Source organism: Eleutherodactylus coqui, chromosome 2, assembly GCF_035609145.1.
Source record: "Eleutherodactylus coqui strain aEleCoq1 chromosome 2, aEleCoq1.hap1, whole genome shotgun sequence".
NCBI classification, from domain to species: Eukaryota; Metazoa; Chordata; class Amphibia; order Anura; family Eleutherodactylidae; genus Eleutherodactylus; species Eleutherodactylus coqui.
The window spans coordinates 163,544,646-163,611,676 of NC_089838.1; the positions used below are offsets into that span (position 1 = coordinate 163,544,646).

The following is a 67,031-nucleotide window of genomic DNA, read 5'->3' on the forward strand; positions in this document are numbered from 1 at the left end:
AAAAAGAACAAAGTTATATCCCATATACTTGGTACAGTGGCACTAGAATTGACCTAATGCTAATGGAGGCACCAGCTCCAGACATGGGGAGGTGTAGAGAAAAGACATCATTCAGTCTGCTTTACCTGTCTGCAGATTAATGAGGTGATGCAGAGCACAGTGCTAGATTTGGTGTACAGATACTTGTTGTTAACATGACAATAGACTTTTCACATAGCACTGAGACTCTAATGAGGAGGTTCAGCATTAAAGCATGACAGCAACCTGCAGTACTATATATATATTCTTTAAAACTTGTTTCTATTGCTGTATGTTACTTCAGTATTGTTAGTTGGTATTACTAAATAAGGGTCATTAGACTACAATATTTAAAATAGATGTTCCAAGGCAATTTTATGGTTAACACCCATCATCAATACTGTGAATATTTTATTTTTTCCAAAAAATTTCATAATAAGGTACTGACCGTAAATATGTATTTATACAGCTTCTATAAAAGCTGCCCTTGTGGTTAACTGGAAAAAGCTGAGCAGAGACAAAAGGGAAGGATGTGGCATGTAGTTTTTGCTAACTTGTACAGTATATGTTTCTTTATGAATTTTGAAAATAAAAACTGAAAGTAATGACCTTTATTCTTGTTTTTTACTTGTATTTGCCTATTTTATTAAACTATATAATTCTTTTTGTCCCACAAGGGGACCTTTACTTTCATTTTTTAATATAATGCATTGGAATACCTTTTATTCCACTGCTTTAGTGGCTGTGCTGTTCAGGAATACGCATGTCCTATTATGGACTTTCTTTGGACAGCCCTGGAAGCTTTTGGCCCTTAAAGGAGTATTCCGAGCACAGACTTCTTCACTTTCTATCTATGTCTTGTGACCCTCCACCTGAAAAAGATCTCCACTTCCTCTGACAGCCTGTCTGCATTTGCTACTTCCTCCCCTGTCCATAGCATCCAATATCCTGTGAGGAGTGCAGGATGTGATGACGAGAGGAAGCACAGTGCTGTATTGGTCCTGTATAGAGATGAGCGAGCGTACTCGGAAAAGCACTACTCGCTCGAGTAATTTGCTTTATCCGAGTATCGCTGTGCTCGTCCCTGAAGATTCGGGTGCCGCCACGGAGCGGGGAGCTGCAGGGGAGAGCGGGGAGGAACGGAGGGGAAATCTTTCTCTCCCTCTCTCCCGCCCGCTCTCCCCTGCTCCCCGCTGCGACTCACCTGTCAGCCGCAGCGGCACCCGAATCTTCAGGGACGAGCACAGCGATACTCGGATAAAGCAAATTACTCGAGCGAGTAGTGCTTTTCCGAGTACACTCGCTCATCTCTAGTCCTGTACAGTTCATAGTGCTGGAAGCTCCTGTCTGTCTGCTTCAGCAGGCTATGTCCGGCACTCTGAGTGAGAGGGAGGTTGGTGCTAGTTAAGACCCTCTTACACAATGCCAGACACTCGTCCCCGTGTATGCTCACTCCCGTGCTGTTACACAGGAGCGAGTATCGCTGGATTGCTGTCAGCAGGGAGGCGGGGCAGCTGGAAGAGATTTCTCTCCTCACTCTCCCACCACCTCTCTCCATTCACTGTAAGCAGCAGCCGCTCAGTACTGAACAGTTGCTGTTTACACTGTAGTATCATCGTTCAGGATTTTGAGCTGCTTAAAACTGAATGACTGTCTAATTCTTATCCAGTCATTGAGTTTCAGCATGTTTTTACACTGGACGATTATCGTTCGAACCCCCGCGGGAGTGCTGGGTTTTGAATGTCCAGAACGATAATCGTCCCATGTAAAAGGGCCTTAAGTTGTAGACGGAGCTACAGTGCTGTCCAGTAAACAAGTTCTATATGTGCTGGAAGTTATAGGTAACAGTCTGTTCTGTTTACTGCAGAAGTGATGCATGTAAACAACTGCAGATCAGCAGGACGAAGAAGAGGGTCCAGAACGGCAGATAAAAGGTACAGGTGGCCGTTAGTTGTACCTCCCAGATTTCAGCATTTTCAGAATTTCTATTTTGTGCCCGGAAAATCCCTTTAAGACCATGAGTTTCCCTTTGTTGTTAGAGCAGTAGTAATTTATTATGGCATCACAAGGGTAAAACGCCTATTATCACAGTTTAGTATGATCCCAGCCCAGCTGTTGGGTGGCAACTATTGCTCATTCTCCCCATAGGGCACTTTTAGAAATAATGACAATACTGCTGATTTTCCTTGTAGATTTGCACATGGAAACTTCAGAGCAAAATACAGTACAGCAAAGTAGATGAGTTTAACAAATCTCATCCACATGGTGTGGAAATTTTTAGCACAGAAGCTAACCTGTGGTACAGACTTTTAAATCCACAGCATGTCAATTTCTTTTACAGATTTTTACATCTTTCAACACAGAGGGGGTGAATATCACTTTGAAATCCAGCATATCTATGACAAATGTTTCCATTCTTCATAATAGTACTCATTCATAAAGGGAGATTGTGTTGGCACTACTGCTGTGATTGCACAATCACGGTGTTGTAAATGTACATCATAAATAATGTATATTTATGATGGGCAGCAGGAAGGTGTTAATAGGACATTAAATGTAAAAACAACAGCTTATATAACTGAAGTTTACAGAAAGAGCTATTACTATATATCACTACATATATAACTCGGCATTGAGTTACATCTCAAGCAGATATGCAAATGATTAGAGATATGGTGTGATTAGATGAACAGTCTTGCCAACTGATTCTCTAAAAGTGGTTCCACCCTTGGCCTATAAAAAGGCTCTCAGAGGCTCCTTGCGTGTAGTGACCTCTTTTTCCACTTGTGTAGAGCTTGTTGACCACTAGACGCCTCTACAACACAATCAAAGAGATTTTGCCCAGTTAACAGAGTTTGAATTATTTGAATGTGTAAAGCTGGATGGTTGTATCAACAAATTGCCCACCACTTGGGTTGTTCTGTCCAGGCTGTTAGGAGGTGTTGGTACCAGTAGATATGTGAGGGCATGCACACAAGGCAACCGGGCTCAGGATGCCCTCAACAGACCACCAGTAAAGAGGATCGTCTGACAAGCACAAGCAGCTCCAACTGTTTTGTTGTCTGTCATCCAGAGACAGGTGGCACCATCGTTACAGGCCCTTGTGTCTGTTGGAACCATTTCTAGGTGCTTGGCTGAAGACACCTTGGCCTCATGACACCCATTACATGTACTGTCTTTGATACCCACCATCGTTTCCATTTCAATTGGTGTTGTAAATGACGAACCTGGACTGAGTTGTCTTTAGTAAGGAATCTGGGTTTAGTTTGGGTACTGACAATGGACATGTTTGTGTCTGGAGACTTAGGGGTGAGCGCCTTGATCCTGCCTTTGCTGTTAACCCCCAATCCTGCCTTTGCTACAATGTCCCCACTACTGGTGTGATGGTCTGAGGGGCTATCACGTACAACAGTCGGTCACCCCTAGTAGTGGTACAAGAGGCATTGACAGCTCAGCGATATGCTCAGGACATCCTGCAGCCACATGTGTTGTCTCTCATGGCAGCATCCAAGAGGCATTTTCCAACAGGATAATACTTGGCCACACAGGATAAGGGTGTCACTGGAATGCCTATACAACATTGCCAAACTTCAGTGGCCTGCCTGGTTACCAGATTTATGGCCTATTAAATATACATGGGACCCCTTTGATGCCAGCTTCAACAGCCTATGAGTTTGCATGATCTAGAGGCTCAGTTATAGGAAATGTGCCTCAGGATGCTATACAGAACCTGGATGCCTCCATGTCCGCCTGTATTACATCTTACATCCAAGCTAGAGGCAGCCCAACAGGGTACTACAGCCTCCCTTCAAGGGGTCAGTTTTACACAATAAATTATCCTTTTGTTCTTATATTGTAATCACTTACTTATATCAATGTTACAATCACATATAATGTTTTATTCCATCCTGACAACTCCTTCTAGGTGCTTGTTTTTTTTGACAATGAGTGTGTTAATAGAAATGTTTCTGGAGGTTCGCAGAACCAGAGATATGTGAGATAAAGAAGTAGTAATAGGTAAGGTAGTGATCATAGGAACATACATCTTTCCAGTCTCCCTGTATATAATCCCATAGAAGAACATTATGGTCAACCTCTCTCTATCTTGAAATCAATGGATAAGATTCCACTATACAGTAGAGATAAGACTGAAAGTTGAATGCCATGTATGGGCAGTAAATGGACTAAAACTAAAAAAAATAAACAGTACTCATGGGTTATTTTTCTACCCCCAATCAAACTCAGCTGCCCCGTTTCCAGAAGAAGCTGCAGTAGTCATGTGCAGTCCATTGTACAACTGGCCGTCCAGCCAATCACTAGCTTCAGCAGTCATTTATTGCTCATGGCAGTATAGTCACTGAAGCCAATAGACTGGCTGAGTGATTACGTGTACAATAAACCACACTTGACCGCTGCACTGTGCTCAGGAACAAATGTGGTGGGGACCAGGAAAGACATCTGACCCGTGATTACAACTGTTTTTTAATTTTAGCCCGTACCATTTTTTAAACCTCAAAAATCTGATTAAGGCAGGCAATACACATTGGGTTTTGATTGGCTGAACCTGATGATTTCGGTGGGCCTGGCTGCTTGTCTAATGTGTATGGTGTCTTCTCAACCCTCCGCTGATAGCAGATGTCGGCCTGGATAAGGGTCAAGCAGTTGGATTTTAATTTCCCAATCCTTCCTTTCTTGTGGTAATAAGCTGCTCTGGCAGCATTCAGAGCACATGCATGCTTGAACAAGAGTGAATCTGTACGGTGGTGCTGGGAAAGATAGCTGTTGGCTAAATGAACCTTCAGATGACAGCTTTATAACGTATATGGATAGTCTGAGTGCACATGAATGGTGCAATTATACAAAATTGCACCTGGGTCACATTTCTGCAGATGAAAACTATATTTCAGTCGCAAAATATCCAGTTCTCTCTCATGCAATTTACTAGGAATCTAAAGATATGTGCTATTTATATGTGACATAAATAAATGTTAAAGGCACTCTGAATTCTAGATGCGAGTGGGAGAAGTTAAAGGGGTTGTCCAATTACAAACTATTGATGGTGGATCCTCAGGATAATTCATCAATAGTTGACTGGCAGAGGTCTGTTGCCTGGTATCACCACCAATCAACTGTTTTGTGGGCTAACGTACTCATGCACTGATCTAATTTCTGCAGGAAGCAAACAGCTCCATTCCCACTGCAGTGGCCAGCCTTGGTATTGCAGGCCCAGTTAGTGTTGTAATGAATGGGATATTTGCTTGCAGTACCAAGCTTGGCCACTGCAGTTGAAGCAGAGCTGTCTGTTTCCTGCAGAAATCAGGTTAGTGCATGAACACACCGGCTTGAGTATAAGGCTTTTTTTCACACAAGCACATATCAGTTGGCTGTTTTCACGGCCGGCTGGTATGTGCTGTGATCTGATGCATTGGATTCCAATGCATCAGATCACATGGGTGTATTTCTGAGACATAAAAACAAACGGCCTAGCCAATATAGTGCCAGAAGTTTTTACGTCAGACTATCTTTTGGGCCGGAATACTTTGGGCGCTACATGGGCTCCTATGGGAGCCCATGGCAGTGGCCGTAGGTGGGAGAGACTTTAGCAGTGTGGCTGCTAAAGTCCCTCCCTCTGTTCTCCTTCTCCCCGGTTGCAGGCTCACCTCTCGTTTCTCCCCACTCATTCTATAAAATGGGAGGGGCAGGAGCTAAGCGCCCACACTCTCCCCGCCCCTTGTCCATAGCAATCAATGTGAGGAGGTGGGGCGGGCCAGCACTTAGCTCCCCCCCTGCCCACACCCTCTTATTGCACAGAACGAGCGGGGAGGAACGAGAGGTGAGCCTGCGATGGGGAGGGGAAATGGGCGATATCCTGGTGAGCTTGGCGCATTTGCGCCTGCCTCACCAGGCCATGTGAGCGAGCGCACAAACGTTTGATTTGTGCGCCTGTTCACCAGATTTTTCATTCCCAACGTAGCGTATATCGGCTGGCTGTGAAAACGGACGGCCGATGTGCGCTCATGTGACAGAAGCCTAAGCTGATCAGCATGGGTCTCAGGAGGTAGACTCCCAGCAATCTGCTATTGATGAACTATCCCACGAACAGGCCATCAATAGTTTTCAACTGGACAGCTCCTTTAAGAGTTTGTAAGAGTGGCATAGGAAGTTAAATCCCACATGGACATCAAATTCTGGAAAAATATATTAATTCTAACCACTGAGAAAGTAATATCTGATTGCAAGGAATTAAAGTGACTCTTCGATTTCTGGACATAATTTTGTCCGAGGACTGGAGAAGACAGTCATACCTTCTGTCGGTCATCTGTGCTAATGTTGATCTTAACCACCAGTTCTAAGTCCTGTTTTCGGCTATCCAAGATGGCTAACACAATCTTCAGACTACCTTATCCCCACTGTGCATTGTTAGTGTTAGACTAATGCACTATACCAGCTCTATGATTGGACAGCACTACTCACATGATTAGTGCAGGCCAATCAGGGAGCAGTGCACATTGGGCACTATGTAGCTAGGAAATTGCAGTAGCCCTCGTGGACAGCTGGAAACAGGATCACAAAGCAATGGATCAGAGGGGCATCAGCACAAAATAACATCAGGTAATATACTCTTCTCCTTTCAGTCCTCATTCTCTTAAGTGTGATAATAAATATTTGCTTTATTGGGCTGCTCCTGTGCTCATAAGGAAATAGAACTCCAGCAGCAGTGCCAGGGATTTGCTTATTTCAAAATAATAGTTTTGTAACTACCAACTTCCTGATACAGGCCACATATAATTTCAGTGTAAATAAATAGCAAGATTTTAGGGCAGACACAAACTGTTACAAAAAGAGGAAATTAAACATGCACTGCACTTTTAACAAATATGTGTGATAAATGATGTCAGCCATAACTAGCAAAAGTGGAAATCACTTTATCTAAAATTATATTTTTCTACTGAAAAATCATTCTGCAGTGCTAGCCACTAGGGGTTTCACTCCTTTAGAATTTGCTGTTGGCTGCCTGTTGTCATGTTAAGTCCATCCCTTGTAACAAGATGAATTATAGGATGTGGTGATGGGTCTTCTTTGTTGTTATCTGTAGAAATCTTTTAGAGAAGGGAGGGGGGACGAGGGAGCTGCTTGAGGGAGACAGAGGCAAAGAGACTCATACAGATGTAGACATGGTTGGCTCTACTGTTTTATCTTACTGCAGTGCTAGAATTACTTCTACACTGCTCAGTACTGCTCTATAATGTACTACATGCTGCTTTTGAGGGTGCGATACAGAAAGATAGAGAAGACATCCTTCTTTCTTTTAGTCCCTGGAAGTTCCTTTAAGTATTGGTGTTTGCATGGATACACAAATTTTTGCAGGCCACTGTCAAGACATTAAAATGCCACCCATCTCCATCTCTCTTGCTAGCCGTTTACTTATCATAAATGATTAGGAGATCCAGTGAGTGACATTAGAAGGGTTTTTATTTCTAGGAATTACAGAAAAATACAGGGTTCTTACAAATTATCTTCCTGATCGAAGATCATTTGAAACACTCATAATTGACATTTTATGACACTCAGATACATACATTTAATATAAATGGAAAGAAAAACTAAAAAAGTTTTAATGCAGAACAACACAAATATTTTCCACATCAGAGGTGCTCAATGTGTAGTGTAACACGATTAACTGATGCAATGGCTTCTGTGATGCATACTCGTAGATCATGAATGGTGGGGGAACTCTATCTTTAACACTACCCCATAGAAACAAAGGTTGAGTCCGTGCCATCCGTGCAGAAGGAGCTGGTTGTGACTTACACCCGGCCTCCGATTACAACAGCAGGGATCGGTGTTCTCACTGCGATCATAGCCTTTCTGGTTCAAGTCCCCTACAGGGATGAAGAACATGTAAAAATAAAAACGCAAATTAAAAGTAACAAAAAATTATTTTCCCTTTTTGTATAAAAAATATATATGTATTTGGTATCATCATATCCGTAACTACCTGTATAATAAATTGAACACACTGTTTATCCCACAAGGCAAAAACTGTAAATAAAACAACAAAAAACTAAAGAGCGAACCCAAAATGCTTATTTTGTTTATTTTGCCTCAAAATAAAACGCAATAAAAATGATCAAAAAAGCCTATGGACCCCAATATGGTACTAATAAAAACTGCAGCTCATCACACAAGAAAAGCACCCTCATATGGCTCCATCAAAAAATTAGAAAGTTATAGGACTTTGAACATAGCGATGTAAAAAGTAATAAATAAAAACTGTTTTTATTGCGCAAAAGTGGAAAAACCAAAATATATATGTATAATTCTGGCATCGTCGTAATTGTACTGACCAGCAAAAAAAAGGTATCCTGTCATTTATTGTATGATTAATGCATAAGAAAAGCAAAATTGATGTGTTTTTTTCTCCCTGCCCTCCAAAAAAAATAATAAAAGCTTTATAATATCTTATATGTAGCCCAAAAATGGTACCAATAACAGGTGCAGTTCACCATGCAAAAAACAAGCCCTCAAATGGCCATGTTGAGGGAAAATTTAAAATGTTAGGCATTTTGAAAAGTGGAGAGGAAAATCCCTCAAAAATCATTGCGTTCTTATGGCCAAAATAGGACCGTGCCCTTAAGGAGTTAATGAGGGGGTGTCTTTATGAGACAATTGATTTAATCACTACAAAGCCCAGCATAGTACATCTCATACTACAGTATTTCTGTATACAAAGAAAAAGAATGATAAAATGTTAATAATTATTTTCAATTGAAAGCTGCAGCAAAAGCAGAGCTAATGAAAATAGACATATAGACTGTGAAAGGGTGAAAAGTTAACATTACAGCAGTAACTATAGTAACTTACTTGTAAGTGGAGGATGAATGCCGATCCACTCAAAGCACAGGAAAATATGCCCAGCTTTTTATGCGGAATAAAAATATGAACGGAGATACCATTATAACCGCAATACAAAATGAGGAACACTTTACCAAATAATCGTCTGAATCAAAGAGCCTTTTCATTTTTAAAAATGTTCTAATATTGCTGTGATCACTCTTCTATTCATATACTGAAAGTAAAGTGTATGAAAAGGGAGAAAAGAGAATTTGGAAATTTAAAGAATACAAAAATACATTTTGACTCTAAGGCCAAATTTGACGTCTGGCAGAGTATTCTTAATGTATATTACTGGCCGCTCTGTTGTCGGGGGACTCTCCAGCATGTCACATACTGCAGTACTGGCTCTAGCCCACAGATGGCGCCATTGTATGATGACAGAAAGAGAAAGCCCCCTAGGAAACCCTGAATCTAAAATTGGATTGCAAAGGGTTAAAGGAATGCTGCCATCCAATAGGTGGTGCTGTAGAGATATTGTTCCATCTTCCTTGTTTGCAGGTCTGAAGGAGAGATTTCATATTTCTTGTAACAGGACTAATTATTTACTGTTATGGTCATCCCTCCCTGGTATTTATTTTAATGCTAATAATCCCAATATATCTGTGCCCTCTTACCCTCTGTCTCTGGTATTTATCTAGTGCAAATTAGTTCACCATGTTCTTGCCCTCCCATTTGATCATGTGATTATATATACAGTGGGGAAAAAAGTATTTAGATACCAATTGTACAAGTTCTCCCACTTAAAAAGATGAGAGAGACCTGTAACTGAAAGTCCGTGTTGCCTAGCGACAGCCCCAAAACATCACTGCTCTTGAGGAGATCTGCATGGAGGAATGGGCCAACATACCAGCAACAGTGTATGCCAACCTTGTGAGGACTTAGGGCTCATGTCCACGGGCAAAATATGATTTAAGATCCGCAGCGGATCTCCCGCATGCGGATCCGCATCCCATAGGGATGCATTGACCACCCGCGGGTAGATAAATACCCGCGGATCGTCAATAAAAGGGATTTTAAAAAAAATGGAGCATGGAAAAATCCGGACCATGCTCCATTTTCGTGCGGGTCTCCCGCGGGGACGGCTCCCGCGGGCTTCTATTGAAGCCTATGGAAGCCGTCCGGATCCGCGGGAGACCTAAAATAGGAATTTAAAGTATTTACCATCCGGCGCGGGCGGGGAAGGTCAGCTGTTCCTCACGGCCGCATCTTCCCTGCTTCGGCTCGGCGGATGTGCCCGGCGCATGCGCGCGGCACGTCGGCGACGTGCCGGCGACGTGCCGCCGGCGTCAGGAATTCATCCGCCGGCCGAAAATGAAGATCCGGCCGTGAGGAACAGCTGATCTTCTCCGCCCGCGCCGGATGGTAAATACTTTTAAATTCTTATTTTCGGCGCTCATGTCCGCGGGGCAGGAGGGACCCGCTGCAGATTCTACATGTAGAATCCGTAGCGGGCCCGATTTTCCCCGTGGACATGAGGCCTTACAGAAAACGTTTGACCTCTGTCATTGCCAATAAAGGATATATAACAAAGTATTAAGATGAACTTTTGTTATTGACCAAATACTTATTTTCCACCATAATTTGCAAATAAATTTGTTAAAAATCAGACAATGTGATTTTCTGGATGTGATTTCTCATGTCGTCTCTCATAGTTGAGGTCTACCTATGATGTCAATTACAGGCCTCTCTCATCTTTTTAAGGGTGAAGTCACACGAACGTAAACGGCTCGGTTTTCACGCCGAGCCGATATACGTTGTCCTCGTGTGCAGGGGGGGGGAGGATGGAAGAGCCAAGTGCAGGAACTGAGGTCCCGCCCCCCTCTCTGCCTCCTCTCCGCCCTCTGCACTATTTGCAATGGGGAAAGGTGGGCGGGGCTAATTCTCGGAACTTAGCCCCGCCCCGCCCCGCCTCTTCCCATTACAAATAGTGCAGAGGGGCGGAGAGGAGGCAGAGAGGGGGCCGGGAGCTCAGTTACTGCTTCTGGCTATTCCATCCTCCCCCCCCTGCACACGAGGACAACGTATATCGGCTCGGCGTAAAAACCGAGCCGATATACGTTCGTGTGACTTCACCCTAAGTGGGAGAACTTGTGCAATTGGGATATGACTAAATACTTCTCCCCCCCCCCCCCCCCACTGTATATATATCTTTAGATTTGTTCCGCTTGAGAAAAGACCCTGGGAGGTCCAAAAGCTTGCTATAACATCATGTATTTTTGTTAGTCATTAAAAGGTATCATTTGTACAAAATTACTTGATTTCTCTTACTGAGAACACTCACAATCAAAGCTATTGTCACTTTTTTTAAATGGCCTCTTAAACTTTCTAATTTACTTATATTAAAAATGTTGCTGCTTTTAGGATAGGTCAAGTCCCACTTTGCTGGTTGCTAACATATTGCAGCCAGGGCTCACCCTTTAAATATCTCCACAAGTATATTTTATGAATACTGTAGACATGTGCAAGAAAAAGTCCTGGAGGGAGTGTACATTTTACCCAAATGCTTAGCCTGGGTAAGATAAAGCTCCAGTCCAGGTCTTCCTTCTGGGGAGCTCAGCTGGTCTATTGAGGTAATCACTGGGACATAAAAGGCTGCAAGCTCCGACAGTCAGGTTGAGAGCCTGGAGTGAGAACAGGCTCTGGTGGACGCCTGCTGTTTGTTGACCATTGCTGCAGAGGTGAGTACTGCTGTTTTGTTAGCACCTTGACGGCCAAGCATTTGTTTTGCTGATTGCATAAAGTGTATATGCTGCCAGTGATGATTGTTTTCCACTGAGTTTTCTGTTATCTCTGAATATTCAAGAAAATAGTTATTCGGACTTTTACATGGATGAAGAGTGCCGCTGTGTCTTCGACCCTCATCCCAACGCAGACATTGCCACATATGGTGGAGCGATGTGGGCACGTCTGATTGCTAGGGGCAACAGAAGGACAACCTGTTGATGTTTAAATCTAAATCTGCTTAGGTCTTGGGTGAAACTTGCTGCTACCATGCAAACACAGTCCACTGCGCTAGAGGAGCTGGTCAAGCAGCTGATTCAAGCAAACGCTCACTTGCACCAGGTGAACACTCAACAGCAACAAGCGTTTAAACGCCAACTTCAGGCATAGCAGGAACAAATTGCACTGCTGAGAGAGACCGTTGCGGGGTGCCCTGCAAGAGAGGAGGAAAAGGCAAGCGTTTGTTTTGTTGGTTGCGCAAAGTGTAGGTGTTGCCAGTGGAGATTGTTTTCTACTGAGTTTTCGGTTATCTCTGAACATTGTATCTTAGGCTGAATGAAGACGATGTGGTCCATCTAGTTCAGCCTGTTGCAATCCGCCCTTGTTGATCCAGAGGAAGGCAAAAAACCCCAATGAGGCAGAAGTCAATTAGTCCTTCCCGACTCCATAATGGTAGTCCGAATAATCCCTGGATCAACACTTGATAGTTCCTTACCTGTCTGTAGACCCGGATCAACAACTGGCTGGTCACCTTATGTCTATATCCTGTAATATCATAGCGCTCAAGAAAGACATTTAGTCCTCTCTTAAACTCCTCTATGGATTTTGCCATCACCACATCCTCAGGCAGAGAGTTCCACAGTCTCACTGCTCTTACAGTAAAGAACCCCCTTTTTGTTTTGGTGATGAAACCTGCTTTCTTCTAGATGTAGAGGATGCCCTCTTGTTACCGTTGCAGTCCTGGGTATAAACAGATCCTGAACATTCAAGCAATAAAGATATTTGGACTTTTGCATGGACTGAGAGTGCCACTGTGTCATCACCAACCCCCACCCCTGTGCAAACATTGCCACAATACAATCACCACATGAACCCAGCATATGGTCTCTAATTATAATAGATATACCATTTTATGCATACAGCATTAAATTGATTGGATGCAGAAGCAAAGTGCTCTATACATTGTAAAGGTGGGAGAGGCAATGTGTGGACTGAGCCCTGGCTGCTCTTCCTATATGCAAGAGCTGCCAGCAAAAGAGAGACTTGATCTATATTAAAAGCAAATACAAGTATATTAGAATTGTCATTCATTTGTAGCAATTAATTCTGGACAATGAAACAAAGCACAATCAGATCACCCAGCCGGATAACCACAAGCACACTAGTTCCAGCAAAAGCCGCTCTTTCATGGCATGACCCACTTCCAGTCCATAGCCATAAAAGTTGGCGTGCGCCTTTTGGCAGAAATAAATGCTCCGTCCCACTGTTTTTCCTTTCTTTAGGGAAGTATTTATAAAACATACACTGATTTGTAAAGGTCCATTTACATGGGACGAATGTTGGGCAAACGATGCCTGACACTCGACCCTGTGTTTCCTCGCTCCCATGCTGTTGCTGGAGCTACAGAGCTGGCTCGCTCACAGAGCGGCCAGCAGGGGAGCGGAGCAGTGCAGGAGATTTCTCTCCTCTCGCTTCCCCGCCTCTTTCCATTCACTTAATACAGCGGCTGTTCAGTACTGAACAGCCGCTGTTTACACTGAACAATGAGCGATGAGCTCATCGTCCATCGTTTAGGCAGCATAGAAACAAAGGGACGAGTGTCTGGCATCGTTTTCCTGACATTCGTGCCGTGTAAATGGACCTTTAAACTATGTTTGATAAAGGAGTTTATCTCTGAAAAAAGCTGCATAACCTCATTGCCTGATATGAATATATGGTGAGTATACATTGTATGCCTTTATTTACCAGTTTTATTGAAATAAAAAAGAAAACTAGGTTATGCACCCCAGCCTGTTGGCATTGCTACGAGCCTTCCTGGATTTTAGAGGAGTAAATCATCTCTCCTATTATCCTTCCCTTCTATCTTATGGACCCACGAGGAGTGCTGGACTTTTTTTTTCATCTTATTTCTTCCTTGTTTAAACAACCAACGTATTTCCATACCCTGGGGACATCCCGTGATGCTCTCTTTGCCTACCAGAATGGTCTGACGGATTCGGTAGCAGAATGGACCAATAATTACATTAAAGACAGTCTTGAACCAGCAGTGTGGACACCTGTCGTTTGACAGACGTTCCACACCAGGTGAGTCCCCCTTCACATATACGCTATCTATTTCACTAATTTCATCCATCAGTTGGAGCGCGATCCTTATTACATATTTTTGTCTCGGATTTCCCGGAGTAGTGCTGTAGCGGCCCAGAATAACGGGGCCCCCTCAATAATGTCTGCTATATGTTGTCTGTATTGTCTTGTATATTGTCTTTGAATGAGGAATGAATCAGCAGAATATGTTTTGGAGTTTGAAGCACTGAATGGGTTAATGTCTGCAAATGAGCTGTTTCTGGAAATGCATCATTTTGTGTTGTAAGTTTGGAGTCATGTGACCTTGCTTGATACATGTGGTTGCAAGAGTTTTGTGAGGTCCTCTGGTTCCGGTCTTGGTTTGGCAAGAAACTCACTCAGACACCTTCAGTTCTGGGCCTGTCTCACCAAGGGAGTGCCAGTGGTCTATTAACCCACTGAGGAACTGAGAGAGTGGAACTGCCATTGCAGTGTGGAGTGTATGCCAAACGTGAGTGCCGACTGTTAGGAGAGCTGGTGAGAAAGAGGCGTTCGTACCGGGCATGGAGCCCTACAGATAAGTGGGCTTGTAGATTCCTCTGTGAACCCGTGATTTCCTCCCTGTTGCACCACTTTGTGATTTCTGCACCAATTGTCCTGTTGGCGTGAGTAATACTTTGAAAGAACTGTAAATACGTTTCTACAAGTAAAAGCATTGCCGACCATTCCCAACTTTGATATTTAAACTTGCCCTGTGAGTGTGGACCATTTATTTCACCATTCAGATTCACCGCAGAGGAATAAACAGTGGCGTCACCCATGACAACAGACCACCAAGGTAAACCGCGTATTGGGTTACCCTTTGAATGGCCTGCCCTCAGTTACTTGGACGGGTCCCATGCTACCCTCAGGGTGGGAGATGGCAGAGCTCTACCCCGCTGTCTCCTGGGCTCTGGGTCCACTCCTCGGACGCTGCAGTGCCAGTCATCCACTCTTCCACTTAGCAGACAAAAGGTGTAAAGTCCAGCATGTATGGTGAAAATAGATAGATGCCTTTATTCAAAACTTCATGAAAAAATGCAAAACATCAAATGAAGCAGGGGATGGATGCTGCTGACACATTTCAGACAGTAGCGTCATTACTTATACCCTCCTTCCGATTGCAAGAGGATATAAGCTAATTAATTTGGTACACCTCTTTCAGCTGCATAGAAATAACTTATGTAAAAACCTCTTATATATAGAAAACATGAAAAAACAAACATGTGAGATCTGAGAACCAAACATAACTGATACACATTTTAATAATGTAAGATCCAGTATGTTCCTCACATTCAAGAAGACTTGCCTCCAGTCTCCTCACCTGAAGGGTTTATTAAACCTCTCAAGAGCATAAAATACAGAATTAATCTCCTGCATGGACAGAACCCACTAGATAGATTGTGCGCTGAAGGGTTACTTGAATCCCTGATGTGTAACTGATATCCTCTATTTTAATTCTCTCGTTGTGCAGCCCACGTAGGACAACTTGCATGCCACAGATTCAATATAATACACTGCATACATGCTGTTACAGTTTATGTACTGGTTTATTGATTGTTGCCTACTATTTAGAACATTCCTTATTGAGTCTTTCTAGCATATTTAAAGCATAAACATTCCAGTTCTGTTCTACAAACAAATGCTGGATTGTCAGAGTTTCTGGATTATTGAAAGTAGGACTTTGCCAATACAAGATTTGAAAGAACGAATTAATTTTCCAGTCTTACTAGTTGATTATTCAGTTTCCTCATCCATGAAGAAAAACAGAAAAAATAACCAAAAATGGCATAATTCTGATCTCTGCATATTCAATTCCATTTTCTAGGTCTTTTATATTTGCTCTAGTAGAATAAAGTACTATATATAAATAATAGACAACAGCTCCTCCTAGTGGCTGTTAAATTATAGGATACAGGTAGACAGTGACTTCATGCAACCAAAACAATTGCAAAGAGTCAAAAACTACAAATAGAAGTGGTTCATCAACATATCATTTTAATTGGTTCTGGAATGACCATTGTACTGTATGTTGAAAATATTGTATGTTGAAACCTTAACTCCATGGGAAACTGCCAGTCAAAAATCTTTGGACAGCATGAGCATTCAGAGTTTCGGGGTAAATATTCAATGGCGGATTATTAAAGGGGTCGTTGGGGCGGTCGCCCCAGGCCCAAGGCTCTACGGGGGCCAACAGCCACCCAAGCTGTTTCTATTATAATCCGCTATTGTCAGTCGTCCCACCTACGGAGCGGCTAAGGTCGGCCTCTCATAATCAGGCCAGTGCCGTTCCTGAAGCTTCACACTCTGTGCTCAGGGATGGATTTGGCCAGGGGTGGGGGTGGGGGGAATTTGCCCCCTAGGCTGGCTCTTCAGAGAGGCTTAGGGCCCCCGGGTGTCCATCCATTAATGCAACTTGTCATGACTAGCACTAACACAGGACGGCAGCACTGTGGACAGACTACGATTTTTCTGCTTGTCTTCGATCTGGTGCTTAAAAGCACACTGAGAGAAGGAAGTGCCAGGTCATGATAAGTCGCACCAATGGATGGAGTTTAAGAGATGGAGTTTCTGACCCTAAACTGTCTCTAAGATGCAATTGCTAGCATAGTAAACTGCATTACTTATGCAATATAGCTTGTTATGCCTATGACAGCAGCCTAATAGACACTGCTGGCCTCAGGGTCTAATAGGCAGCATTACATGGTGGACACGGAGGCCTTTGTCAGGCGTTAAGCAGCTATGGGAACCCATCAGGATATGGTGGGGTGTTGATGGATGACAGGATGGAGCCCTCTCCGCCTGTCAACCACTAACATGCTGTGGTTGCTATTGACTGCGATATGTAAGGGGTAAAACTGCTGAGATCTGAGTTTTCTTCACTCTCGGCCATTAGAGCAGAAGCTCGGCTTTTAATAGCCAGCCGAATCCATCTCTTCCTGGCACGCATATACAGGTTTAAAGCCTCTTAGTGATCACCATAAAAAGGCATATTGGCGGTCACTAATAGGCTAACCCCTGGGTGACCTTGACATCTAAATACTCGCGGAATCTCAATGACGTGTATGTACAGCATTGCATGGAAAGCATGTCCCACAGAAGACGTCTATGTCTGTCATTTAGGGGTTAAAAGTGATTTGATAACCCCATGTACCTCACAGGACCAAAACCTTCCGCAAAGACGTTTGTCTGTTTAAGCCCTTAGGGCTCATGTCCACGGGGAAAATATGATTTAGGATCCGCAGCGGATTACCTGCACGCGGATCCGCACCCCATAGGGATGCATTGACCACCCGCGGGTACATAAATACCCGCGGATCGTCAATAAAAGTGATTTTTAAAAAAAATGGAGCATGAAAAAATCTGGACCATGCTCCATTTTCATGCGGGTCTCCCGTGGGCTTCTATTGAAGCCTATGGAAGCCGTCCGGATCCGCGGGAGACCTAAAATAGGAATTTAAAGCATTTACTCACCCGCAGCGGACCGGGAAGCTCTTCTCTTCCTCACGGCCGCATCTCCCTTGCTTCGGCTCGGCGGATGTGCCCGGCGCATGCGCGCGGCACGTCGGCAACGTGCCGGCGACGTGCCGCCGGCGTCAGTAATTCATCCGCCGGCCGAAAATGAAGATCCGGCCGTGAGGAAGAGCAGAGTGTCCCCGCCCGCTACGGATAGGTAAATGCTTTTAAATTGCTATTTTCGGCGCTCATGTCCGCGGGGCAGGAGGGACCCGCTGCAGATTCTCCATGGAGAATCTGCAGCGGATCTGATTTTCCCCGTGGACATGAGGCCTTAGGCTAACGCCTGGCTGCAGAATTTTTCAGGGGAAGCGAATGCTGTAAAAAAAACACCAAAAAAGCAATGATTTTCCTAAAAATGCGATATGTGAAACCACCCTTAAACATATGGGCGTGATTTTGTCCCGTTATGGGTCTGTGAAAATCACGGCCACATTACGAGATGAAGCAAAACCATTGATTTTAATGCTTTTTTTTTTAAAACTCTTGCGCAATAGCGCAGAGTTTGAATGGTCCGGAAGAAACCCTAAATACTTAGGTTCATGTGCAACTACACTTCGTAGTGCCACATACACCTATGTGGTTCTTTTATTGCCCAGCCTATGCCAGTTCAGGCTGGCTGCTCATTGTGGGATGCTTTTCGGAAGCACTGTGTTTGTGCTACATTTACACATCCAATTGGATCACTGTTTGCTGACAGAACAGTCAACACACTAAATGCATACTTACACGGGTCAATGATTGTGAACAAACGCTCATCAGAAAGCTCCGTCACCCGATCATTGCCCATGTAAGCGGGCAGCAATCAGCTGACGAACAAGCACAACCTCCTTCATCAGCTCATTGTATCTTTTGTGCAGCTGGAAAAATGAATGGTTCCCACCAGCACCTCTCCCTGTGTGAATGGGGGATGTGCTGCCGACAGTGAAATGATCTTATGGAAGATACGTTAAGGGCCAGGTAAATGGGTGCTAATCTTGGTGATCGGCGCTAGTCAGACGCCTATATCAGCTTGTGCGATAGCGAGCTTCGGCTAGGTTTTGTCAGCATTTTTTGCAGTTTTGAAGTTGCAATGACAACTATATGGAACAAAGTGGCAGAAGAATGCCAACCCTTCAGCATGCTGCATTTCTGGACCCCCTGGGCGTATTTGTGCAATACACAGCAAATACAGATCAATAGGGTTTTTTCACATGCGCATATATTTCCTGTGCATTTCCGTTACGAAAAAAAGCAGCATGCTCTATTTTCCTGCGCATTTGTGCACTAAAAGTCCAAGTAGAGGTAAAAAAGAGGAATGTGCAAATGCGAGCAAAATACGCTAGGAGTTCCATGAAAAAACTGCGCAATTGTGCAGGAAAAATAATACATCTTGAATGTATTAGACTAATTAGCCATTTCCATTGGTGCATCTTTGTTTGCCTCCGGCAATTTAACATGCTTTGTGCGTAGAAAAAGTACAGTAAAACACGCCGATGTGCGCAAAAATGCATCGTTCATTCAGCAAATACACAGCGCTAATACACATACGCTGGTGTGAAGGGGGCCTAAGGTCGGCTTCACACGGCTCTTAGCATATTTAGGCATTGCCTATTTTACTGTATTTTTGTGCTCGGGTGTGCCCTACGTATTTGTGCGCACAAAATAACAAGCGAGCATGCTCTATTGATTTCAATGGGCTGCTAAGTTTAATCTGTGCTATTTTCGTGTGTGATACGGTCAATGAGTTCTAATCACAGTATATAGCGCACACATATTTTGCAGGGGAAACATTTCATTGGGGTTGGTTACATGTGTGTTTTTTGCGTGTGCATCTTGGTTATGCAAAAAAAAACCGCAGCATGACCTATTTGGTGCGTATTGTGCACAAAAATAGCAGATATTAATTATTTGCGTAATAATATCAAAGGGAGCTTTCTTGTTTGAACCCCTGACCAGGAAGCGCTGGGGAAAAAACTACAAGCAAATGTGCCGGAGCTCCGGGAGGAGAAGTGCGTGGGAGCGGACAGCACCTGTAAGGTAACATACTAGCAATTATTAGGAAATTATAGGATCCGTGTTTCTGGCATTTTTTACTCCGAAAGACTTTTGCTAAATTCTGCCCTGTGGAATGCTATTATTAATAAAACCTCCTTTCGGGATTTACTAAAACCAGCTCTTAACCCAGCGTATCCTGGAGTAAAACAAGCTGCATATAGAGAGAGGTACACCTCCTGGACAATTGGGTATATATTTGACAGTCTATATACTAGTAAAGCAAACCTACAACGGCTATGAGCAGACGTGGATTTGCGCCATTATTTATGTCAGGTTCAGTAGTGGTTATGGTAAATCTGTGGGAGGCCATGTCCCTTCTGGGAAACGCCGATCACTTCTCTAAAGACTTGAAAAGTGAGGGAAAAAACAAGACAGCAAAGCGGAAGCTCTGCTCTCCATATCAGCAAATATCTGATCATTTCTGGCATTTCGACAGCCAGAATAGCGTTGACGCCTGTGCCTGGGTGAGGGGTCACTTGTACAATGAATGGCCTGTGACCGCCGCAGCTTCTTCTGGACTGGCGCAGCGGGAACTGGAGCTCCTGTGCCGGACTATTTCAGGGTACCACTTTTTGATTTTACGTTTCCTCGCTATAATTTTTTAGTCATGGACACCCCCCGTTAGCATTGTGATTGGGACATACAGGTGTGTCAGTGTGGCGTCTGCTCCATAACACAGCAGGACAAGGAACAAACTTTATGAACCTGAGAAAGACTAAAAGAACCCTTGGTTGCCCATAGCAACCAATCACAGTGCGGCCTTCATTTCTCAGACCGCTCTGGTAAGATGAAAGCTGTGCTGTGATTGGTTGCTACTTGTAAGTTTCGTTTTTAATAAAATGTGCTCCCAGAGGTCCATGCAGGAGACCACAGCAGACATGGATACTATAATATAGACATCCAATACACAGTAGGACATACAGGGATACACTGGCAGCATTAAAACACCCCACAGTGTCCCAACAGGTCATAAAATAACTTTCTTCTGAAGTCTCTGTTAGTGGCAACCGCGGTATAAGCAGGACTACTTCTGTAATATTAGCACCCAGGACTTTGTGTCACGCTATTCAAGACTGGAGCGTCCAGAACAACGGTTTAGTCACGTGTCCCCTGGACGGGTCTCGTCACAAACTAGTCTTGGTCTCCGACAAAATGGCGGCGGCGCAGTTTCCCGCGCTAGAGCATCCTCGTACGGAGGAGGGCGGGCATGTATTGTATTTCAGCCCCAGTTCAGTAGCATTGAGCAATTCCAGCAACCTCATTGGTTGTTGGGGGTCACGTGTTCGGCATACGTGCACGAGAAGCAGCTGTGCACGAGAAGTACGAGCTGAGAGGAAGCTAGGTAAGCTGTGTTTGCTCATGATTATCCAGTTTGCTAGCATGTGCTTATGTTTGGTTGTGTTTATGCATCTTTATGCACTTCTTATGCAGTTTGCTGGCATGTGCTCATGTTTGGTCAGGAGGGCTTGTTTTTTGCAGGAGGGGTTGTATCTTCTGGCGGTACTATTTAATGTATCGTATAATGTACTGAAAAACTTCCAAGTTCAGTGAAATGTGGAAAAAAAAGACATTCCGCCATCTTTCAGTGCATCTGGTTTCTACGGCGCACAAACTACAACAAAAATGACATGATAACTTTATTCTACGGGTCGGTACGATTACTCCGATCCCAAACTTGTATAGTGTTTTGTTAGCTGTACTAGATTTTTATATATATATATATTTTTTTTTTTTCCAAAAATATAAAAAAAAATATTTTCTGTCCCCATTTCTGACCGGCAATATTCTTTAACATTTTTCTGTCAGCAGAGTTGTTAGGGCTCATTTTGCGCCGGGCGTCCTGCAGTTTCCGTTGGTGCCATTTTTGAATGCGACTTTTTGATCGCTTTTTATAATTTTTTTCTTATAGACTGGGTGACCAAAAAATAAGCACAATTTGGTGTTCTTATTTTTTTTTTTTTCTAACGGCGTTCACTATGTGGGGTAAATTATACGTTCCTTTGATAGATTGAACATTTACAGACGCAGCGATACCAAATATGTATTTTTGTTTTATTTAGTTTCTTTTATCATAAATATGGCAAAAGAGGGGGTGCTATAAACTTTTATTAGTGTTTTTTTTTTTGTTTTGTTTTTTTTTATTAGTAAAACTTTATAAATCTTACTTTTTTTTTCTTAGTCCCCACAGGGGACAACAACGGGGATGGCTTGATAAGCATTTTGCCATGACAGCCCTAAGGGCTTTCAGAAGGCCCCTGGCTGCCATGACACTCACACGTCTCCCTGTGATCTCATCACATGGGGCTGTACGGGACCCCGAACATCAGTCAGGCAATTTAAATGCCACTGTCAGAATTGACAGCGGGATTTAAGGGTAACGGCTCTGATGATCCACATCCCACCCATGATTTGCCTGTCTAAAAGGGATGCACGAGCACCGGCGGTGACGTCAGCAGCTCGGGCAACGAGAATTGTGACATCACGTTGAGTGTAAAAGGGCCATAATTCCTCGTGTGATGTAAATGCTATGTATTCTACATTGCAGATTCGTTTGTGGAAAATCCGCAGTCTAATATAACATAGAATACAGCAGCGTAAATTAAAGGGGCTGTCTCACGCCGAAACGGGTTTTTTTTTGTTTCAATAGGCCCCCCGTTCGGCGCGAGACAAACACAAGGGATGGGTTAAAAATAAAAAAAAAATAAAAAAAAAAAAAATTTTTCACTTACCCGAATCCCCGCTCTGCGGCGACTTCATACTTACCTTACCAAGATGGCCGCCGGGATCTTCACCCACGATGCACCGCGGGTCTTCTCCCATGGTGCACCATGGGCTCTCTGCGGTCCATTGCCGATTCCAGCCTCCTGATTGGCTGGAATCGGCACACGTGACGGGGCAGAGCTACGAGGACCAGCTCTCCGGCACGAGCGGCCCCATTCACCACGGAGAAGACCGCACAGCGCAAGCGCGTCTAAAATCACCAGAAGGCGGCGATTTTAGATGGATCCATGGTGACTGGGACGCTAGCAACGGAGCAGGTAAGTGAATAACTTCTGTATGACTCATAATTAATGCACGATGTACATTACAAAGTGCATTAATATGGCCATACAGAAGTGTATACCCCCACTTGATTTCATGAGACAACCCCTTTAAGCGGCGGGGCGGATTTGAATTCCACAGCATATCAGATTTATTATGCCACTCTTTAAGGCCAGGCTCGCACCACCGTGTTTCCGGGTGCCGCATGTGTATATCTCATGTGCAAGCACACAATGACCATGCGTGCTGCCAATCCCCATACAATATCTTGATGTGTACGTGTGCATAATACGCGCCAAGATAGAACATGCTGCAAATTGTGCATGTATTTCGCACGGCTTGTGTGAGCGACATAATAAAAGTGTATGGGAGATGGCGGGTTATACGCAATGAGCATGCAGTCATGTGAGTCCAGCCTTAGGCCGCTTTCACACGGCCGAGAAACTCGCACGAAATATATGCGTTGCGAGAAGCACAAAACTTGTGCGAATAAGAACACGAGTCATATAAATGAGCGGCATGTCCTATCTCTCCGCGTTCCTTGGAACACATCGCCCATTGTTTTCAGTGGGACAGTAAAACACATCACATGCAATATACAAGCGAGGTTTCCCATTAAAAACAATAGAAAACAATTGTGGATTCTCTAAAGCAGCTGAAAGCCACGACGGAGGGTCGCTACTTTATTTTGGTGATGGGAGGCATCTTTGCCATAAAAGCAGCGTGTAAACACACACTTGCGAAAGCAATATCAGGCCAAGAAGCTCATATCGCACGTGCCCATATGCAGGTATGCTAAATCACTGGATGGAATTTATGATGACTATGTACCAAAATCCATGGCAATTCCATAGGTAACACATGCGGATTATGACAGACTACATGTCCCGTGTGGTTGTACCCCTACAGCGTCTCCAACTGTGGACAAGATTTAGTGGGGCTAAATATTTGTGGACGTGGTTTTTTTTTTTTTTTCTCCTTCCCTTTCCTTCCAAATATAATAAGGTTGTTTATTAGTATCAGTCATATCTTCCACTTCAGAACGGCATGTGAATAAGGGCTCCTATCGGTGCGTATGGCATCCAGTGCACTGCACATGGCCGCGTATGTGGTCATGCGCAGTGTGACTTTTATTCTTTAAAATTCCCTGCTATGTCGTATAGCGGGATTGCATATGTATCGTCGCCCATACGCAATGTTTTGCATATGGACTGCATTGCATACATTAGAATAGAAAAGAATAGGGCTCACACTGTGTGATATGCGGTGAAATATAGCGTGCTGCGAACTTTTTCACGTACGTATCCACACGCTAATGTGAACGCATCAATGAAAGTCCATTTACTTTCATTGACTCCATTCTCCGCATATCACGCAGATGTGCATTGCTTGCGTAATACGTGGTGAAAACACGGTTGGTGTGGATAAGCCCTAAGTAGATGTGCTATCATCAGTGTATCATATGTACATTATTTTGATGTTTTTCAGCCATGACGGGCACAGCACTAGTGTACGATGAAGAAATGATGGGCTACAGGCTGCTCTGGGACGAGTAAGTAATCTGCACAGCGCTCTGGAATATAAGCGACAGGACATATAATGACCCCTGGCATTTCATTTCATTCTAATGACTAGCAGTGAATTTGGTGTATAGGTGATCATACTGGTGAGGTGGAAGGAAGCTGATGGTTGAATGAAGAATCGCCTGGTGAATGATTGTTTCGCAGACGCAGCCATTCATATTCTAGGCTTCATTTACATCAGCATTGGAGCCTCCAATCCTGGATGAAGTGGCACTAGGTTATCCAGGAAAATGCCCGACTGCATAACCACCGCCGAACGGACCTCGTCATACTCAGCAGGGTCCATCCGCTCCGTCGTGTGCTGGGTTTGGAACTTCCTCTTTGTCCATCATTCAGCTCCTCGGTTGGAGCCAAACATTGGAAAGTGTGTGACTGAGCCCTTAGTCCATGTTGGGCATTTCAGTTGTTCATACTAGACGTGCCCAGTGAAACCGGGAGACGGGTGAATCCGCTCTCCGGGAATATTCCTTAAAATAAAAAATTCTTATTGAAAAAAAGATGTTTCATCTGACAAAATTTTGACCGCAGACAACTTGTTTCCGGACAGTGACACTGTAATCGGGCAACTGAAACTATTGATTGTTACATTTCACCTGACGAATCATCATTTGGTTGTAATCGCCCATTTTCATCAGAGTCTACTTTGTATGGGGATCTTAAAGGGAAGCTGTCGGCCACTTTTAGTCCTAGAAGCTAAGCTTATATGCTGAAAGTAGGTCAGACGGTAAGTTCTGGAATGTGTTATACTTACCTCCGACGTTGTTCCCCTGGTGTCAGTGCTAAAAGTTGTCTGTTTATTCTAATTTTATAACAGGTGAACTACTTTGCGTTGTGCTCAATGTGTTGGGCGGTGGCTTTCAGCATTTACACTGGGGGATCGACAGGCTGAGCTAAGTATAATGCCTGGTGTAGACACAACGATTATCGCTCAAAAAAATCTTTTGAGCGATTAATTTTTTTTTTTTTTTTTTTGTGGTGTGATAATTGTTGTGTGCTTAACAGCACAAGGTGATCGCTCAAACATTGAGCGATCACCTTCCGCTCCGAGCAGAGGATGCAGAAGACAATCGGCCCCGCTTGTCTTCTGCATCCAGCTGTTCCCCCGCTCAGAGCGCCCAGCTGTTATACAGCCAAGCGCTCCAACGGAGGATGCAGAAGACAAGCAGAGTGGCCCCGCTTGTCTTCTGCATCCAGCTGTTCTCTGCTCGGAGCGCACGGCTGTTATACAGCCGAGCGCTCTGAGCGGGTATGGAGAACAGAGCTGGACCACTCTGTTCTTCATACCCAGCCTGTCATCAGGGAGCGAGATACAGCTGTAACAATAGTATCAGCTGTATCCTGCTGTGAATTCCTGATAACTGATCAGCGATCATCCACGGCTTAACGAAAACAGCGATTATCACTCAAAAGACGGCTTTGAGAGAAAATTGTTGTCTAAATCAGCCTTTACACATACCCTGAACTCAGTAGTTCATCTACTTTCAGCCCTACGAGCTAAGCTTAAGTGACAAAGTCTCTTTTGCAATGGTTTTATCTTTGACATGTAAATATAGCTTAAAGTGCTGTCTGTCCCTTGTCAGTCCGGAGTGTGCTATTGAGGTGCCAGAGAGACTGTCGTCTTCCTACAAGAGGCTCCAGGACTATGATCTTGTAAACAGATGTATCCAGTTACCTGTCAGAGAGGCTACGGAGGAAGAGATAAGGCTAGTTCACAGGTCTGTATAGTCTAAAGAACACTTCTGCCTGATTCGCTTTTATGTAAATTAAGTTTGAGTACGTTTATACGTTGCATATTTTGGTGTGGATACGCACCAAAACTGCGCCAAAATGTGCACCATTTGGTGCATGTTTTGATGTGGATGCGTAGCACACCTCTTCAGTTGAAAAAGTGAAATCTGCTGCAGATCCGCCTAAAAATCTGCATCAAATGGTGTGGAATTTAGCACAATCTTTCTGCTGCGGAAAATCGGCACTAATTAAGTTTCTTCTAAACATACCCTAAGATCATCCAGACCCTGTCTGCTTGCCAGTATGACACAGAGTAGAGAGACGCTACTGCATGCCAGGTGAACTGGTGTGTGTGTGTATATGTCCCATTAATTAAAATGTCAACCTGGACAGGAGAGAGAGGCTGCATGTCCACGGACGTGAATCCACAGGCGATAAATCACTGGCAGATCACGCTGTGTGAAGCTTTCGATAGCGTTGCTATGGAAAGCGCGGCCGCGGCTTCCACGAGCGGAAAATCATTGATTCTCCGCCCGCGTGATCTAAATTGCGGCATGCTGTCAGATAGGCTCACCTCTGAGACACCTCCCCCTTGATATTCCGCAACGGTCGTGGACACGGGGCCTTAAAGGGGTTGTCCCGCGCCGAAACGGGTTTTTTTTTTTTTTCAATAGGCCCCCCGTTCGGCGCGAGACAAACCCGATGCAGGGGTAAAAAAAACAAACCGGATAGTACTTACCCGAATCCCCACGCTGCGGCGACTTCTTACTTACCTTGCTAAGATGGCCGCCGGGATCTTCACCCACGGTGGACCGCAGGTCTTCTCCCATGGTGCACCGTGGGCTCTGTGCGTTCCATTGCCGATTCCAGCCTCCTGATTGGCTGGAATCGGCACACGTGACGGGGCGGAGCTACGAGGAGCAGCTCTCCGGCACGAGCGGCCCCATTCAGAAGGGAGAAGACCGGACTGCGCAAGCGCATCTAATCGGGAGATTAGACGCTGAAATAAGACGGCACCATGGAGACGGGGACGCTAGCAACGGAGCAGGTAAGTGAATAACTTCTGTATGGCTCATAATTAATGCACAATGTACATTACAAAGTGCATTAAAGGGGTTGTCCCGCGGCAGCAAGTGGGTCTATACACTTCTGTATGGCCATGTTAATGCACTTTGTAATGTACATTGTGCATTAATTATGAGCCATACAGAAGTTATAAGAAGTTTTTCACTTACCTGCTCCGTTGCTAGCGTCCTCGTTTCCATGGAGCCGCCTAATTTTCGGCGTCTAATGGCCAAATTAGATGCGCTTGCGCAGTCCGGGTCTTCTTCTTTTCTCAATGGGGCCGCTCGTGCAGGATGCCGGCTCCGTGTAGCTCCGCCCCGTCACATGCCGATTCCAGCCAATCAGGAGGCTGGAATCGGCAATGGACCGCACAGAAGCCCTGCGGTCCACCGAGGGAGAAGATCCCGGCGGCCATCTTCAACTGGTAAGTAAGAAGTCACTGGAGCGCGGGGATTCAGGTAAGCGCTGTGCAGTTTTTTGTTTTTTTTTAAGTCCCTGCATCGGGGTTGTTTCGCGCCGAACGGGGGGGGGGTTGAAAAAAAAAACCCCCGTTTCGGCGCGGGACAACCCCTTTAATATGGCCATACAGAAGTGTATAACCCCACTTGCTTTCGCGGGACAACCCCTTTAAAGGGTCGTTCCATCAGTGACACTACAGTGTTTTACTACATGGTGCCATTCAAATGATTGGTGATATCAAGTTCTTCATAGCCAGAACGACATATTGCACATCTGCCACATTGTGTTGCCATAAGACTTTGTTCACATCACGTTTTTAACTGTTGTCTGCAGAGAACACTACGGTAAGGCCTCCCTCACACAGGGCGTTTGTAGAAACGTATACTGCAGATTCCGCCCCGTTTCAGCAGCGCTGGCATACTTTATGCCAGCGTTTTGGCTGCGTTTTCAGCTCGGCTGAAAACGCAGCCAAGAATGCTGAAAAAAAAAGTAAATACTCACCTAGCCGCTGCAGTCCGGGTCGCGGCCGCTGCTCTCTGCCGCTGATCCGGGCTTCCTCTGCACTCAGAAGTCTATTGCCGGAGGCCAGGTTTGAGAACCCCGACTCCGGCAATAGAGTGCTGTGATTGGTTGTCGGCGCTTGCTCGATGCCCAATCACAGCCCTTCATTGACTGTCTCAGCCAATCAGAGCTTGCCGGCACTGATTGGCTGAGACAGTCAATGAAGGGCTGTGATTGGGCGCCGACAACCAATCACAGCACTCTATTGCCGGAGCCGGGGTTCTCAAACCTGGCCTCCGGCAATAGACTTCTGAGTGCAGAGGAAGCCCGGATCAGCGGCAGAGAGCAGCGGCCATGACCCGGACTGCAGCGGCTAGGTGAGTATTAACTTTCTTTTTTTCTGTCTACCTAGCTGGGGCAGATTCTCGGGGTAGGGCTTCTATTACAAGCCCTCACCCCGAAAATCGGCGAGCGGTTAACGCTGCCAAAAACGCGGCACCAAGTGTTGCCGCGTTTTCAGCAGTGCTAAAACCGCTGCCCATTCATTTCAATGGGCGACGCAGGACTGAAAACGGCCAAAAATAGAACATGCATCGCTGTCAAAGCGCAGCGTTGGGAGGCGCTGCGTTTTCAGCCCTGTGTGAGCAGCCCCATTGAAATGAATGGGTGTGTTGTACAGCGTTTAGCGCTGGGCTGAAAAGGCAGCGCTAAACGCTGTATAAAACGCCCTGTGTGAGGGAGGCCTAAAAGATGTGCTACAAACATAGCCTAGCCTAGATGTAAAGAATCTGTCCGTATGTGTTCTATCGCTCGTCCTCGTATAACGTCTAGCCTTTCAGATGGATAAGAAGATAAAAGAATATCTTTAACCTTCTGTATCTGCGTTTATTATATTAGCCGCACACTCAATTTAGTTTTCGATATCTAAATTGTAATATTAATTTACATATTTAGCGCACTACTGATATCTTCCTACCTTTTCAGTCCTGAATACCTTGATGTAGTTAAAAGTACTCAGTCCATGGATGTAGATGAGTTGAAGAAAACCTCCCAGAAGTATACTGCTGCGTACTTTCACCAGGTAGTATCTGTACGACAATGCTGTTAGTGTCAATATGATATAATCTCCTCACTGAGTATCAATCAGTGTAACTTGTTAAAGACTTGCAGATTATATCGCTGTTTGTGTTTTATGGTGTTTTTAGCTGTGCGTTTGTGTTGTGAAATTTGAAATAACATTGAGATCTATGAAGGAATCTTGCATCCACAATCCACAGCACACGTAGAGGATTCGGCTTTCCATGCAGAAAATATACTTTGCGTAAGAGTTGCTTTTTTTTTTTTTACGCCTCAGGATAACCTCAATAAGTGGTGTAAGTTAGACATGAGTGTCTAAGGATATGCCAAATTTATCATCCAGCATGAGCCACTGTGATAAATTCGGCCCATTTTCAGACTAGTTTGTTTAAGCTGTCTGCTAGGCCTCTCTCAGATAGGTGTAAGTTGCTGCATGCCGATAATCCCTGTACACTGTCTTTGTGTGTATGTATGTGTAATGCACGCTAAGATATTGCATACCGCAATTTTTTTTTTTCTTTGCACACATTTCTCGCACTGTGTGAGAGGCATAGTTAAAGTCTATGGGAGATCGGTATTACGCATATGCAAACACTGTGTGAATAATACGCAATGACTATATGCTCATGTGAGAGGCCATAGACTTAGTAAATCTGCTACGTTGTGTTTAATAATTCCTACATTGCATATGTTGAATTCTTTGCAGAACTCTTACCGCTGTGCTAAGCTGTCACTTGGCGGCACACTGCAACTTATCGATGCTGTGATGTCGGGAGATGCTCAGAATGGAATGGCTCTAATAAGGTAATGAAAATAGCCAGAGAAAGAATGATCGGCATGGTTGTTTCCCCCTGTAGGTGACTTATAGACTCTACTTTAAGCAACAAACAACTAGCCGCAAACAAATGGTGTACTGTAGCTTGTGTGTCTTGGAAACTGTACTCCTGCTTTTATGCCCCATTGATGGCAGTTTTAAATATTTTTCGTGTTAAGTTCCCTACAGCCCCACCATATTCTGCTGCCTCCCAGTGTATGTGGGTATGTATTAGTACTAGCATATTTACCCAGCTTTGCCTGAGTTAATTTGGTACAGGTGTTTACGTGATGTTCGTACTGAAAATGTTATGAAGTCGTGGTTATTTCAGAGGAATTAGGAATAAAATATGTATACACAGAGGAGTGTTTGAATCTCCTCAGACTGCATGTACTGATGTCTCTCTGCAGAATGTGCCACCCCTCCCACTCTCCTCACTTGTTACCGTTTAAAGTAATGCCCCTTTTTATTCAAATTTACCCTCAGACTGGAGGTTGCAGCTCTTTCTTAGCCTTAAAGGCATGCTCCATCCCTGCAGTTAATGGCAGCTGCTTTATGTACTTTACAGCCTTTCTGTATGTGTCAGTTATATTCTCCTGAGTATATACACGCAGATGTGAGGTAGATTCTCCTGAGTATATACACGCAGATGTGAGGTAGATTCTCCTCAGTATATACTTACTAGTAATTATTAGGAAATTATAGTACCAGTGTTTCTGGTGGCGCAATGCCCTACACGTGCTATATGCACGCAATAAACGCACAGCTCTGCTGCGTTGCTTTAGCATATGAGCTGCACGTGATTAACGAACCTCAGCAGCTCACTGTGGAGACATGCTCGCTCGTAGCTTCCGCAAATGAGCTGCACGTGATTTATGAACTTCAGCAGTTTGCTGAGGAGACATGTTTGCTCATAGCTTTCGAATATCAGCTGCATGAGATTTACAAAGGTCAGCTGGTGCCTGAGTTGAAATCGTGGTTTGTTGCTGTGTCATGTAAGCTGCATTAGCTTCATGGCGGCATTGAACCCTCTGTGGTGACATGTTTGCACGACAACGACGGTTTGTTTCAACACTGGACAACACTTGACTGTTAGATGAAGACTGGACTGATGTTGGCGGCATTAGCACTTCAGATGACATATCACGTTCAGGAGCTGTGAAGATAGTGGGGAAAGACTGTGCTTCATTGTTGTTGGTCAATATGCACCACCAGCTATGTATGTGGACATTTGTGAGGTGTTATTTATTGGACTCTCCACACAGGTGTCCAGCTGTGTCACAACATACAAACTGCCAACTGAGTACTGCTGTATCCATAGCAACTGAGGCCACAGGGGTTTGTGGGGGATGAAGTCTGCCCATAATTCTTCATTCAGCTCAGAGACCATGTGACTGATCACATAACGGTGATATCATTACAGGTCCTGTGAATACACGAGCTATGTATGTGTAAATTTGTGAGGTGTCATTTATTGAAGTCTCCAAACAGATGTCTCACAAGCAGGTACAAACTTCCAGACTGAGTACCACTGTATCTATAGCAACTGAGGCCACAGGGGTTTGAGGAATTATGGGCAGACTATATCCCCCACATTCAGTGCAGAAGGAAGATATAGGACCTGTGGTGATGTCACTGTCATGTCATCAGGGGGTGGAGCTAAAAGCCGATAACTGACATCACAGGTGCTGTCAGGCTCTGCATGTAACTCGCACATCTCTCACACACACAAATTTGACAGACAAGTGGTCGTTAGTAGTTTGATAGAGGTAAGGAACATTCTCCTCAGTATATGCACACAGAAGTCCGTTAGATTCTCAGTATATACACATAGAGGAGTGTTATATTCTCCTCAGTATACAAATTATTTCCCTAGGCTTTATAGTTTCCAAGGGAAAGAAACTATGTCATGTATCACAGATTTTCAGTTTTTCACGCTTAGAATTGATTATTGAAGTTGCAACCCCTTTATTTTTCCTATTAAGATGTAAAGAATGGTCGTGGCAAATTTAATGTTTGCGCTGTTCAGATGTGTGTTATTAGTTACATTACATCTGGACAATAACTGATGTACGGAATTTCAGACATGCCCTGAATACTCAAGTCTTCAAAGAAGCATACCAACTCTGCTAATTTAGTACCCGCCCTCAAATGACACCCTCTTGTACCCTGCCCACATCTCCTTTACTACCCCACCCTGCCCTGATTGAGCTCCCCCATTTATAAAAGCGCTGCAGAATTAGTTGGTGCTATGCAAATAAAGATTTATGATTATTACATAGGGGGTCACTTACTTTTGCATTTAGAATTGAATAATCAAGTTGCGACCCCTTTTCTTTTCCTACATAGGACCTAAAGAATGGTCATGCCAAATTTCAAGTTTGTACGACATCGGGAAGTTACATTACATAGGGGTGCGCTTACTTTTTCACTTAGCATTGAATAATGAAGTTGTGACCCCCCCCCCCCCTTTACTTATATAGGACCTAAAAAATGTACGTGCTAAATTTCACGTTTGTAAGACATCAGGAAGTTAAAGAATTAGGGGTGAGTCAGAACATTCATTCAGTCATTCAGTCCTTTTGCCTTTAATTATTCATATATAGATAGATCTATATAGATATAGTGTTTCACCAAATCTGTGTGTTTCTTGCAGACCTCCTGGACATCATAGTCAGCGAAGCGAAAGTAATGGCTTTTGTGTCTTTAATAATGTTGCAGTTGCTGCAGAATATGCTAAAAGCAAGTACAATGTTCAGAGGTGAGTAATCCAAACATTTAGTCATATGATCAGATTGCATCGTAAAACATGCTAAGAAATATTCAATTTTGTCCATAGGAATATCATTGGCTATCTGCAGTCAATTAAATTGAATTTTGCACCTGCAAATGGCATTTTAATTGGTTTGAGTTTTCACACGCGGGAAAAAACGCAGCATGTTCCATTTTAGTGCGGATCGGCCACATTGCTATCAATAGGTGCGGATATCCGCGTGAGAAAAAAAAAACATTTTAAAGCAAATGCGCGAGGAATCTGCAGCAGAAATCTGCGCGGATTGTATTTTTCTAGTGGACATCAGGCCCCTTCAGGACCGAAGAGTGATTTTCTTTTTTTTTTTTCCATTCCTGTCTTCAAAGAGCCTTTCTTTCATTGGCATAGCTCTATGAGGCTCTGTTTTTTTTTCTGTGGGAAGAGTTGTATTTTATTTTTAATGGTACCATTTAATGTCCTGATAAACTTAAATTAAGTGAGGTGAAATTGAAAAAAAAAAAGGCAATTGTGCCTTTTTTTAAAATTTTTTTTAGGTGTTTTAGTTTTTAAGGTGTTTATGGTGTAGTAAAACTAAGGCATGTAGATTATTCTCTGGGTTTTTAACTTTACAGCAATACCAAATATATATAGATTTGTTTTAATGTTTTACTACTTAAGGAAACAAAGTATAGTACATCCATTTTTTCGATCACTTTGTATTTCATTTTTGGGGGTATTGTGATATCAAAAAAATGCTATTGTAGCATTCTCTTTTTTTTTTTTTTAATTTATTTATTTATTTTTTAAATGGTGTATACAATACGTGACTGTGTGATATTTTACAGCATACTTTTATGTTTATAATCCTTTTAGTGTTTCTATTGTCAAAATATTTTCCTTTTTGCTACAGAATTTTAATTGTTGACTGGGATGTTCACCATGGACAAGGAATCCAATACATCTTTGAAGATGACCCAAGGTGTGTTGTAGAAAAGCAGATGATGTTTGTGTAACGTGTACAATATATGATCATGTCTGCATGATTCATATGAGAATGTGAGATGTCCATTAACAGAAGTGTTGTCAGTGAACCATCAAACTGCTAACGACCACTTGTCAGTTAGTATATGCGTGCTTCTCATGCTCCACCCCTGGTGATGTCATTGAAGGTCCTACAACATGTATAAAACAGTCTGACCGACAGAAGAACAACACAGTTAGGGCTCTTGAAAAGAGGACAAAAATAACAAAATGAGAATACAACTAAGCCATTATTATCTCAGATACAACTCCGCTGTTCTGACAGAAGACACTGATCTACCTCCACCAACGACATCCGGTGGGCTAAAGGACCTGCGGTGATGTCACTGCTGTGGGAGGAGACAAGCTGTGTTTGTCTTGTGTGGGAGTCAGGATAGATGTAGTAGAGCTGTATGTGAGATGTGTGGAGGTCATAATGGATGTACCATGTAGCAGAGCTGTGTGTGTATCAGGATGTAGCAGAGATGTGAGATGAGCTGGGCTGTGTGGGGATCATAATGGATGTACCAGAGCTGTGTGTGTAATGTGTGGAAATCAGGATGAATGTAGTAGAGCTGTATAATGTGTGGGGTCAGAATGGATGTAGCAGAGCTGTATGTGTGGTGTGTGGGGATCATAATGGATGCACTACGTAGCATAGCTGTGTGGAGCATTGCGCCACCAGAAACACTGGTAGTATAATTTCCTAATAATTACTAGTATTTCTATAAGGGCTCATTCACATAAGCGTATTTAGTGTCAGTCCATGAAATGTGCAGTATTTTTTTAATGGACCGAAAACCTGCATTTTTCCTGTGCGTCACTTTTTTTTTTTTTTTACACTTTAAGGGCTCATGTCCACGGGCAAAATATGATTTAAGATCCGCAGCGGATCTCCCGCATGCGGATCCGCATCCCATAGGGATGCATTGACCACCCGCGGGTAGATAAATACCCGCGGATGGTCAATAAAAGGGATTTAAAAAAAAATGGAGCATGAAAAAATCTGGACCATGCTCCATTTTCGTGCGGGTCTCCGCGGGTTTCTATTGAAGCCTATGGAAGCCGTCCGGATCTGCGGGAGACCTAAAATAGGAATTTAAAAGTATTTACCCATCCGGAGCGGACTGGGAAGGTCTTCTCTTCCTCACGGCCGGATCTTTCTTGCTTCGGCTCGGCGGATGTGCCCGGCGCATGCGCGCGGCACGTCGACGACGTGCCGCCGGCGTGACGAATTCATCCGCCGGCCGAAAAAGAAGATCCGGCCGTGAGGAACACCAGACCTTCCCCGCCCGCTACGGATAGGTAAATTCTTTTAAATTCTTATTTTCAGCCCTCATGTCCGCGGGGCAGGAGGGACCCGCTGCAGATTCTACATGTAGAATCCGTAGCGGGCCTGATTTTCCCCGTGGACATGAGGCCTAATACTCCGGTCTAAATACCTCAATGCAAATCAATTGGGTTTCAGTACTGTGTACCATGCAATGTAAGTATGTCCGTGTGAATGAGCCCTTAGATGCAGCTTCTGACTGTAGGCTGCTCATCTTTTTCTAAAAGACAATTAACATTAAACATGATACAGTGGATGCATCTGAATGTACAATGTTTAATTTAACCGTATATTTAGTGTATATTTTTGCAAACTCCTGTGTGAGGGAGGCCTAAGACTTAGCCTCAAGGGGAGACTCGGCAGATGAGATCCTACTTGCCTAATTTACAGTACTTTCCTCATTTTGATCCTTTTAACTTCAGTCACCCCTTCAATGTCCTACGCTGGTAGGAAGATTACGCTGAATTGCAGGAAGCTATTGGGAACCGTGGGTGACCCCCATGGCTGGTGGGAAGTAGAGTGGTTAGTTGTGGTTAGTTCTGCTTTGTTCCACTTTGCAGCCTTGGAGTAGGGGGGTAACAGTGTGTCTCACTTCAAGGGTAAGCAGGGAAGTTGGCTTGGCCCTGATTGCCACCTAGAGGGGAAAAGAAAAACGAATAAACTAAAATTAGAAAAGCAGAGAAGACCTACAAAGCGGATAGGTCTGCCTCCTACGGGCACTAAGCTAACACTGACTAAGCTCAGTGCCTGTAGGAGGAGTATAACTGATGCGAGGGGCTATGTCTTTCTTTACTATAGGAGTTGTACTCGAGGTCTTCTGTGTCCCCCAATAACACAAACAAGCAAATCTTGTTTTTGTCCTTGATTCATCCTGTATTTTGCAGCACAACTGAGATGGGGAATAGGATGTCGTGACTTGTGCCACACTGCTTCTTACCTCATATCCTCAGAACTCAGGTTTGAGTGGAGCATCAGATGAGTCAGGTCTGACAGTGCTAATTGCTAAGTATACACTGCCAAATACCATCCGTTCAGCGGTTGTCAGGTAAAACGTCTCTAGTAAACCCTGAATCACACATTACTCAGATCTTCAACATAGTTCAGAATGCAACAAGTCATAGAAAAAGATTTACTAGGACTTAAGCCACTCCTTTCTGTATAGCTTACTGCAGTGATAACTGTATTTTGGTAAACAGAAATGGCTTTTTAACTGTTTTAATGGCAAAGCTTACAAATGAACATGGAACCATAAGTGAATAAAAGATGTTTTTTTGTACAGTAATGTGAAGTAATCCCCTTTGGTGCATTTTTTTTTTTTGTTTTTTAGTGTCCTATATTTCTCTTGGCATCGCTATGAACATGGATCTTTCTGGCCAAATCTAAGGGAATCAGACTATGATTTCATTGGAAAAGGCAGAGGAACTGGCTTCAACATAAATCTACCCTGGAACCAGGTACACTAATAACACTTTCAAAGTATTATTTGCTGGTATTATATAGCACAAACGGTAGACCTACCTGAAGGGATTGCTTCACAATCAACCTTTGTAACATCGTTAATAATAGCTGCTAACTAACCTCGTTAGCGATGAAGATCCCAGCGCGACTCTTTTACAACAAGAAAAGTGGTAACACATCCCTCGTTCTTCCTCACTGCATGACCGTGGTGGGGAGGTGCTTAAATGGAGTGCTGGTGGAACATATGCGCCCTGATACATATTCAGTGTCTGTGGTGCCAATGGAAACAGCCAAGTGCTAAAATGGGTTATCTTGCCTAATGGAATCACAACATGCTGGATAAGGGAGCGGTGTCAGTTACTTAAAGGGGTTGTCCCACTAAAGCAAGTTAGCTCCCACTGATCAGCTGGTTATCACTTATCCTTTGGATCGGGAATAATGTCTGGGACCCCCACCAATCCTGAGAATGCAGCCCTGGCTTGTTGCAAAGTGTGGACAGTTGGAGGACATACATGCGCACTTCTACTCCATTCACTTCCATGGAACTGTGGATAGGAGATAAATTTGCTTTGGTGGGACAAACCCTTCAGCCATAGAATGTAATAATCTTTATTTATATAGCGCCCACATACTCCACAGCGCTTATGTAATCTTTTGTCCATACGATAACTTTTGAACTTAAACACTCTTAGTTTAAATAAATCTAATCTGTCCTATCTATCTGGTTTAGGTCACATTGAAAGGCAAGTAAAGGTACTTTTATACGGGATGAATGTCAAGCAAACAATGCCTGACACTCAGTCCCTGTGTTTCCCTGCCCCCCTCCCCCCCCTGCTGGCTGCTCCATGAACCAGCCAGCTCTGCTAGCTCCCGTGCAAGAGCACGGGAGCGAAGAAACACGGACAAGTTTCGGGCATCGTTTGCCTGAGATTCGTCCCGTGTAAATGGACCTTTTAGAGGGAACCTTCTATTTTTTTTCAGGAAGGTGATATGTTCTGATTATAATGATCCTGGTAGTTGCTGCAGTCAGACATGAATAGCAAATTCTGTCATAAAGCACTAAGCTTAAACATGTTCTTTCCTTGAGGATTCTACTGCCCATAGTAGGATATGTGATTCCTCTCACTTGCTTATATGGATGGAAGTTTTAACATGTTGCATTCAGTCAATGGAACCCAGGCTAATGTCAATTGTTTTGTTTTTTTTTTTGTTTTTTTTTTACCACATACCCCTTGATCAGTGTAAAGATTTTTTTTTTTTTTTAACCGCCCTAAGCCAAGGATGTCATATTCACGTGATGTGACTTGTATTCACGCTAGGTGCAATTTTTAAATATTTTTTAAAAGTGTATTTTTGAATTGCTTTTTAATATTGTATGGAAAATAAATCATCAATATTGTATTAAAAAATATCCAATGTATGTTTCATAAGGCATTTTAATGACACTCACCTGCATTTCTATTACTTTTGTTTTTCTTTTAGACTGGCATGGGTAATGCAGATTACATTGCAGGTTTTTTCCATGTGCTCCTACCTTTGGCCTTTGAGGTAACTTATCTTCTAACTTTAACAAAATAAGGGACATTAATAGTGCAGTATTAAAGGGAACCTGTCATCAATTTCTTACAGTGCAATCCACCCCTCTGTTGATTGGCTTGCATATTGATTTCGCTGTAATCCTGCGCAGGCGCCATAGCAAACCCTGCCTGAGCACCTCGGCTCTCCTTTATTGGCTGTAAATTCAGCGGCGTATTATGCATGCGCTTTGAAGATTGTTACTGCGTCTGAGGTCAGATGGCTGTAGGAGTAACGATCCTCAAGGCACACGTGCAGTACGCCGCTGGAGCCTCAGCAAGGAAGGAGAGCTGGGTTTGCCAGGGCGCTGGCATGGGAATACAGCGGCGAGGAGAAATTAGTAAGCATGCCTATCAAGAACGGGCGTGCATGGTGCGGCGCTGAGGGAAACATCTGAGACTCTTCAACTCCTTTTTAATCTAGCTTGGGAAAACTTCAAAAGAAGATTGTAAAGGTCCCGGGGCACATACTGCAAAACTAATTAGTGATAAGGAAATCTCATTAACAGCACTGTTAAAGCTTTATAGAGAGCATGGTAAAAACGTAGGTTGCCTTTAAAATTATAATAAATGTGTTCTTGATCTGTATTTGAACAAATTGTGGCATGTCTGAGGGTCCCCATACACATTAGGCTTTAGTTGGCTGAATCCGTTGATGGACAGCTCTCCGATGTGTATGGAGGTCCGGGCTCCATTTTATTTTCCTGATGGATGAGGTCGGGCGAAAATAAAAAAAAAAGATTTGAAAGTAGAATTTAAAAAGCCCTATACTTTTGTTCCCTAGGAAATAAGCCATTGTCGGAGCTATCTGGCTGCAGCTTACCCCCCTAAAGACATGAACATTCAGTCAAGCTGCAGCCAGGGCAAACGGCTGTTGGCTGAGCAATAGTTTATCGGACAGTTGTAGAACGCGGATGGGCAGTCTTATTTCTGTTTTTAGTATAATCCTGTATTGTTTAGTGTGCTGCTGTTAGTTTCTTCATATTACACCCAAATTAAATACCAAGCATTTTTTTATTGTGCATACTCATTTTCCTTATTTTCAGTTTAATCCTGAACTAGTTTTGGTCTCTGCTGGTTATGACTCAGGAATTGGAGACCCTGAGGTATGTTATATATATATTTTTCTCAAATCTTAAAAATTTGTCAATTTTTTTAACGCTATTTACACCTTTGCACTGGTCCTTTTATTTTTTCTCCAAAACAATGTGTTTTTGGAAATGAAGACCTATGTAATTGGTTTTCATAAAGAATTTCTAATTGTTTGATTTCTGTGCTTGTATTATTTTACAAGGTACTGCAGGACTGGAATCTTAGCAAATTCTGTCAGAGTAAACTGACTGGTTGTTTCTTAGCTCCTCTCCTAATATGCCCCTTTGTTGTGAACCCCCATTTAGTCACTATTTTTCCATTACCTTTTACAGATGGCTGTATGACAGTGCTAGGGAATGGTGGAGGAGATCATGAGGACAGAATAGATAAAAGTACTGTTACAGAGGTCTGTAATTCACTCCAAGTGAATTTTCTGCTCATCAGCAGTGAGGGGGAACAGACCCAGCAGCTACTCAGACAGAATGGAGAGATAATCATGTAGTATTTAGTGGGCATGGTTATGCTACATAGCCTATGAAAGCTGAACCTGTGCATAGTCATGATGGAGACCAGCTAATTAGTGCTGAGACAGAAACTTGAATGTAGAAGAGCCTGCAGACCAAGTATGGGGCTTTCTAAATGCATGTGAAGGAAAGCTCAGTGCCAAAAACAGATAAGTGCATCATTTTTTTAATGCAACGATTTTAGTAAGATATATGTGTACTGAGTTTCTATAGCCTTTATGTCTTATGATGAATTCTCTCCAATAAAATGTTTTACTAACAGTAATATATATTTGCAGGGACATATGCATGCTACTCCGGAGTGTTTCTCCCATCTCACTCACATGCTTATGCACCTTGCTGGTGGTAAACTTTGTATGATCCTTGAGGTAAATGCTTGTCCTTTTTCTCTTTCATTTTAGTGAAATATAAGCACCTTTATGAAAAGCAAAGAAGAGCTAGATAAAACTTCAAAACTTATTGTATTCACTTTCTTGACTATGAGTAAGGCTGTATTTACACAGAAAAGCACAATATTGCTCAGAGAAGCAAGACCTATATTGCGCTTGTAAAATTGCAATTTCCTTTGCAAAAAAAGCACATCGCTTGGCTGAACATGCAATTTTCATGAGTGGGAAAATCGCATGTTTTTTTTCAATAGGTAAATTAAGAAATCACACTTGCATGTACATGCGAGTTCTATGCAATTTGAACTCGCCCATGGCAAATAATGGACAAGTTTTCTGCAAAATCTTTGAAAAATAACCACGCTGCAATTTTCTCATCTGCATTGCTGTGGGAAAAATTGCACATGTAAATGGACACATTTTGTGCGTTTTGAAACATACACAACTCGCACGGTAAACCCGCCTGTGTAAATATAGCCTATAGAGTTATTCTCAAATGTGTAAACTGCTGCAGGCCATGTTCTGTGATTAAACTCTCAGACCCTCTGTCCACGGCAGTGATTTCGCGGGCGGTAAATCGCCGGCTAAAGCTTTGGAAAGCGCCGGCCCCATGTCCACGAGCGGAGAATCATTGCGATTCTCCGCTCGCAGCCGGCAATGCACAGCATGCTGCGAATTGCCCCGATTCTCCGCTGTCAGCCTATCTGTCAGATAGGCTGACTTGCAGAGAACTGTCTTTCAGCTCCTGCTCTCGGGCAGCAGTTCCCGTCGCTGAGATTCACCGCAGGATACAGCAACGCCCGTGGACAGGGGGCCTTAAGTGGATACAAATAACTTTATGCTTTTATCTCAGCAGCACCTTGATGCTAGATATTTGCTTGCTTTGATATGATTCTTTTACATGAGCCGATAATAGTTCAGATTCTCACTGGATTGCGAAAATCTGAGCGATGATCGTTCTGTGTAAATACATGCACTGACTGAACGATGAACAGTAATTCATTCGCTTATTGTTCTTTGTTCAGTTTATGCTTGCTTAAAAAATGAACAATGATCAGCCATTGTAAACAGGCAGTCGTTTATTGTGAGTGGAGGTGGGCGGGCCGAAACAATCCCCAGCATGCTCAACCTCCATTCACTCAGCAATCCTCACTCCTGTGTGAAAGACCAGGAGTGATGATCAACAGGATGACTGTTGGGTTTATCTGAGTCTGACAGTGGTCCCGTGAAGAAGGGATAGATGAAATGTCTAAATTCTTTATAAGCACCTCATGTGTCATTGTTTGTTTTCTGTCAATAACTGTTTTTGTGTGCATGGGGATAGAAACCCTAGTATCAAGCGAAAGTAGAACTTGGGATCTTTAGACTTTTTAATTGGAGACAAAACCTAAAGGTTTGTCTTTTCTATATTTATTGTGCAGTTAAGTATAATGTATACATGTAAACAGCCCTTTTAGGGGAGTCTCAATGTGGGGTCTTGTAACATCGTTGCTGTCAGAAGGGTCCTCAAAACTGAGTTACATGCATTTACGTGAGTGAATGATATTAGGTTTTTTTTTTTGTAAGATACACTTTTACAAGCTGTAGCCCATAGCTTTTGAGATCAATTAACAGCATATAAGTGGTGTTTTGAGAGGAGCGACATGGAGCCAATGGGTAAGACTTGGGCACTATTCAATGTGCTCCAACTATTTCATATTGCTGAAATAAACAAGTTAATGTATGTATCTTGGTACTCTTTCACTCATGAGTCAGCTTTACTAATTAATTGGGTTTTATAAAAGCCCATTTGTTATTTCCAAGTGCCAAATAATTGCATTTGTGCACTAAAATCACCCATGTGCTCAACTAGAAGCCTGCCTGCCCTTATGTCATAGTATTTTCATACGATTTGTCTTCAAAATTAGATTTTATTTCATAGTTAAACTTCATTATTGCATTATACATTGTTAAAGGGGTTGTCCCCAGCATCCGGATCTATGCTGGAGGTGCCTCAGTGAAGGACTTTAATCCACTTGTGGTCCTGCGCACTAATTCAGCCACTTTGGCAGGAGGTGGGAGCATTGTACACAGCGATCTGTAAAAGTACGATCAACCTTACTCCTGAAATTGCTATGTTGTCCATGATTCCGGGCTCCTTGTCTTGAATAAAAAAACTCCTTGTTGCGATTCTTTCTATTATGAAAACGGCATTTGTGGGCCTGTTTTATGCGTTTTTACAGCGCCAGCAAAAAACGCCTACGCTCGTGTGAATAAGCCCTAAAATATATGAAGGATTTACCAAATTTTACTCACATGGGCGGTGTGGTTACAGTTTCGTGTTTCACTGGTTGAACGCCAGGTTAATTAATGGTGCTATCACATCTTGACTTGGCATGAAATGCTCTATATTAACATAACTAATAGAGATGAGCGAACGTACTCGGTAAAGCACTACTCGTCCGAGTAATGTGCTTTATCCGAGTACCTCCCCGCTCGTCCTGAAAGATTCGGGGAGCGCCGCTGCTGACAGGTGAGTTGCGGCGGGGAGCAAGGGAGAGCGGGCGGGAGAGAAGGAGAGAGAGATCTTACCTCCGTTCCTCCCCGCTCTCCCCTGCAGCTTCCCGCTCCGCAGCGCGTCCCGAATCTTTCAGGACGAGCGGGGAGATACTCGGATAAAGCACATTACTCGGACGAGTAGTGCTTTACTGAGTACGTTCCGTTCGCTCATCTCTAATAACTAAGACTATGACTTGATTGTGTGTTTTATCTTAGATGTCTGCTTAAGCTGAACAGACTACACCCATTCCCCATGTTCCCTTTCCCCTTGGCCCACTTCAGGACCACCAAACGCAAACACACGTTCTGTGTTCCCAATGTGTGTAGGGAACTCAGTTCCTGCTCCTGGCTCTTCCCTCCCCCCCCCCCCCCCCCCCCCCCCCCCTGCACATGAGGACGACGTATATCGGCTCGGCACGAAAACGGAGCCGATATACGTTCATGGGAATGCAGGCTAAGGCTAAGTTGACCACAGTGAAAAACCACAAGATTTCCGCCAGTCAAGCGCCGCTTCAGAACCTGCGGCATTAAGTCGCGGGTTTTAAAGCCGCTTGGCCGCACGCTTTTCTGTTGCGGTCAGCGCTCTCGTAGAGTGCAGCGCGGCCACAATGGGGGGAAAAAATGAACATGCTGCGGACGCCAAATACGCGCCGCAACCCTCGGCTTCTGCCGGCTTTGCCGTGACGGATTCGCTGTCCCGTGTGGGGGAGATTTCAGAGAAATCTCATCCACATGGCTGGCTAATCCCAGGATTAGCGACTGCAAGTGGATTTGCCACGGCGAAAATTCTGGACGAGTTTCCTTGGCAAATCCGCTCAGTGTGAACCCAACCTAAGACTTAGGCCTCATGTCCATGGGCATAATTTGGCCTACGCGGATATTTGATGCGGATTTCTGCATCAGATGTGCTGCGGATGATCTGTAAATTGTATGTTTTTGGCTTGCATGAGATAGCATGGGGCACATCTGCACGTCATCCACGGTAAAATGGAGCATGCTGCGCTTTTTTTTTCCTGTGCGTGTGATCTGCAAATCGCAAAAAATCACATCTGCAGCTATTTAATTAAGTGCGGATGCCCAATGATTCTCTATAGGTGGCTTGAACTGCAGATTGCCCACAGTGCAATTATGCCTGTGAACATGAGGCCTCATGTGTCATGTCCATGGGGAAAATATTTTAAAATCCGCAGCGGATCACCTGCACGCGATCCGCATGGAAAATTGTCTATAGGAATGCATTGACCACCCTCGGTTATATAAATAGCTGCGGATGATATTTTAAAGTGATTTAAAAATTTCATGTGCGGGAAAAAACCGCATGCGGTGAGCTGACCCGGGGCACTGGAGAAGATCAGCGATGAGAAGACATGGTAAGGAGACAGATGGGGGAAGAAATAGGGGAGTATAGAATTTTTTTTCTTATGACAAAACCCCTTTTAAGTCTAATATGTACTAGCAGCACCTTAAGTCGGCGACCAATTTGAGCTGCCTTTGAAGTAAAAATCACTTATGTTGTATGTGTATGATGAAAAGTTGTACAGACCCGCAGTCTGGCTACACTGCATAGCATGTCCGGAATTGCTGGTAGCGGTGGGTGTGCATGTGCGCCTCCTCTTCATTCACTTCAACGGGACCACTGGAAATTAGAGATCTGTCAATACTTTGGGTCTCACTAGGGACAAAATCTCTGAATTGGTGGGGGTCCCAGCAGTCGGTCACCGACTAATCGGCATGGTATCTCCTGTTCTGCTGGGACGGGAATAACCCTTTAAAGATGATAGTTGTGTCCTTATGCTGTCTTTCAGATTTGCTCATGATACATTTTTGTGCACAGTAAACACTAGTAACTGATGTGGCTTAGCTTAAGATGTGCCATTTTATTGGAGTAAACCGTTTCAGGCATTATTCTAACAGGGTGGATACCACCTACGCTCTCTGTCGGAGTCTGTTTCCATGACTGTGAGAACACTGCTGAGAGATCCAGTGCCCAGGTTGTCTGGAGAAATGACACCATGTTTCAGGTATGGTATGCTTGGTCATCATTCCATATAGGTGCTAACCTCCAACTATTCTCAGTCGTGTTTAGTTGATAAAACACTTTAAATTAGGGGTGCTCTTCCCTGCCGCAATTCTGTTAGACATAAAACCTGCATAAAAATGTGTTATTTATTAAAGGTCATCCCACAGCAACAACATAAGGACTTTATTATATTAAACATATATTGTGTGGAATGGCTAGTGTAAAACATCACTACCAATGTATGGCCAGCCACGGTTTCCGTAGCAATCTAGTGATCGTTGGGCTGACTTAAAAGTATTGTCTTGGGAGAGGGGACAGACCCTTTAATCCTTCTTTATACGCAATGGTAACATGCCCCATCCCTGTTTATCCTTGTTGACTACAATGAGGAGTGGGGGACCGTAATGGAAAAATAAGTGTAGAAGGCCAAATTATTTCCTGCAGATATTCTGCTGTCTAATCAAAACTATTTGATTTTTAACTTGTCCAACCTTATTGTTTCCCCAAGGGGAACTAGTGTCTGTCTTGTCGGAAGGTTATTTTTTTTCCCCCACACCCTTGAAGTAGCATGCCCATTCGTTAGGCTTTAGCTCAGCATAGAACCAGCATGTCCGAAGACTAGATTTTATAACATTGAAATTTATGATATGCACAAGCGAAAAACTGATGCATGATACCTTTTTTGCATGTTTGCTACTATGTCTATTTGAATTGGTATAACTTGCCATACATTTTAGCCACCTATAGGGAATAAGTAATGTAATTTTATTTTTATAGTGCTTTAGAATCCATACAGAATGCAAGGCATGTACATTCCCCATACTGGAAGTGTTTATTGCATGATGGTAATTACATATTTTTTTCTTACACTCCTTTTTTTTCTCTTTATAAATTTGTTATAGAACTTCTCTTAAATCCAAAAATTACCTAGATTACTGTTTGTAATCCTTTCACATTCTGTAGTGAGGTTTCTGAGCCATCTTGGTAAATGGCGTAACATACAAAACTATTGTTTTGTGCATTAAATAAAGTTGTAGAATGCCAAACATTAGTTTATCACATTCTACATCCATATAGAAATAGAAAATACTGTCTGACAACCAGAGATTAAAGGGCCACTCCGTTGAATTTCTTTCTTTTCGTTCATTATGCAGCATATATCCCCCCCCCCCCCCCCCCACTGGCGTTTCCAATAGCTTTCCCATTCTATCTGAAACTTCACGCCTCTTTCTGCTCATATAGTCATGCAATCTCCATTCTGACCAGCTCAGATTTACTTAGGTTTATGTTTTCGCTTTCTAGTCAGTCTGTGTGATGCTGTTGTTTAAATCCTACCTCAGAAATGGCATAGATGGGGAGTGAGGGGGGACTGACAAAGGCACTCCTACTGATGATGATCACACAGGTAAAATAAAGGTGATCACCGCTCATCCTCCTGACTATATACTTATGGTCTCTAGATTATTTTAAAGGATATACAAGGTAATTTATGATTAAACTGTCCACCCAGTGTGCAGAAATGGTATACTCTCTAGCTAATTCTGTGAGGGATCAAGGGATTGATGTGAAAGTGAAAGCAAAAATCTCAACATCAAGATGGTGCCTGGTAAGCATCAAACAGACCTGCACTGCATGGAAGTAGCTGCAATATATTGTAATAGCAGGCATCCAAAGTGTGACAGGCAATTAGGTGAGGAGGAGCAAGAATGGAAAAATGTGTTTTTGCTGGAGTGGCCCTTTATAGGGGTTTTCCCATGAAAAATATTGTTTACAGTTAAATCCAGCTCATAGTTATGGACTTTTTTCTATTTACACTTTATTAAAAAAATGTTTTACATTCTCAAATATGTCAAGCATAATGTTAGGCCTCTTTCACATGGGCATTTAATCTGTCAGATCTATATTGGATATTTCAAAAAAAAAACTGGTTAAAAAACATGTACTGTGTTAAAAAAAAAATGCTGGCTTTTTAGGGTAAAAGAAAATCCAAAAGGATCTCTTCAGCAGTTGGTCCTGTAAGCATGAATGCTATCAGGCGGGACATATATGGCCTCCTCAGTGTAAAATAAGTTGTTGAGTTACAAGGACAGGCCATGCATTTGCAGCCAGCTTGCTCCTGGTTTATGGTACACAAAACAGAATGTATGTTGGATTGATGGCGCTCCTAGTGGTTAGACTCCCACTGATAAATGGGTCATGAAAGGTTATAGTGAGGAAAAAATCCATAAGGGGAATTCGCACACAGCTGCATTGTTCTCGTTGGGGCTGCTGGCAGAATACAATGTAGTCTCCCGACTCCCGTGGAGATAACAGCATGCTGTCTATTGAGAGACGCTTTATCTCTCACTAGCTGAACCATGGATTTTAAGTGCACCTTAAAATAATTGTTCAAATGAAAAGTGCCCGATGCCTGTGTTCACATCTAATGATTATCGCTCATTTTCAGTCGTCTGAACGAATTTTGAGCAATAATCATTACATGTAAATGGGCCTTAACAGCTGCGATCAATGCTCACACTGATTGTGGCTGCTGTCAGTGGGTGTCCGCTGTAAGAAACAGCAGGCCCTCGCATTGTGTGACTCCCTCTCCATACAAAGCCCGAATGCACAGGACGCAAGTGGGGGTTAATATATACCGATTATCAGAATTGAATGGGGCAGTTTTTTTATAATCAGTACTTGGCAAGGAATTGATTTACATATACAAAAGAATGGTACACATTATATGCTTAATCCATTTTTATTGAAGCATTTTCATTTTAGATAACCTGTAAATAAACCTTTTTCATCATCATCATCATCATCATTAAACCACCTAATACATCTGAACACAATCAGGTAGTTAAACAGTGATAAATTCCCAATTATACTAATCGCCCTTAATATCACTGTCTATCAGATGAACCAAAAGTTGTTTATCTAGCTTTCCTGTGAATCACAGCTCTTAGTACAGCTATCAGTATTAGATTGTTTTAAGAGGGGAAGGAAGGATTAAAAAGAGGGGGGGGGGGGGGGATTCTCATGCACACACCATACCCACATCAGTGGAAAAAGAATATATAGTATAATGATATACGGAAGAAAAAATGTGTCCATACCCATGTGAAGTTATTTTTCGTTTGACATATAACCAGAACAATAAAGAGCAATCCTGTACTGCTGTCTGTGAATCTCCTACATTACAAAGATTTCTGGAAGTGCATCCAGGGACTGCAGATGCATATAAACTTCTCCCGACTATCTCCTCTGCCACCAACTGCTCCATAGTCATCAACTCCTAGTACATAAATTTTACTTAGATACATGAAGGATGGGGTTCCACTGGCAAAAGCTATTTTTCTTAAACACTTTTTAAAGTTGTATAACATAAAAACTATATAAATTTGGTATCGCCGTAATCCTATATATAGAATACATACAGAATAAATGTAATATCAGTTTTATCGCTCTGTGAAAGCCATAAAAACAAAACCTTCACAAACTGCCCGATTCTGTTTTTTCCATTTTACCCCACTGTTGCAGTACGTTATATGGTACCACTGAAAAAATGTAAATCATTCTGCGTGAAACGCCCTCACACAGCAAAGTTGACAAAATGGTAAAAAAATAAACTTTCAAGTGGGGCCAAAAAATGATAATGAAAAAAAATTGGAAATCTCTAGATTTGAAAGTTAAGAAGCTTGATGCTCTGGAATTATATTACTGTTACATACACACATTTATTACCACCTAATGTGAAGATTTCCAACGGGAATACGCCCTGTGTGAACCCAGCCTTACTGTCGTCATTTCTCCTTACATGTACTGGTATTGGCTATAATAATGTACAGTAAACCCTTGAGTAGCATTGCTCTTGAGTAAAGCTGGTTTCAACTAACGTTGATGTGTCAGGGCAGCAGCGGTCCCTCAAAGTTGCATTCCCCAGATTAGGGCACCGACCGCTCCATGACCCCAGGCGCCGCTCAGTGAGCTGGCGCGCAGCTGATGCCGGTCACTTCCTGCTTCTCCTGCATCAGCGCGCACCTACTCCTCCCTCTCCCCTATCCACAGTGCACAGTGCCGACTGAACATTGCTGTGTCTGCCTGCCTCCTGACACAGTGCAGCAGCTGAATGCCCAAAGTGCCGGCTGAACGCTGCCTGCCTCCTGAATCCCCACTGTACTGCAAAATGTAAGTACTGTACAGATGAGTACAGTAAAGAAACGTTTGCAAATAAATACTGCAGTCCTATGTCAAACCACAGATAACACAGTGATACATACTGCTAATAATGTCCCTGTAGTCCTATGTCAAAGCACAGATAACACAATGATACGTGGTTTGATACGTCTAGAACCAATTAATTGGATTTACATTGGAAATAATGTCCTCAACTAACATTGATTTCTACTAAAGTCCATTGCTTCCGGACGGATTAATGACGGTAGTTGAGGTTCTAATGTATATTGCTTCAACAAATGCTGATATATTTTAGTATTTGTAAAGTCTTGGTAACTTTTATTACCACAACATTACTAAAGTGTTTATTTATTTTTTCTTGAAAGAAACAAGGTTAGTAGAAGAGATAAGCACTAAGGGCTCGTCAGCACCTGAGCCTTTGCATGCAGATGCATCTGCTGTGGATGAGTTCCTGGAAAATCACATGAAAAAGATCCTGCACCCGACACCTCCAATAACAACCCTTGTGGTGGCTCCTGTAGAGAACACACTTGCCCTGCCTGAAGGGGCTCAATTAGAAGAATGTGCCGTAACTACAGACCAAGCAATTAATGGAATAAGGTAGATTGTCTGAATCTAAAATTTCTTTAAATACACTGGTGAAGTAGCAGTGACACATTTCTTTATTTAAAGAATACTGCGTGCATAGAGAGACAGAGGGGAAGAGTTACCATCTTTTTTTGGTATAACATAGCTGCAAAACTTGATGCAAGGCCTGCTTGCGCAAAAACTTTGCAACTTTTTGATAGGTACACCACTATGTGCCACTTTCCTGAAGGGGAGGGGTTGCTTGTCAGGCGGCGTATGGCTGCCCCAGACTGACACATTTATGTCTAATTTACACCAGAAAATCTAATCCAGGTCCTACCTGGCGTAGACTTCCCTGTGGGCGGATGGAGGAGCCAAGATGCTCCTAATATATGCAGAGGTGTGCGTGTCTTGATATATAAAGCGCACTGTGCGTGATGAGGATAATATTAAGACTGTTTTAATCTCCCCCAGAGTTTCTTCTAATTAGTACATTACATTTGCCAGACTTTGTATGGTTACCTCAGCAACTGTACTGCCTCTATGTCCAAAGTCAGATTGGATTTAAGAGCTTAAAAGGAACCTGTCCTCTACCTAAAGCACCATAAATTATCTTTTTTTTTCCCCCTAAATCTCTGCATTCAAAGTCCTCTAACTTGTTTATTTTTCCATGGACAGAGCTCTGTGAGGGCTTGTTTTTTGCGTAACGATGTGTAGTTTTTATGGGTACCTTTTTGTGGTACATACGGCTTTTTTCATCACTTTTATTGCATTTGAAAAAATAAACCTTTTGCCTCCGTTTTTTAGGAGGTGCAGGATAAAAAGTGTGTTTTAATTTATTGCACGGGTGGTTAGGGATTTGACGATATCAAATATGTAGAATTTTAACTTTAAAATTTTTTTGTTAAACTAATAGGGGAAGAAGCACAAAAAAAAGTGTTTTTCCATTTGTTGTTTTGACACAATTTTCGTCTTTTGTTTTTACACTATGTCCCTGTAGGGGACTTGTACCGTAACACCTATGATCGCTATGATAAAGCACCGAAGGACTTCTGTCCTGCAATGCCTTATCGCTTGTAATAGCGATCATAGGCACTAGCAAAGCAGGACGCCTGTATCTGGGGTCCTGTTGCCATGACAACCCGTCGGGCCTCCGTGATTACATTTGTGGGGGTGCAATGAAGTCACAGAGGGAGCGCGCTTCCTCTGTGATCCCTTTGCATGCTGCGATCTACATAGAATGCGGCGTGTAAGGAGGTTAACATCGTGAGTCACTGTCCCGATTCACCCCCTCTGTTGTAGGTGGAGGCCGGCTATCGGTAACAGCCGGCCCCCGCTGCCTGATGGCACGGGACGTTTTTTGATCTCACAGGGTGTAAGTGTATGTCCCGTTGCGTTAAGTACCCTACAGCCAGGACGTACAGTTACAGCCTGTGGCGTTAAGGGGTTAAACCTCGTGCACATGGCAAGGAGACAATACAGTGGCACACAGACTCCTATATGCTAGCATTTTTGTAAGTCTGTTTACTTTTTCGTACTATAATTTCAATGATGTTTGATTTGTTTGTTTTTTTTTTTGTTTTCCATTTCTAGTGTTTTCAATCAAGATCAATTAAATGAAAGCCTTTTAAACTCTGTGAGCAAGATGTTGCCCGCTCTAGAAAAGCTTGTGAGCAGAAAGGTGAGTTTCTAGTAAATAAGGTTTAGCAGTAAAATAGTGGTAGTGTAACATGTTGATTGGTTTCAGGACAAACTTCTGTTCTAGAACCGGAGGGTGGGCTGTATTACCTGCTGCTGCTCTTCTCTGCCGATGTCCGTCTGCTCTGCTGGTTCAGGATTCTATTTTCAGCTGTTGAAGATGGCAGCTACAATTTTCTAGCTACCTAATACAATCTATGCACAGCTCTCTGGTTGGCCAGAACTGATCACATGAGCTGTGCTGGCCAATACGTGGGCAGGTATAGTGCATTGGTAGGCTAACAATGCACTGTGGAGATTGGGTTGTCTGAAGATTGCATTGGACATTTAGGATGGCTAAAAAAGGATGCATAACCATCAGATCGGAGAGGCGCCAACAGCAGGCAGTGGAACTGCCTCCTCCTTGGGTCCCAGGACAAGGTTTTGTCCTAAAACCAGAGGGTCGCTTTAATCTATGCAGTTATTCAACAAAATTATTTGTTTGACTCTAGTTGATTTTTAAAGAAATGAGTTGGTGATAAATGTTCAGGTAACACTTGTGTACTTTATGTTCTCAGGCAAGGAATTGTATTACCTCCTCTCCAAATGCTTCTCTTTCTGCTGCAATTGCAGTACAAGAAGGTTTACGCTTGGGCTCAGAAAGGTACGTGTAAACGTTCAGATGGCTGCATTCTAGCTTCCCATGGGAGCCGGATATTGAGTTCAAAGAATGGAACCTGATCCCATCTTGTGAGCTTAGGACGGACTCTCATGATCTTAAAGGATGAGATTAAATCCTGTCCTTAGCGCTAAATAGATTTATTAGTAATATGGTACCTGTGCAGGGCCTGAGTTTGTGTTATAAATCCAGTATTTTATTACAGTGGAGACTTCATAACTTTATTAGTATAAGGAAAAACTTCAGTCACTAGATTGAGCAAAGTAATAGTACTGTATGTTTCGCTATACCTATGAAGCCGTGACTCTAAATATAGTACATTGGCATATAATTACATTACCATACTATTAAGATGGGTAGTTGGCATAAAAATCGACATCTTTCTAGCAATATCGTACACGGGATTTAGAAGCCGTGTCAAGTTGTCTTCACAATTAACTATTGATGACCTATCCTGATGATAGGTCATCAATTCGGTAGGATTTCCATGGAAAACCCCTTTAAATTTTGTTTTAGTGCTGAACTGACTTCAGCAATACAGCTGCTGCATTCCATACACAGCATGATTAAACATTCCATGTTTATCTTAATGAACTATAATACTAAGGGCTAGTTCATGCTTCCGTTTTGGCACCATATGCATCAGACAGCAAGTTTCTGGCTTGGCTAATGAGAGGCCTGTGATGTGAGTCAGGAACGCTATCTTGTCTCCTTAGGGAGAGTGCCTAGAAGGTGAGTGAGGAGACTTAAAAGGCCATTCATGCTCCTCTGGGTAAGATGCAAATTAGGGAGTCGGAACAGTACCTTCACAGCGCCACCTATTGGAAGGCAGTATTCCTTCAGATCAATGTTAGACTATACAAGCCTTGTAACAATGACTGGGAATTGAAAGCAAAGCCAGAATCCATGCACAGACAGCTGTTTTGGGCTGTTTGCCCCTCATCAGTGTGCAGTTGCATGTGTGAAAAAGCCCATTAAAGTCAATGGGTCCATGTACTGTTGTGTGTACCCTGTTGCAATAATGGACTGCACACAGATAAAATATATAAATGTGTGACTAAGCCTTTAATGGGTTGATATTTACTTACATACAGATGTAAGCATACTTGACTAGTACATTGTGTGGATGTAACTTCTTACAATTGATTACAACCCAGTAACTCCTATTCAAACTGTAGCCCATAACTATAGACATTTGTACTGAAGGAGAAGACCAGATCAATAAAGGTCATAACATTTATTTCTATTATGTACAGGGTATTTTGTATTACTATTGGAGATGTGAATATGAAACCTGAAATAACAAATGATGGGTAAGTGGTCTTTTAATGGTCACTCTGCATATATCAGTAGTACAGGTGAATATGAAAAATTTGTAATATGTATTATCAGGGAAAACTGCTCCTTTCTCGACAGATCAGGCTCCTTTCCTCTCCCCCTCCTAAACTATTCACTCATTCTAGCAGCTCACTGATGGATCAGATTACATTCTGCTCATAGAAGTCTATGCAGAGGAATGAGGAGGAGCTGCCATCAAGTTAAAGAGAAGCGGAGACACGCACACAGACTTTTCTACTGCTCATAGTGTTTACTGTCTCACAGCTGCTGAGACACTTCTCTGTACCGTCTTCCATATTGCTGCTTCTCTGTATATTATAGCCAGCGATAGGAGATCAGGCTCTTTTCTGTGTGTGCAGTGTATGGGAGACGACCTAGCAGCTAATCTCCACCCAGCAGTTCAGGGAAAGCTAAGAATTAAAGACTGCCTAGAGGAAAATTGCTTAAAAAAGGCACATAATGCTCAGAAATCCTCTTATTCCTCACGTACACACACCTGGAACGACAGATATGCTATAGACAAAGTAATACTAGGCATTCTTTTAAGCTTTTTTTTTTTTTTTTTTAACACATAAAAGACTTTCCCTGTTTTATATAACAAATTTCTCATTGTGTTGTGAAATGTTAAGAGATTTTTTTGTTATGCATTGTTTTTTTTTTTTTTTACAAGTCCTCACAAATGTAATCATCTCTACTAAGACGTGAAAACTGATTAAATGATACAGTGTTATAACGTCTTTTATGATACAGTGAATTAATAATGCTTAGAAATTAACCTTTTTCTATATTTTACATCTTCTAGAAAAACTCTGTGCCTTACAGTTTCTGGAGACAATATGCTTGAGACTCCTTTACAGTACCAAACATTTCTCAAGTGGGAGGAAGTAAGTAAAGTAGAACAGGCTAATAAACATTAACCCCTTCCCCTGCAGCCAGTTTTGGCCTTCCTGACTAGGCCCCATTTTTCATATCTGACATGTCACTAAGTGTTAATAACTTTGCAATGCTTTTACTTTTGCAAGTGTTTCTGAGATTGTGTTTTTGTGACACATTGTACTGTATGATAGTGGTGAATTTTGGTCAATATGCTTTCTGCGTATGTATAAAATAAAATCCTACATTTACAGAAGTTTTTTCTTGACCTTTTATTTAGGTTTTACAGTGTCCCACTATCTATACATATAGATTGCAGTTCAGGGCTCGATCAGATTTGCATTTTCTGCAGTTTTACTGCTCCATTATAGGGGAAGCAGGATAAGGGAAATGTTTGTGTCGGCTCTGACATATGCTTGATGCCAGCTGTAATGGTCAGACCCCATTGACTATAATGTCAATCTGGTTTCCATTGTGTCCAGCATTTTACTGTAAAAATATATATATCGGTACATGCTGCGCTGTTTTTTTTCCCCAGTATTTTAATATAATTGAAAGTGAACCTTCAATGCAGATGTAAACGAGCCTTAAAGCATGGTTTAAAAAAACAAAAACTACTAATTTAGTTCAAGCACAATAAAAACCTATCTAGTCTTGAAAGTGTACAGTTGCATCACTAAAATGGAACGGCAGTTTATATAGAAGCTGAAGTATTCATTAAAATCGTGTATTTTTCTCCTACTTTTGCTTACAGCGAAGTCCACATGAAGGTAGCAGCTTCTTCTATGCACTATTCCGATTTCTCCTTCCACTGGCTTATTCCTATCAGCCTGACCTTATTGTGTTAGCTGTTGAAAGTAAGAGGAGTATTGGTACAAAGGATATTGCTCTGCTTACCAGCCTGCTGCAGGGGCTAGCTGATGGTGCAGTACTCGCTGTTGTTACGGTAAGCTGAGACAGCAGTGCCATGTGATAATACGGACTTCAACGTGATCCATCCCCCTTTTCAGTGATTTCACTAAATGTTTAAATTTGCAACATATCACTGGAAAAAGCCACATTACAATACTAGTTCACAGCAGGGTGCAGCAAGTTACATGAGGGAGGTCACACAGGTGTACACTATTGATGAAAAGCTGCTAACACACCTGTCCTATTCATGGAGGGGGCTTCTTATTTTAATTGCATACAGATAAAACTTGTTTATGGTGACCGTCGCACTGTATAGAAATTTAGTGCATCATGCTGTCTATCGGCCCATTGGTCATGTCGTGCACTGCTAGCTGATCGTTACATTCAGGTCAACCTAAAAATCGTTATGTGGTCTTATCAGGACCGCACACTGAGTTCTCCGCGGGTAGTGCTGATAGCATTGTAACCCGTCTGAGAACAAAGGAGCTGAATGGAGATAAGAGCCCTCGGGCTATTAACTGCATTCAGCTAAAGGCTTCATTTGCACACTAAGTAGCTGAGTAGCGGAATAAGTTGGCGCTATACAAATAAAGATTATTATTATTATTATTATTATTATTATTATTATGAGTAGCTACTTAATAGTTTATGCAAAATGATCGCTCAAAGCAGTCATTTGAGCGATCATCGCTCCATGTAAATGGGCCTTAAGTACACCCTAAAAAATACTTCCCTCATCTGCCCCCAGCATCACAAGGCCAAGCTGCATCAGTGGAAGAGTAGCTGTTAGAGATGAGCGAGCATACTCGGCCACGCCGCTTTTTCGCCCGAGCGCCGCGATTTTCGAGTACTTCCGTACTCGGGCGAAAAGATTCGGGGGGCGCCGTGGGTGAGTAGGGGGTTGCAGCGGGGAGTGGGGGGGGGGGGGGGGGGAGGGAGAGAGAGAGAGGGTTCCCCCCGCTCCACCACGCCACCCCCCGAATCTTTTCACCCGAGTACGGAAGTACTCGAAAATCGCGGTGCTCAATCGAGTAATTACTCGAAACGAGTATGTTCGCTCATCTCTAGTAGCTGTTTATCAGTACTTTACACCAGCGGCCACCCTATGTAACACTGTGACTTGCCTGAACCCTTCTAGGAGCTGGCACTTTATCCTGCCCTTGTATTAGTAAGTGTGGCCATATTCATTGATCTTATTGAAAATCACTTCTAATTTTGTATTTTTGTTTTATCTTTGTTTTAATTTTCCACTTTAACAGGAAACAGAAGAAGAAATCCTAGAAGTGTTGTCTAATGTCCTAATAAACCGTGCTCCGATGTTCTTTGGACCTTACAAGCCGCCTGCTGCAGAATGCATACAAGACTTGGCACAAGAGCTTGCTGTCATGCAGACAAACTGGAGAATGCTGCAATGCCGTGGTATGTATCTGTATTTCTAATCACTTCACTTATATTCACAAATGCTGTAGATAAGGTCAAAGGCCAACACATAACTGGGGAGGGAACCACTCAAGACGTGATTCATCATAGTTTATTGGACATCATTTTTGGATGTTAAGGAAATGGTCTTGGTTTAAATTGAATATTTATGTAAAGTATCTTTGTGAGGTCCAGGAAGAGGATATTAAACATTCTTTCAAACATTTTCAGCTGATGCTAATTAGCTGATGATGATGATGATATGGCTTTTGTCATCAGAGGATGAGGGGTAACTCTACAATTTCCAGTTTCGTTGAAATTTGCCATACAACAATTTTAGGTGGAAATGCAATCAATGAGGATTGTCTGATATGTAATAGATCCACGTGAGATGATCTTATTGATAAAATATGTACCATATATAATCAAGTATAAGCCTAGTTTTTCAGCACATTTTTTTTTTTATGCTGAGAAAGCTCCCCTCGGCTTATACTCGAGTGAGGTAAAAAAAAACAACAAAAAACCCGCAATACTCAGCGCTCGATCATTCAGTGGATGACATCACTGAATGGCTGTGATTGGTTTATCGAGCAGCGGCTGTGATTGGCTGGCGCTCAATCCAATCACAGCGCTTACTTACACATCGCTGATGGCGGGGAAATTCAAAGCCGAGCAGGGAGATGACAGCAGGTAAAAATTCTCAAGCAGCTTGCCGCGCCGCCGGGGAGACCATTGTGTCGGGGAGACAGACGCCAGCTGGGAGGTGAGTATTGCATTTTTTCTTTACCTAGTATATACTAGAGTATAGCTAGGCTTATACTCGCGTCAATAAGGTTTACCAGTTTTTTTTTGTGGTAAAACTTATTGACTCGGCTTATACTCGGGTCGGCTAATACTTGAGTATATACGGTACTTTGCGACTACCACTTATTTCCAAAATAAAATGGCTGTGTGCACATCTCATACTCCTCTGGTGCTGCTTAGTGATTTTCTGTTACTGAAAATTGAAATATAAGAAATTTGAAGCATTAATTTGAGTGGCAGTTTTACAGGGCTTTGTTCATACTGGAGTCTTTCTCTTCCTATAGTTTTATGAGAAACACCATTTGAGATCTTTGCGCCATGAGTTTGGTTGTTTTCCATCAGGTCGTCTTTGTTTTTGACAGACAGATTAGCGCAACTTGCTATGCTTTAACTACAGTATACTTTACCCAGTAAAAAAAATCAAACTCAAGCGTCATGTATCCCATTAAAGTCAAGGGATCCACTGATTTGTTAAACATGCATAATAAATAAAAATGTTTTATGTCAGAATAAACAGAGCTTTACAGTGTGACAGATTTATAATAACTTTTAGGGTGTGTTGACACTTCCCTGATTTGCTGTGGATTTTGTTGCAGATCTGCAGCAGATTTCACAATTTTAATTGAATTTAAATTGAAGGGATTAAATCTGCTGCAGATCTGCACCAAAATCCATGGCAAAGTCTGCAGCAAATCAGACGTGGCCACAAATCAGATGATTGAAGGGGGTAAGGTAAGTACTTTGGTCTCTTATTTGTTCGCCAGGCTCAGCTCAGCTCAGCTTAGTACTAACGACCACTTATCTGTGAGCGAGTTACATGCTCTGCCCCTGATCACATGACCGTGACGTCATCACAGGTCCTTCAATATTTTGACATGCCAACCGTCATCACAGGTCCTTCAGTAAGTTACATGTGGTGATGTCATTCACTATACTATATTATAAATGGTGCATTGCGCCACCAGAAACGCTGATACTATAAATAGTACTAATAGTTTACTGATACAAGCTGTATGGCGCTATAACTGGTAAACAATGATTAACACTGCAGCAGCCTTGAATCCAGCTATTCAGTGAAGTTGTCGGGAGTCCATCTGATATTGATGGTTTATCTATCTTAAGGTTAACCCTTACCAATCCACTGTCTGACGTCTGAAGACAGACATTATGATTTAAGGCTGTACAGCTCGAATATTGGAAGACGTCCGTCGGGGTTCTCTTGCTGTATATTGCCAGCCTCTCTGCTGTCGGAGCCTATCCAACGTGTCACCTTATGCAGTACTGGGTTTAGCCAGCAGATAGTGCTAGTCTATAACAGCAAAAAAAGAGTAAGCCCCCTAGGAAAACCAGAATACAAATTGGATTGGAAAGGGTTAAGATTGTCAATTTTTTTTTCATTTCTTTTAACAGCAAAATAGAAGACAGAACAGTTGAACTGAGAGTCTGACATACTGAAATATTTTGGAATGAAGACCCCTTTCATTATGGCAATGTGGAAACTAAAAAATTGAGAAAGGAAATCGTATTATCCATTCAATCAAAAAAGGCAACCATGCAAATGCTACATTTTATTACTATAAAGCATAGCTAACTCTTCAGATGACTTTTTAAAATAAGCTATTGTGTGTATACATGAGGAATAACTCTATTATGTGATTTTATATCCTGTAATTGTCATCTCTTCCCCTCTGCAGGCTGTAGTTTTCAGTTGTTTCTATACTGGTAGAAGGAACCTGCTATTAAACTGTTTTCTATATACTGTGCACAGAAAAAAGCTGCAAATTCATGCTCCTGAGGCTGCTCTCACAGCCCACTTTTTACTGTGGCATTTCAAAAGCCACGCTAAACGTGGTACACTGCTTTTATTGAGAATATATATATATATATATATATATATATATATATATATATATATATAATAAATAAATTCTACTTCTACTATATCGTATAAGCACATGTTTGAAAAGTTGGTAACTATTCAAAATAAAAACAAATGACGTTTTATATAAAGTTTCTGTATCCAATAAAAGAACTACTCCACTGTACCATACCAATGTGTTAATCTTGATTTCCTGACACAAGTGTTGGAGTACTCCTTTTTAAATTTAGAATCTGCAATAAGGCTACCAGGATCTGACTTCTCTCCAGTGTCCAAATCATTGGAGAAAGAACAAGAGACCTCAACTTTTTCTCAAATGTGGAGGGGAAAAAAAACACAGATTTTCTTCTGTAACTGTACTGTAACGCTAGCCTGCGGTTTTGCAACATGTGTTGTGAGTTCCACAACAAAAATGCAGGGTGCGTTCACATGTTGCGGGTAAAACAAAATGCAATGGAAACGTTTACCATTAAAGTGAATGGGATCAAAGCAAATCCTATTCACGTGTAGTCGAAAATCAAACACTGCAGATTTTCTGATGTAACTACTGTAACTCTAATCTGTGGTTTTACTGCGTTTTTCACTGTGTGAACATACCCTTTAGATGGATATCTGTTCTGCACATAATGTTATAGATATACATTGCCTTCTGATATCCATAGGCTCCCTTTACTTAAACAAAATAAAGACTTCAAGACTTCACATTTTTTAATGGTTTTTAAAAATATTTTTCCCCCAGTCGTCTCCACGACAGCACCAATTGAGATCGCCTCCTCCTGGTAGGACAGGAACATACTGAGAGGTTAAAAGCTCCCCCCCTTCCCCACTTTCCTCAGTGTCTTCCTGTCCTGCCAGGAGGCAGGATCGCTGAGAGGAGCTGGTGGAGAAGCCAGCGAAAGGAGATACCCCTTGGAAGAGGAAGTTTGCGCAAGCTGGGATGAAATACCTAAAGTAGACGTCCCGGTAGCCAAGAGGACGACCCTTCCCTTTGAGGACGGCGCACAGCTAAAAGACCCCATGGATCGCAAGGCAGAGGGACTCCTAAAGAAATCATGGGAGGCAGCGGCAAACATCCTTAGGCCAGGGATCGCAGCCACTTGCGTGGCGCGGACCCTGGGGGTATGGTTAGAGCAGCTGGAACTACACCTGACCAACAAAACACCGAGGGATCAGATCCTTAACTCCCTTCCCATCTTGCGCATGGCAACTAACTTCCTAGCGGACGCCGCGGCCGAGACCGTCAAACTCTCAGCAAAGGCCACAGCCCGCTCTAACTCAGCCAGAAGGGTGTTATGGCTGAGATCATGGTCAGGCGACCTGGCCTCAAAAAATAAATTGTGTGCCCTCCCATTCTACGGCCAATTTCTATTCGGACCGGACCTAGACAAAATTCTAGAAAAGGCGGCCGACAGGAAAAAAGGGTTCCCTGAGGAAAAGCCACAGAGAGGGAAGACCTTTTCCCGGGCTCCAATGCAGCAGCCCGAGGCCTACCGAGGCAAGGGCAAGACAGGCCGCTGGAGTTACCCCAAGGGTGGCAGAGGAAGGAATATCCTCTTCAACCCCCCCACCAGGGGGAGCCGAAGCAGAGACCCTGACGCCATCCCCGTAGGGGCAAGGCTGGGGAGCTTTGTGGATCAATGGGCCACAATCTGCGGAGGCCCATGGATCCCAAAGATCCTACAGTACGGATACCGGATAGAGCTAGTGTCCATCCCCAGAAGGAAATTTATTACCACGGAAGCCTAAAAAAAACAGCTACATTTACTAAGGCAAAGCGTGCGCGACTTGCAACTATTAAACGCAATATCTCCCGTACCGCGAAACGAGGAAACCCAGGGCTATTATTCCAGGCTCTTTCTAGTAAAAAAACCCGGCGGGAAACACCGGACGATAATAAATCTGAAAGATCTGAACACCTGCGGCCGATACAGGAGATTCAAAATGGAAACCATCTCCTCGACAATAAAGTTGATCCCCAGAGGAGCCTACATGGCGTCCATCGACCTAAAGGACGCTTATTTTCACATTCCGATCCACAAAGAGTCTCAGAAATACCTGCGGTTCGCAGTGGACATGGGCAGAAGAATAGAGCACCACCAATTCAGATGCCTGCCCTTCGGGATATCCTCAGCCCCCAGAATCTTTACCAAGATTATGGCGGAGGTAGCCGCCCACTTGAGAGAAAAATCGATCCTAGTAGTACCCTACCTGGACGATGTTCTATTAATAGCAGAGTCCAAAAAACTCCTAACAAAACACCTGGAGACAGTGCTAGAACTTCTCCAATCGTTGGGATGGATCATAAACTGGGAAAAATCCAGCCTAGATCCCGACAAGCAGAAGACGTTTCTGGGAATAACGCTCGACTCAGAATCGCAATGCTCCTACCTACCCGAGGAGAGAATACAAAAAATCCGCAGAATAGTCAAAACGTTCCTACGAAGACGATTCTGCACAATTCGGGAGGCAATGTCTCTCCTGGGGAGCTTGACATCATGCATTCCAGGAGTAGCATGGGCCCAGGCCCACACCAGAGCCCTGCAGGCCGTAGTCCTATCCTCGTGGGACAAAAGGCAGTCCTCGTTAAGGGCAAGGATGTACATCCCAAACAGGGCGAAAACATCCCTGCGTTGGTGGACATCCCCAGAGAACCTGCGGAGAGGGGTTCACTGGCTACAAAACCCAGCCATCCACATCACAACAGACGCAAGCGCCTGTGGATGGGGAGCGCATGTGGGGAACCAATTCTTTCAGAGTCCCTGGCCTCAGAGGATAAAAGAACAGTCCTCAAATTTCAGAGAACTACAGGCAGTTTGGCAGGTTCTACAGCAGTTGGGCAACTCGCTACAGAACCAACACATAAAGATACTGTCAGACAATGTCACCGCGGTCGCTCATATACGACACCAAGGGGGCACAAGATCTCCCCCACTGCAAAGCATCACACAGAAAATCTTTCACTGGGCGGAGGGCCGGATCCTCTCGATCACGGCAACCCACTTGAAGGGGACACTAAACGAAAAAGCAGACTTCCTCAGCAGGAAGCAAATAGACCCAGGAGAGTGGTCCCTCTCCCCAGAGGCATTCAGAATCCTAACCAACCGGTGGGGGACCCCACAGTTGGACCTCTTCGCAACCAGGGAGAACACAAAAGTAGGCAACTTTTTCTCCCTCCGGCCAGGAGATCGTCCGATAGCGGTAGATGCCCTAGGCCAGGACTGGGGACAAGGGCTGGCTTACGCCTTTCCTCCCATACCACTAATCCCCAGGGTTTTACAGCACTTCAGAACCCAGGGATGCACGCTAATCCTGGTGACCTCCTTCTGGCCGAAAAGAAGCTGGTTCGGTCTTCTGACAATACTGAGCATCCAGGACCCAGTCACCTTCCCTACCTGGACAGATCTTCTATCGCAGGGGCCACTGAACCACCCCGGCCTAGACAAACTCCATTTAACGGCATGGCTCTTGAGGAATCCTCGCTAAGAAAGAAAGGATTCTCAGAGAAAGTAGTAGAAACCCTAATGTCCAGTAGGAAAAAGACGACCCACCTGATCTACCAGAAGGTCTGGAGAAGGTTTTCCTCATGGAGACAGGGAAGGGATCTCGGGGATTCTATCCCCGACACTCCGCTAATCTTAGAATTCCTGCAGGAGGGCTTAGAGATGGGCCTCTCCCCGAGCACCCTAAAAGTCCAAGTTTCAGCCCTTAGCGCCATTTGCGACACAAAATTCGCAGACGACAGATGGGTCCACAGGTTCCTAACAGCGGCAGCTAGACTACGCCCTAGGCCCATAAACCTGTTTCCAGACTGGAACCTTGATTGGGTTCTAGGGGCCATGACAGCGGTACCATTTGAACCGATCGAGGCGCTACCTATAAGAATGCTTACAATCAAGACCATCTTCCTAGTAGCCATCACCTCCACAAGACGGGTTAGCGAACTACAGGCCTTGTCCATCCGCCACCCGTTCATGAAAATCGCAGACACCAAACTAATATTTAAAACAGACCCGGCCTTTATGCCAAAAGTAGTGTCAGATTTTCATAGGTCCCAGGATATAATAGTCCCCTCATTTTTCAGTAACCCAAAAAACGAGGGGGAAAGAACCCTAAGCTGTCTGGACGTTAGGAGAGCAGTCCTAACCTACATAGATACAACGAGCCACTGGAGGCGGGACGACAACTTGTTCGTCCAGTTCAGTGGCCCAAATAAGGGTAACAAAGCAGCAAAAAGGTCCATAGCCAGGTGGATCCGCCTGGCCATCATAGAATCCTATAAGGCCCTCGGGAAGGAGATCCCGTTAGCTCTTAAAGCCCATTCCACAAGGGCAGTAGCGTCCTCATGGGCCGAACACAGTTCAGCCTCGGTCGAGCAAATTTGCAAAGCCGCAGTCTGGAAAAACCCCCACACGTTCACTAAACACTATAGGGTAAAAGTGCAGCAGGACGAGGACATGGCCTTCGGCCGCAAAGTCCTCTCGGCAGCAATCCCACCCTAATAAACTTTAGTTGGTACGTCTCATTGGTGCTGTCGTGGAGACGACTGGGGGAAAAAGTGGATTATACCCACCTGATAATCAGGTTTCCAGTAGTCTCCACGACAGCACCCGTACCTTTCCCCCCCCCCCCCTATAAAAGTAATATAATAAATTCAAAAATAAAAAAACCCCGGTTAGGGGAAGAAATTTAAGTTGAGCTCCTGCCCCGGCAATTCGTTAGAATCCACTGAGGAAAGTGGGGAAGGGGGGGAGCTTTTAACCTCTCAGTATGTTCCTGTCCTACCAGGAGGAGGCGATCTCAATTGGTGCTGTCGTGGAGACCACTGGAAACCTGATTATCAGGTGGGTATAATCCACTTTTTCCACCACTGCCCCCCTACCTGATTGCATTTAACACTCTGGAGGTCTCCTATGTATTCTGCAGTCACTTCCATGCAGTGCAGCCCTCTGTCTGATGCTTCTCAGGCAACATCCTGATCTTTACTTTCACATCAATCCCATGGTGCATCAGCACGGCATTACATGAGCAGCTAGCGTCTATCATTTTTGCTGCAAGGACACCACTGCCATTACATTCTGTAATCACCTAAATAAGATACAGACTATAAGTTCAGAGTTAGGAGGATGAACTGTGATCTCCTTCATTATATCTGTGTGACAGGAGCCTCTAATCATCATTAGCAACTGTGATAGGAATTTCTACGGTCACCCCATCCCCAAGAAAAAAATGTAATAAGTGATCAAAAAGTCACATTGATCCCAAAATGGGAACTAAGAATTTACAGGACATCCTGCAAACAATAAGCCCTCACGCAACTATGTCCATGAAAAAAAATTAAAAGTTATGGCTGGTAGAAGATGGCGGCAGAAAATTTTTTTTTTTCAAAGATATATTTTATTTTTCAAAAGTAGTACAGCAAAATAACACTGTATAAATTTGGTATCTTGATTTATTCTATAGGTCAGTACAATAACTGTCATTTATGCTGCCCTGTAGAAACCCCCCCCCCCCCCCCCCCAAACCTTGAAACATTATCTAGTACCACTGACAAATACAACTTGGCCCACAAAAAACAAGCCCTTAGACAACTACATAGATGGATGAATAAAACAATTGGTGTTTTTTTTTGTTTTTTTTTTTTTAAGTGGAGAGGAAACAACAAAAATGAAAAAGGGTCCCTGTCATTAAGAGGTTAAAGGGAACCTGTTCCTTCTGAACAGTACCATAAACTAAGTGCCGTTTGCTGAGATGGCAGGGATACAGCGGATGGATTTTTTTTTCCATGGTCACCTGTTCCTGCTGGTGAAGTCCATTTGTGGTCTGAAAAGAAATAAAGACCGAATTACCAGTGGCTGAATATTTCTTTAGTCACACAACATCAAACATATGAAAGTTACTATATTAAAAGGCAACTTCAAATCTCTACGTCATAGAAGAATTTGGGAGTACAAGTTTATAACCATCTTTGATGCTGTGAAGACCGGAATGAACCTCGGAGAGGGCTTCTTGCATCAGTGGAGATTATGAGAAATCTGTAGCAGAGATGACATGCTGGCCTGGTGACCCCCTAACACCAATTTAGGGACCATAAGGCCTGTTTCACACAGGCGACTATCACTTGATTTGCTTGCGAAGCGACAGTGCTACAAATCGCATGTATGTAGAGCCCATGCTTTCCTATGGATTCCTTCACATTAGCGATGTTTTGTAGCATGTGACGTGAGAAAGAAAAATCGCAGGTTGCTAGCGATGCCCGCGACTTGTGATGTTTTGTAGCCCATGTTTCCCTATGGAGCCGCCTTCTCTGGGTTTTTGTGCGGTGTGGTGCACCTTTTCCAGTAGGGCATCCTACTGTAAAAGCCCTAAAATAAGTTCTAGCTGCATTGCAAAAAACAAATACATTATCTAAGAAGCGCTGTCAGCTTTGCTGTGTCTTCTCCCACATCCCCGACACTAGTCTTCAGGCATCTCTTCCTGGCCAATGACTGGCTGATTGGTTCATCTAGCGCTGGCTCTGATTGGCTGAGCGCTGCAGCGCTCAGCCAATCAGGGGTGGGGATTTTCAAATCACTGACCAGGAAGAGATGCCTGAAGACAAGTACCCAGGACCAGGGAGAAGACGCAGCGGAGCTGACAGTGCTTCTTGGGTGATGTATTTGTGTTTTTTTTTTTTAGGCAGGTAGGGCTTATATTTCAAGCCCCCTCCCCTGTAAATCCTCACACGTAGTGCTATGAAGTCGTGCGACTTTGTAGCGACACAAAATCGTGATATCGCCGCGAGAAACCTCAGCAATATTGCGTTGCCCATGTGAAACAGGCCTAAAACTTTCTGTATTTCTATCAGTGAACTAATTAAGTATTAAGGCTGGCTGCACACAGGTGGATTTGCATTGCGGAATCCATAGCCAATACAGCCCATAGCATGTGGACAAATTGCAGCATGCTCCATTTTTTTCGTGGTTGGCTGCCATTGAAGTAAATGAACCGCTGCCCTTTCACAATTGACATTGCGTAAAGGCTGCGGATTCCGCGTCATTGCTAGGTGATGATGTGGGAAAAGTAGGAGTTTAAGAAAAAAAAAAAAAACTACTGCAAACGTCTGATGGCTTGCCGTGCGGACCATCCGCAGTACAGATGAAGCGGGAAAAAAAAAACAGGTACACGTGGACGCTGCCAGGGCTGGATTCCACATGCAGAATCTGACCCACCCGTGTGCAGGTGGCATAACTCCTGCTCATCCTGTTCTGGTATTGTTTTAAGTGCAAATTAATAACACCACGTGTGTGTGTATATAATCATATAATCTTCAGATCTATTCTACTTAAGTCTGAGGAAGGACCCGGTGTACGTTGGAAAGCTCGCTATAACATCATGTATTTTTGTTAGCCATTAAAGGCATTATATCTACAAGACTACTTGGTTTCTATGAGAACAATCACATTTCGGTCTGAAAATCTGACAATTAGGCTTCTTTCACATGAACGCATATCGACCGTCCGTTTTCACAACCGCCTGATATACGCTACGCTGTTAGTGAAATATTTGGTGAACGGGTGCACAAATCAAACGTTTGTGCGCCGGTTCATATAACCTGGTGAGGCCGGCGCAAATGCACCGGCCTCACCAGGCCATCGCCCATTTCCGCTCCCTCCCCATCGCAGGTTTACCTATCTTCCTCCCCACGCCGTCTGTGCAATGGAAGGGGGTGGGACATGGGTGGAGCTAAGCAACAGCCAGCCCCACCTTCTCCCATTGATGGCTATGAATAAGGGACGGGGACAAGGCGGGCGCTTAGGTCAGCCCACATCCCGCCCCTTGTCCATAGCCATCAATGGGAGGAGGCGGGGCGGATTGGCGTTTAGAGGAGAGGTAAGCCTGCACGGGGGAAGGGGAGGAGAACAAAGGGAGGTAGTTTAGCAGTCACGCTGTTAAACTCTCTCCCACCTACAGCCGCTGCCCTGGGCTCTTATAGGGGCCCATGCAGCGGCCTGACGTATTCCGGCCCAAACATAGTTCCAGAACTATGTTTTGGGCTCCACGTAAAAACGCCCAGTGCCATATTGGCCGTTCGGGCCTTTTTACGCCTCGCAAATACGCCCATGGGATCTGATGCATTGGAATCCAATGCATCAGATCACAGCGCATATCGGCCAGCCGTGAAATAGCCGACTGATATGTGCTCATGTGAAAGAAGCCTTAGACTGCTGTCTTCTCAAATCACTCCACCCC

The 67,031-nt window shown here is 43.4% G+C and overlaps 1 protein-coding gene across 2 annotated transcripts; it reads left to right on the forward strand.

Moving 5' to 3' along the window:
- The first annotated feature begins 6,550 nt into the window (after positions 1 to 6,550).
- On the forward strand, positions 6,551 to 58,793 carry HDAC10 (histone deacetylase 10). 2 transcript variants are annotated; one of them, XM_066591871.1, is made up of 21 exons: positions 6,551 to 6,630; positions 24,043 to 24,106; positions 25,718 to 25,852; positions 28,875 to 28,971; positions 29,674 to 29,771; positions 32,438 to 32,542; positions 33,444 to 33,512; positions 36,211 to 36,337; positions 37,824 to 37,889; positions 38,962 to 39,021; positions 39,810 to 39,899; positions 44,370 to 44,476; positions 45,253 to 45,320; positions 49,020 to 49,254; positions 50,815 to 50,902; positions 51,477 to 51,562; positions 52,834 to 52,890; positions 53,718 to 53,799; positions 54,543 to 54,734; positions 55,960 to 56,119; positions 58,334 to 58,793. In XM_066591871.1, exons 2-21 carry the CDS (start codon positions 24,045 to 24,047, stop codon positions 58,339 to 58,341), a joined length of 1,992 nt encoding a protein of 663 aa, XP_066447968.1. In that variant the 5' UTR covers positions 6,551 to 6,630; positions 24,043 to 24,044; the 3' UTR covers positions 58,342 to 58,793. The 2 variants fall into 2 exon arrangements, with proteins under 2 accessions (XP_066447968.1, XP_066447967.1); XM_066591870.1 differs by lacking the exon at positions 6,551 to 6,630 and adding an exon at positions 20,800 to 20,854.
- The last annotated feature ends 8,238 nt before the right edge of the window (positions 58,794 to 67,031 follow it).

Coding starts and splice junctions, on each gene's coding strand:
- HDAC10 (XM_066591871.1), top strand. CDS start 24,045: ATGACGGGCACAGCACTAGTGTACGATGAAGAAATGATGGGCTACAGG. Junction 25,853..28,874: donor GAGATAAGGCTAGTTCACAG/GTCTGTATAGTC, acceptor CTACCTTTTCAG/TCCTGAATACCTTGATGTAG. Junction 52,891..53,717: donor CCTGAAATAACAAATGATGG/GTAAGTGGTCTT, acceptor TACATCTTCTAG/AAAAACTCTGTGCCTTACAG.